A 72,089-nucleotide genomic window follows, 5' to 3' on the forward strand; every position below is an offset into this window, starting at 1 on the left:
GTCTCCAGCGACGGGCATCAGCCCGAGGTCTCCTGCGACGGGCATCAGCCCGAGGTCTCCTGCGACGGGCATCAGCCCGAGGTCCCCAGCGACGGGCATCAGCCCGAGGTCTCCAGCGACGGGCATCAGCCCGAGGTCTCCAGCGACGGGCATCAGCCCGAGGTCTCCAGCGACGGGCATCAGCCCGAGGTCTCCAGCGACGCGCATCAGCCCGAGCTCTCCAGCGACGCGCATCAGCCCGAGCTCTCCAGCGACGCGCATCAGCCCGAGCTCTCCAGCGACGCGCATCAGCCCGAGGTCTCCAGCGACGCGCCTTAGCCCTGAGTCTTCAGCGGGGGTGGACAGGTTAGGTTGGGGACTAAGGCCGGGGCCTGAGCCACCTTCGTAGTTGGAGGATTGGGGAGGGGGGGGGGGGGGGGTGTAGCACGGGAGCCGTCGGTGACGGTAGCCACCTTCCCTTCCCTCCCTTTAGTTTGGGATTATTTTTTGTTTGTTTTGGGGGTTATTGTATTAGGTTTTGTTTTGTTGTTTCAGGTGCATCCGGGTTCTGCACCTTTGGGGGGGGGTACTGTCACTTCCTGACCATTAAAAGGGGTTGTTTGTTATTATAGTTTGGTCAGGGCGTGGCAAGGGGGTGTTTGTTTAGGGTGTTTCGGTTTTTTTTGGTTACTGTTCTATGTTAGTGTATTTCTATGTTCGTTCTAGGTTTTTGACCTTCAATTAGAGGCAGCTGTTTCTCGTTGCCTCTAATTGAAGGTCCTATTTATAGGGTTGTTTTGTCCATGGGATTTGTGGGTAGTTGTTCCATGTTTAGCGTTTAGCCTGACAGGACTGTCTTCGTCGTCATTGTTTGTTATTTTGTTTTGTGTTCACGTTCTTTCAATAAAAGAAGATGAGTTCACACATTCCCGCTGCGCCTTGATCCAATTCCTACGACGATCGTGACAGATTTCAATGGGAGACTAACTGAAAATGTGACTTAAAGGGATTTCCTCCTCTCTCCTCTCCTTATACCTCCTCTCCTCCTCCCTTCCTTTATCCTCTCTTCCTTTATCCTCTCCTCCTATCATTCTACCTCTCCTCTCCTTATACCTCCTCTCCTTATACCTCCTCTCCTCCTACTTCCTCTCCTCCTACTTCCTCACCTCCTACTTCCTCACCTCCTCTCTCCTCTCATACCTTCTCTCCTCTTCTCTCCTCTCCTTCTACCTCCTCACCTCTTCTCTCCTCTCATGTAGCTCACTACAGAACATCAAAACTACTTAGTAAAAAATGATCATATCTGAATCTGGAATGTCATAGATCAGATCACTCTCCAGTCAGATGTTAGCACAATGGGTCATTTACAGTGCCATAAGAAAGTATTCACACACATTGACTTTTTCCAAATGTTGTTGTTTTACAGCCTGAATTTGAAATTGATTAAATTAAGTTTGTTTTTCTTAAAGGCCAACATACAATACCCCATAATGTCAAAGTGGAATTATGTTTTTAGAAATGTTGAAAACCTGAAATGTCTGGAGTCAATAATTATTCAACCCGTTTGTTTTGGCAATCCTAAATAAGTTCAGGAGTAAATATTTGCTTAACAAGTCACATAAGTTACATGTACTCACTCTGTGTGCAGTAGTAGGATCTTTAGTGGTACAGCTAGCCCTGTGATGCAAAACAAATCAAATGTATTTATATAGCCCTTCTTACATCAGCTGATATATCAAAGTGCTGTACTGAAACCCCAAACAGCAAGCAATGCAAGTGTAGAAGCACGGTGGCTAGGAAAAGCTCCCTAGAAAGGCCAAAACCTAGGAAGAAACCTAGAGAGAAACCAGGCTATGAGGGGTGGCCAGTCCTCTTCTGGCTGTGCTGGGTGGAGATTTTAACAGAACATGGCCAAGATGTTCAAATGTTCATAAATGACCAGCATGGTCAAATAATAGTAATCATAGTGAACAGGTCAGGGTTCCATAGCTGCAGGCAGAACAGTTGAAACTGGAGCAGCAGTACGGCCAGGTGGACTGGGGACAGCAAGGAGTCATCATGTCAGGTAGTCTTGAGGCATGGTCCTAGGGCTCAGGTCCTCTGAGAGAGAGAAAGAAAGAAAGAATTAGAGAGAGCATACTTAAATTCACACAGGACACCGAAAAAGACAGGAGAAATACTCCAGATATAACAGACTGACCCTAGCCCCCCGACACATAAACTACTGCAGCATAAATACTGGAGGCTGAGACAGGAGGGGTCAGGAGACACTGTGGCCCCATCCGATGATACCCCCGTAAAGGGCCAAACAGGCAGGATATAACCCCAACCACTTTGCCAAAGCACAGCCCCCACACCACTAGAGGGATATCTTCAACCACCAACTTACCATCCTGAGACAAGGCCGAGTATAGCCCATAAAGATCTCCGCCACGGCACAACCCAAGGGGGGGCGTCAACCCAGACAGGAAGACCATGTCAGTGACTCAACCCACTCAAGTGACGCACCCCTCCTAGGGATGGCAAGGAAGAGCACCAGTAAGCCAGTGACTCAGCCCCTGTAATAAGGTTAGAGGCAGAGAATCCCAGTGGAGAGAGGGGAACTGGCTAGGCAGAGACAGCAAGGGCGGTTCGTTGCTCCAGTGCCTTTCCGTTCACCTTCACACTCCTGGGCCAGACTACACTCCTAAAGAGATGAGTCTTCAATAAAGACTTAAAGGTTGCGACCGAGTCTGCGTCTCTCACATGGGTAGGCAGACCATTCCATAAAAATTGAGCTCTATAGGTGAAAACCCTGCCTCCAGCTGTTTGCTTAGAAATTCTAGGGACAATTAGGAGGCCTGCGTCTTGTGACCATAGCGTACGTGTAGGTATTTACGGCAGGACCAAATCGGAAAGATAGTTAGGAGCATGCCCATTTAATGCTTTGTAGGTTAGCAGTAAAACCTTGAAATCAGCCCTTGCCTTAACAGGAAGCCAGTGTAGGGAGGCTAGCACTGGAGTAATATGATCAAATCTTTTGGTTCTAGTCAGGATTCTAGCAGCCGTATTTAGCACTAACTGAAGTTTATTTAGTGCTTTATCCGGGTAGCTGGAAAGTAGAGCATTGCAGTAGTCCAACCTAGAAGTAACAAAAGCATGGATTAATATTTTTCTGCATCAATTTTGGACAGATCATTTCTGATTTTAGCAATGTTATGTAGATGGAAAAAAAGCTGTCCTTGAAACAGTCTTGATATGTTCATCAAAAGAGAGATCAGAGTCCAGAGTAACGCCAAGATCCTTCACAGTTTTATTTGAGACAACTGTACAACCATCAAGATTAATTGTTAGATTCAACAGAAGATCTCTTTGTTTCTTGGGACCTAGAATAAGCATCTCTGTTTTGTCCGAGTTTAAAAGTAGAAAGTTTGCAGCCATCCACTTCCTTATGTCTGAAACACAGGCTTCTAGCAAGAGCAATTTTGGGACTTCACCATGTTTCATTGAAATGTACAGCTGTGTGTCATCCGCATAGCAGTGAAAGTTAACATTATGTTTTTGATTGACATCCCCAAGAGGTAAAATATATAGTGAAAACAATAGTGGTCCTAAAATGGAACCTTGAGGAACACCGAATTTTACAGTTGATTTGTCACAGGATAAACCATTCACAGAGACAAACTGATATCTTTCTGACAGATAAGATCTAAACCAGGCCAGAACTTGTCTGTGTAGACCAATTTGGGTTTCCAATCTCTCCAAAAAATTGTGGTTATCGATGATATCAAAAGCAGCACTGAGGTCTAGGAGCACGAGGACAGATAGAGAGCCTCGGTCTGATGCCATTAAAAGGTCATTTACCACCTTCACAAGTGCAGTCTCAGTGCTATGATGGGGTCTAAAACCAGACTGAAGCATTTTTAATACATTGTTTGTCTTCAGGAAGGCAGTGAGTTGCTGGTCAACAGCTTTTTCTAAAATTTTTGAGAGGAATGGGAGATTCGATATAGGCCGATAGTTTTTTATATTTTCTGGGTCAATGTTTGGCTTTTTCAAGAGAGGCTTTATTACTGCCACTTTTAATGAGTTAGTTACACATCCAGTGGATAGAGAGCTGTTTATTATGTTCAACATAGGAGGGCCAAGCACAGGAAGCAGCTCTTTCAGTAGTTTAGTTAGAATAGGGTCCAGTATGCAGCTTGAAGGTTTAGAGGCCATGATTATTTTCATCATTGTGTCAAGAGATATAGTACTAAAACACTTGAGTGTCTCCCTTGATCCTAGGTCCTGGCAGAGCTGTGCAGACTCAGGACAACTGAGCTTAGGAGGAATATGCAGATTTAAAGAGGAGTCCATAATTTGCTTTCTAATGATCATTTCCTCAAAGAAGGTCATGAATTTATTACTGCTGAAGTGAAAGCCATCCTCTCTTGGAGTGCCTTAGACCAGCGCAGTGCCTTCGACCACTGCGCCACTCGTAAGGCCCTTGCAATAATAGTGTTCAACATTATTTTTTAATGACTACCTCATCTCTGTACCCCACACATACAATTATCTGTAAGGTCCCTCAGTCAAGCAGTGAATTTCAAACACAGGTGCAACCACAAAGACCAGGGAGGTTTTCCAATGCCTCACAAAGAAGGGTACCTATTGGTAAATGGGTAAAAAATAAAAAGCAGACAATGAAAATCCGTTTGAGCATGGTGAAGTTATTCATTAAACTTTGGATGGTGTATCAATACATCCAGTCACTACAAAGATACAGGCGTCCTTCCCAATTCAGTTTCCGGAGAGGAAGGCAACCGCTCAGGGATTTCATCATGAGGCCATTGGTGATTTTAAAATGGTTACAGAGTTTAATGGATGTGATAGGAGAAAACTGAGGATGGATCAACAACTTTGTAGTTACTCCACAATACTAACCATAATGAGTGAAGAGTGAAGAGTGAAAAGGAAGCCTGTACAGAATAATAATATTCCCAAAACATGCATCCTGTTTGCATCAAGCCACTAAAGTAATGCTGCAAAAAGAAATTGGCAAAACAATTCACTTTTTGTCCTGAATACAAAATGTAACGTTTGGGGAAATCCAAACATATTACTGAGTACTATTCTATATTTTCAAACACAGTGGTGGCTGCATCATGTTATGGATATGATTTTAATTGCTAAGGACTGGAGTTTTTCAGGAGAAAAAAATCTACTGACTGGAGATAAGCACAGGCAAAATTCTAGAGGATAACCATGGTTTATTCTGATTTCCAACAAACACTGGGAGATGAGGACAATAACTTAAAACACAAGGTCAAATCAACACTGAAGTTGCAGTTGGGACTTGAAAATCTATTGCAAGACCTGAAAATAGTTGTCTAGCAATGATCAACAACCAATTTTTAAGAAGTTCGAAAAGAATAAATGGGCCAATGTTGCACAATCCAGGTGTGGAAAGCTCTTAGAGATTTACCCAGAAAGGCTCAAAGCTGCAATTGCTGACAAAGGTGCTTCTACAAAGTATTGACTCAGGGGTGTGAATACCTACGTGAATTATAATTTTCTGTGTTTCATTTTCAATACATTTGCAAAAATGACAAAAAACATGTTTTCACTTTCTCATTATGGGATGTTGTGTGTAGATGGGGGAGTGGAAAAAATCTTTTGAATCAATTTTGCATTCAGGCTTCCGCACAACAAAATGTGGACTATGTCAAGTGGTATAAATACTTTCTGAAGGCACTGTAGCCTATTAAACACAAAAACTGTGAGAATAAGCCAGGTATGATGCTGCAAAATAGATGACATTTCTTTCCTACTTCACCCGTATTTTGTTTTAGCAAAAAAAAAAATGTATTTCCAGTAGTTAGCTACATCGCTACATGACAAACAAGTCATTAACTACTGAAAACACTACCAAGATTTTAACTTAGTTTAACTACTACCAACCCACAGGCCACAGACATCAGTTTTGATTTACATTTGGTTGAGTTGTCAACTATCTGTGAATTCAATGTGAAATCAACAACAAATGTCACCATGTATTTGGATTTAAGTTAAAAGGTGGGTGAACAAAATTAAATGCCTTTACATGGATGACTTTTGGCAAATCCAATCATTTCCCCAAATTGATTCAACGTCATCACATAGATTTTTGGGGGTTTGAAATCACGTGGAAACAACATTGATTCAACCATTTTTTTGCCCAGTGGGAAGCTATTGCAAAATGTAGTTCAGAAAGGAAACACCATGGAGAAATATGTTTAACCATTTGTTAAAGAAGTCTTGGCGATATGAATGAATAGTTGATCTGATGTTGCTCCACCCGGTCCCTCCCTGTTCTCTGTCTGTGGCCCACAGATGGTGGCAGGACGCTTCAAAGCCCCATCCACCAATAAGAAGGTGACTTGGATTGCATCCAAAATGGCATACTATTCTCTATATAGTGCACTACAAAGGGAAATAGGGTGCCATTTGTGATGAAGGCTTGTAGACCAGACAGTTTGGTGTAACTTCATCCCTTGATCATTCTGTTCCGTGCTTTATTTCTTGCTCTTTTCAAAGTGTTTTTGTCCGATAAATGTAAGTGATTTGTCAACCCAAACAAGTCATGTTTGAACAAATTAACTAAGCTGGTCCTGTTATGTTTATTAATTTGGGTTGAGTGTGTGTGTGCGTGTGTGTGTGTGCGCATGTGCATGTGTGCCCTCTCAGAAATGTTTTACATTTGGGCATTTGTTCTTCTTATTAAAGAGGTTTACACAAATAATTGATTGTGAAAAAAATCCCCCAAAAATCTAATCATAAGACTACATGGCAAATGACATGTCATGTTGCTAATAAAAACAATGAATACAAGCATTTTACAGAGTACAGTATGTTTACACTATTTTTTTCTCTTTATGTTCTCTCTCTCTCCATCATTACCTTAACTTTCTTCTTCCTCTGCTATTGCTCACTCTGACACTGAGTCCTAGATTCAATCCGTAGAGCTGAAGATCTGCGTTATAGCGCTATTGAAATGTAAAGTTAATTTTCAATTAAGCTGACATATGCAGAGTTTACCCGGAATGCAGTCTCTGCAAAGGCGGGAACATTGCATTTCAAATGCGCTATAGCGTGAATCTTCTGCACTACGGACTGAATCTAGTACCTACAGTGTGTGCGTGGGTGAGAGAGAATGGAGTTAGTGGTGTGTACTGTATGCTACTGTGTGTTACATTATGTTATCATGGTGATGTTAAATCACTTTCTCACAAATCCAGTTGAGTTTGCTGCCACACGAAAAATCATTCCATGACTCCAGAGCCTTTAGAGGATGCTGATCTTTGTATATCTCAGCACAGTCCTCCTCCCCAGTAGGACCTGCATTATCAGGCATTGGGTCAAACCAGTACCTACAGGGTTAAAAACAGTCAGATATCATGGTTAATACCAGTACCTACAGGGTTAACAACAGTCAGATATCATGGTTAATACCAGTACCTACAGGGTTAAAAACAGTCAGATATCATGATTAATACCAGTACCTACAGGGTTAAAAACAGTCAGATATCATGGTTAATACCAGTACCTACAGGGTTAAAAACAGTCAGATATCATGGTTAATACCAGTACCTACAGGGTTAAAAACAGTCAGATATCATGATTAATACCAGTACCTACAGGGTTAAAAACAGTCAGATATCATGGTTAATACCAGTACCTACAGGGTTAAAAACAGTCAGATATCATGGTTAATACCAGTACCTACAGGGTTAAAAACAGTCAGATATCATGGTTAATACCAGTACCAACAGGGTTAAAAACAGTCAGATATCATGGTTAATACTAGTACCAACAGGGTTAACAACAGTAAGATATCATGGTTAATACCAGTACCAACAGGGTTAAAAACAGTCAGATATCATGGTTAATACTAGTACCAACAGGGTTAACAACAGTAAGATATCATGGTTAATACCAGTACCTACAGGGTTAAAAACAGTCAGATATCATGGTTAATACCAGTACCTACAGGGTTAACAACAGTCAGATATCATGGTTAATACCAGTACCTACAGGGTTAAAAACAGTCAGATATCATGGTTAATACCAGTACCTACAGGGTTAACAACAGTCAGATATCATGGTTAATACCAGTACCTACAGGGTTAAAAACAGTCAGATATCATGGTTAATATCAGTACCTACAGGGTTAAAACAGTCAGATATCATGATTAATACCAGTACCTACAGGGTTAAAAACAGTCAGATATCATGGTTAATACCAGTACCTACAGGGTTAAAAAGAGTCAGATATCATGGTTAATACCAGTACCTACAGGGTTAACAACAGCCAGATATCATGGTTAATACCAGTACCTACAGGGTTAACAACAGTCAGATATCATGGTTAATACCAGTACCTACAGGGTTAACAACAGTCAGATATCATGGTTAATACCAGTACCTACAGGGTTAAAAACAGTCAGATATCATGGTTAATACCAGTACCTACAGGGTTAACAACAGCCAGATATCATGGTTAATACCAGTACCTACAGGGTTAACAACAGTCAGATATCATGGTTAATACCAGTACCTACAGGGGTAAAAACAGTCAGATATCATGGTTAATAACAGTACCTACAGGGTTAACAACAGTCAGATATCATGGTTAATACCAGTACCTACAGGGTTAAAAACAGTCAGATATCATGGTTAATACCAGTACCTACAGGGTTAAACAGTCAGATATCATGGTTAATACCTACAGGGTTAAAAACAGTCAGATATCATGGTTAATACCAGTACCTACAGGGTTAACAACAGCCAGATATCATGGTTAATACCAGTACCTACAGGGTTAACAACAGTCAGATATCATGGTTAATACCAGTACCTACAGGGGTAAAAACAGTCAGATATCATGGTTAATAACAGTACCTACAGGGTTAACAACAGTCAGATATCATGGTTAATACCAGTACCTACAGGGTTAAAAACAGTCAGATATCATGGTTAATACCAGTACCTACAGGGTTAAAAACAGTCAGATATCATGGTTAATACCAGTACCTACAGGGTTAAAAACAGTCAGATATCATGATTAATACCAGTACCTACAGGGTTAAAAACAGTCAGATATCATGGTTAATACCAGTACCTACAGGGTTAAAAACAGTCAGATATCATGGTTAATACCAGTACCTACAGGGTTAAAAACAGTCAGATATCATGGTTAATACCAGTACCAACAGGGTTAAAAACAGTCAGATATCATGGTTAATACTAGTACCAACAGGGTTAACAACAGTAAGATATCATGGTTAATACCAGTACCTACAGGGTTAACAACAGTCAGATATCATGGTTAATACCAGTACCTACAGGGTTAACAACAGTCAGATATCATGGTTAATACCAGTACCTACAGGGTTAAAAACAGTCAGATATCATGGTTAATACCAGTACCTACAGGGTTAACAACAGTAAGATATCATGGTTAATACCAGTACCTACAGGGTTAAAAACAGTCAGATATCATGGTTAATACCAGTACCTACAGGGTTAACAACAGTCAGATATCATGGTTAATACCAGTACCTACAGGGTTAAAAACAGTCAGATATCATGGTTAATACCAGTACCTACAGGGTTAAAAACAGTCAGATATCATGGTTAATACCAGTACCTACAGGGTTAACAACAGTAAGATATCATGGTTAATACCAGTACCTACAGGGTTAAAAACAGTCAGATATCATGGTTAATACCAGTACCTACAGGGTTAACAACAGTCAGATATCATGATTAATACCAGTACCTACAGGGTTAAAAAGAGTCAGATATCATGGTTAATACCAGTACCTACAGGGTTAAAAAGAGTCAGATATCATGGTTAATACCAGTACCTACAGGGTTAACAACAGCCAGATATCATGGTTAATACCAGTACCTACAGGGTTAAAACAGTCAGATATCATGATTAATACCAGTACCTACAGGGTTAACAACAGTCAGATATCATGGTTAATACCAGTACCTACAGGGTTAAAAACAGTCAGATATCATGGTTAATACCAGTACCTACAGGGATAAAAACAGTCAGATATCATGGTTAATACCAGTACCTACAGGGTTAAAAACAGTCAGATATCATGGTTAATATCAGTACCTACAGGGTTAACAACAGTCAGATATCATGGTTAATACCAGTACCTACAGGGTTAAAACCAGTCAGATATCATGGTTAATAACAGTACCTACAGGGTTAAAACAGTCAGATATCATGGTTAATAACAGTACCTACAGGGTTAACAACAGTCAGATATTATGTTTAATACCAGTACCTACAGGGTTAACAACAGTCAGATATCATGGTTAATACCAGTACCTACAGGGTTAAAAACAGTCAGATATCATGGTTGATACCAGTACCTACAGGGTTAAAAACAGTCAGATATCATGGTTAATACCAGTACCTACAGGGTTAAAAACAGTCAGATATCATGGTTAATACCAGTACCTACAGGGTTAAAAACAGTCAGATATCATGGTTAATACCAGTACCTACAGGGTTAAAAACAGTCAGATATCATGGTTAATACCAGTACCTACAGGGTTAAAAACAGTCAGATATCATGGTTAATACCAGTACCTACAGGGTTAAAAACAGTCAGACATCACAGTTAGAACATCACAGTCCTAAATAATGTACAGACATGTTTCAGCTTAATGTACAGACATGCCACCATCAATGACAATAACCTGTATAGATAAAGGTTGAATGAACTGAACATTGGAGCCTTATTGTCAGAGTAGTTATCATCTCTTACACAGTGGTCAGTGTTGGTCCACCAGTTGAGTATGGAGAACCTAGAGTATGAACAACACAGAGAATCAGTCCTACTCCTTACTCTGTGGTCAGTGTTGGTCCACCAGTTGAGTATGGAAGACCTAGAGTGTCTTTGCTATGCCGGATTAAGTGATATGACATGCTATTTTATTGAATCATTTCTCTGTAATTAATAATACCTGATTAAACTAATCATGTAAATGTAATTAACTAGAAAGTTGGGGCACCACGAAATAATGTTGATAGAGCTGTTATCTTGCGAATAAACTCTTAAAGACCTGGTAATCTTTTATATCAATAGCAGTCAATTATTAATCGTCACCTTATTCAGTCTCATCTGAATGTCGTAGAATTCTTGGTTATCTTCACGAACCCTGGCTAACAAGTTGAATCAGCAATACAATATTTGGTTTAATTCTTTATTTACTAAATACCTAAGTAATCACACCGAATTACATATACACAGAACGGATCATACATTGATTACTAATTATGTCATACAAGAAAACGTCCCTGGCGGACGGAGCCAATATGACAGCTGGTTACACAAAAGGGGTTGGGTTTGAATGAAAGCGCGGGAAGACTGAGGAACAAAGGGATTGGGTCTCTATCGGACCTCATGAAGCTATGCTATCGTAAATACAGAATCTTGTGCATTCTAAATAACCGCCCATTTGGAAAAGGAAAATGCAAGAAATATTTACTCTGAGCTGCGCTTCGATAGATTGGTCATAGATGGAAGGCTGGGTTGCCCAACAGAGATCTTCCTTGTCCTTTGAAGAATATGTCTTGTGGTAGGACAGATAAGTTGTAGTACCGTCGTCGAATGGTAGAACGGATACGTTGTAGTACCGTGTCTTTCTGAAGAGATTGTCTGTCCTTTCCTAGCCCACGTTTACAGCTGCTGCTGCTAACTCGAGGTCTAGGATGTATCACTTCTTTAGTGAATAAGAGTTCAAAGTTCATACCAAGTTGCCATACTATAAGCTCATGCTATATGTGGGTTGGTATAGTCGAAATTCATCCTTCCAGCGTGCCGATCGTCACCTCCACGTTGAAATTAGCCCTTTTAAACGTATGGACAGCAGTCCTCACGTCATCGGGAACATAAGTTAATTTCATTAGGTTGTAGTCATGCAACCAGTGCTCACGCTGAGGTTGGCTTAGTTCTGTAGGTGATATTAGCCCTTTTAAACGTATGGACAGCAGTCCTCACGTCATCGGGAACATAAGTTGAATTTTCGTCAAGGGGCTTTTGTAGTAGGGGAGAGAAGGGCGTGTTTCATAGTTCACAACCAATGTCTGTTCACTTGGGAGGGGCCACTGAGTGAACAGAGATTACCTTATGGAAACAATTCTTTCATTTAGAAGCTAAAATTACATTTAATCTTTTCACAAATAGTTTCATATTTAAACATTTAAATTGCACAACAATTCCATGTGCATCTGATAACTAGAATGTGTAGACTTTCCAAGATACAGTTTATGTCGTCCTATCATCAGGAGTAATGTCTCAGATGACAACTGATCTGACATCATATTCTTTAAGTACCAACGTATTATTTCAGCTGGTTGGATTACCGAAATATGGTTCCTTTCCCCACCCTTTTGATGTTACCAGACTCTCTCTATGTTAACAAAGGGCTTTCCAAGAGTCAAATATGTAGAGTAGAGAGAAGAAAGGGGGAAAGGTATTTATGGGGATCATAAACCTCACCAACAGGGCAACGTCAAGACAGTATGAACAACACAGAGAATTATTTATTATTAGAGTGTTATTAGAGCAGTAATGTATTACCTTGGGGTGGTCAGTGGGGTGCTGTCCACCCATCTCCAGGTCCCCTCAGTAAAAGAGTCAGTCAGACAAAATCCAGAGTTCCTTGTTGAGGATGAAGAGAAATTGATGTTGTTGAGAAAGATAGGTAAATATTTGTTTAATCATATCTACCTTCTGCACTCTAAAGTCTCTTCTCTCAATTCAATTCAAGGGCTTTATTGGCATGGAAGCATATGTTAACATTGTCAAAGCTGTCTCTCTGTGTGTCTCTCTCTCTCTCTCTCTCACCTGTTCCTTATCGCTGTTTATGATCACCAGGTCTGCTCCTCTCTCCAGACAGTCCTCTCTGCTCTTCTTCCAGGTTTTAGTCTCAGTAGACAGGAAGTACCAACTGGATTCAAACTTCTGCCAGCCAGCAGGACAGGTTTGTTCTACAAGATGAAAGCATGAATTTCCTTTCATTTATAGCACTGAATACTTAATGAAAAAAAATAGAGACACAATCAGGTGTGTGGGATTAATGAACATTTATTACTGTATGTTTACTCACAGCAATTGGTAAACCTCCCGCTAAGAAAATATCTCTCAGTCTGTAGCTGGTCTCTCTCTTTTGTCAGATGATTGTAACTGGTCTGTAGATAGTTTATCCTGATTCAATAACAGGAACCTATAATCATTTCATCTGAAGTTAATACCCTATTGTCATAACCCTAGATAATTTACAATAGGAATTCTTATTGGAGATGTCCTTCTCACCTAACATCCCATGCTGTTGAGATACTCTACATAAGTTAATATTGTGAGAGTCATATTCGAGCCTGGTGAGAGGGTTACATGTGCATGACACAAGTCATTTTTCCAACAATTGTTTACAGACAGATTATTTCACTTATAATTCCCCCAACAATTCCAGTGGTCAGAAATGTTCGTACACGAAGTTGACTGTGCCTTTAAACAGCTTGGAAAATTCCAGAAAATGATGTCATGGCTTTAGAAGCTTCTGATAGGCTAATTGACATCATTTGAGTCAACTGGAGGTGTACCTGTGGATGTATTTCAAAGCCTACCTTCAAACTCAGTGCCTCTTTGCTTGACAACATGGGAAAATCAAAAGAAATCAGCCAAGACCTCAGAAAAAAAATGTAGACCTCCACAAGTCTGGTTCATCGTTGGGAGCAATTTCCAAACGCCTGAAGGTACCACGTTCATCTGTACAAACAATAGTACGCAAGTATGAACACCATGCGACCACGCAGCTGTCATACCGCTTAGGAAGGAGACGTGTTCTGTCTCCTAGAGATGAACGCACTTTGGTGCAAATCAATCCCAGAACAACAGCAAAGGACCTTGTGAAGATGCTGGAGGAAACAGGTACAAAGTATCTATATCCACAGTAAAACAAGTCCTATATCAACATAATCTGAAAGGCTGCTCAGCAAGGAAGAAGCCACTGCGCCAAAACTGCACTAAAAAAGCCAGACTACAGTTTGCAACTGCACATGGGGACAAAGATGGTACTTTTTGGAGAAATGTCCTCTGGTCTGTTGAAACTGTTTGGCTATAATGACCATCATTATGTTTGCAGGAAAAACGGGGAAGCTTGCAAGCTGAAGAACACCATCCCAACCATGAAGCACGGGGGTGGCAGCATCATGTTGTGGGGGTGCTTTGCTGCAGGAGGGACTGGCGCACTTCACAAAATAGATGGCATCATGAGAAAGGAAAATGTATGTGGATATATTGAAGCAACATCTCAAGACATCAGTCAGGAAGTTAAAGCTTGGTCGCAAATGGGTCTTCCAAATGGACAATGACCCCAAGCATACTTCCAAAGTTGTGGCAAAATGGTTTAATGACAACAAAGTCAAGGTATTGGAGTGACCATCACAAAGCCCTGACTTCAATCCTATAGAAAATGTGTGGACAGAACTGAAAAAGAGTGTGCGAGCAAGGAGGCCTAGAAGTCTGACTCAGTTACAACAGCTCTGTCAGGAGGAATGGTCTAAAATTCCCCCAACTTATTGTGGGAAGCTTGTGGAACAATATCCGCAACGTTTAACCCAAGTTAAACCATTTAAAGGCAATGCTACCAAATACTAATTGAGTGTATGTAAACTTCTGAACCACTGGGAATGTGATGAAAGAAATAAAAGCTGAAATAAAACATTCTCTCTACTATTATTCTGACATTTCACATTCTTAAAATAAAGTGGTGATCCTAACTGACCCAAGACAAAGAATTTTTACTTGGATTAAATGTCAGAAATTGTGAATAACGGAGTTAAAATGTATTTGGCTAAGGTGTATATAAACACCCGAAAAAGACACCTATGTTTTGGTTTCTACTTGGTCAGACGAAGCTGTATCTGGACTGTAGCATATTACTTACTGAAACTGCTGTTACACTCAGGTTTTCATTCTAAGAGAAATTAAAATGTTCAATTATATTCCATGATATTCTTAACATATATATGTGTAAGCATACTGTGTAATACAATTGATACTTGTGTACTAAAAACGTGAATGTGTTTTTGCAGAGCATACAACCATGCAGACAACCATCCGTGGAGATCGGTGGCCAAAGTGCTGGACAACAGGCCACACCGAAAAAACGCATGATTCCCATGAAAGCGATTGGTTTTGCTAGATTCTTAAAATGTGTTTCTGTACACAGAATTTGTGTGTTGGAGTCACTTTTAAATCTTTATTGATCTACCATTTCTATCATAGGACACCACAATCAATGGGGGCTCAGAGCAGTACCATTCTGCTCATCTGATGAAGGTGCACGTGAATCAGTATCACTCATTATTTGCAGAGACAGTTACTTGTATTTTTTATTTACCTAGGCAAGTCATTTAAGAACAAATTCTTATTTACAATGACGGCCTAGGAACAGTTACTGCCTTGTTCAGGGGCAGAACAACAGATGTTTACCTTGTCAGCTCAGGGATTTCATCTAGCAACCTTCCGGTTACTGGCCCAACGCTCTAACCACTAGGCTACCTGCCGCCCCAACTGGGATGGATCCTGAGGCAAATGTGGCTTACCAGTGAACCTCAAGGTGTTCACCATTAATACTGTGTCCATGACTGATGCAACCCGAAAAAGCATTAAAGACAGAGTTAATGAGTACTTGAGGTCACTGAGAAAGTCTTGACATGGCCTGCTCTCCCTTATGTAAGGAATTAAGCATCTTCGCCATGTTTACCTTGTACTGTAGGCTATGTTTACTTGTTAGACTGCAAAATACCACAATTCAATTTTCTCAAACAATCAACTATTTTACATCATTTTAAAGATAAGACTCTCGTTAATCTAACCACATTGTCCGGTTTCAAAAAGGCTTTACAGCGAAAGCAAAACATTAGATTATGTCAGGAGAGTACATAGACACAAATAATCACACAGACATTTTCCAAGCAAGCATTTATGTCACATAAACCCAAACCACAGCTAAATACAGCACTAACCTTTGATGATCTTCATCAGATGACACTCCTAGGACATTATGTTATACAATACATGCATGTTTTGTTCAATCAAGTTCATATTTATATCAAAAACCAGCTTTTTACATTAGCATGTGATGTTCAGAACTAGCATACCCATATTCTGAGTACATAGCTCGGCCATCACAGGCTAGCTAATTTGACACCCACCAAGTTTAGGGCTCACTAAACTCAGAATTACTATTAGAAAAATTGGATTACCTTTGCTGTTCTTCATCAGAACGCACTCCCAGGACTTCTACTTCAACAACAAATGTTGTTTTGGTTCCAAATAATCCATAGTTATATCCAAATACCGCCGTTTTGTTCGTGTGTTCAGCTCACTATCCGAAGGGTGAAGCGCGAGCGCATTTCGTGACAAAACATTTCAAAATATTCCATTACCGTACTTAGAAGCATGTCAAACGCTGTTTAAAATCAATTTTTATGCTATTTTTCTCGTAAAATAGCGATAATATTCCAACCGGGCAACGTTGTATTCATTCAAAGGCTGAAAGAAAAAAATTGAGAAGTCTCGTGACCGCGCATCTCCAGTCTCACTGTCTCCAGGCTGACCACTCACAAACAGAGCTGCTGAACTTTGCCCAGAGACAGCAGACACCCCATTCCACTTTCTGGCGGCTTTAGAGAGCCAATGGAAGCCTTAGAAAGTGTCACGTTACAGCACAGATGCTGTAATGTCGATAGAGATGCAACAGAAGGACAACAAATTGTCAGACAGGGCACTTCCTGTATGGAATCTTCTCAGGTTTTGGCCTGCCCTATGAGTTATGTTATACTCACAGACACTATTCAAACAGTTATAGAAACTTTAGGGTGTTTTCTATCCAAATCTACTAATTATATGCATATTCTAGTTTCTGGGCAGGAGTAGTAACCAGATTAAAATCGGGTACGTTTTTTTATCCGGCCATGAAGATACTGCCCCCTATCCCAAAGAAGTTAAGTACTCTAAAACCAGATTTGCCCAACCCCTACAAATATATTAATTTATTAATAACCCTGCATGATAATAGTGTAAAAGCCCATTAGATATTCATTTAGAATCCTCTAAATGCAATTAGATCTACTACTGTAATTTGTTGATCTGTATTGATCTGCAAGTATTTTCATTTAGAGATTCCGTTAAACTCTTTGTTTCCTTTCATGTGTCCAACCAAATATTATTGGATTAATCACCATGGCAACCAATGAAATGTGCTTTTTAGTTAGGTTGGCTTGTTGTCAGAATTCACAGCCTGCTATCTTGTGAAAAACGAAATGCCTCCAGCTGTCCATCACTACTGTAAATATAAAGAGTGGTTATAGAGGGTGCAACCGGTAAACACCTTTGGAGTAAATGTCAGTTGGCTTTTCATAGCCGAGCGTTCAGAGGTCGAGAGAGAGAGGGGTCGAGAGTGTGCATGGGTAGCTGTGCTTCCCTTGGACTTTGTGAGGAAACCTGCATGGAACTGCCATACTTCGCTGAGGGAATATCTACTAAGTGGTGAGTAACAACAATGTGAGATGCTTCTGGATATTTTTGGGTGTCGTCATTTTTTTTTTTTTGAGCTCCAACGTGCGCCAACGGTTTATTTCAGCAAATTTGAAATAATTTGGACACGGGTTGTGCACGACTCATTGGGGTTTATTATCTTATTATTTCTTTTGATGTTGTGTCTGAAAAAGAGTGCAACCGGTAAGCACCTTTGGAGTAAATGTAAGTTTGCTTTTCATAGCCGAGCGTTCAGAGGTCGAGAGAGAGAGGTCGAGAGAGAGGACAGACAGAGGGGTCGAGAGAGGTTTGAAACACACACAGTAACACGTGTAAATGAGTTCCCGAGAGCCGATCTGTTATCCAACGATTAGTTTAATATTAAAAACTGTCAAATGCTTCTCAAAGATGCCCTCTGGTGGTCAAACTAGCACTAACTAGCATTAATGGCAACAATAACGTGCCATAGAATTCTGCGGCAGCCTGCAAGTTGTGCTGCAGTATGATGCAACTTTTTAAAGAAGAACCACTGTAGGAGTTGGCAAGACAGCACTAAACAGATCTGGGACTCTAGCTAGGGTTGGGTTAAGTTTAGGTAAGAAGAATTGTTTAGGGGTTGGAGTGAGGTTAGAAAACAAAATTCAGTCCAGCAACCTTGTGTTATGCCTTCCATTCAACACCAACTTATCACCTAGCAAGTGTATTTAACTCGCACTGGGCACTGTAAGCTCTGCCCACTGACCATTGAGCTGTAATTGAATCAATCACATTCATTATGTCCTTGAGGCAGAGCTGCACTCCATCTGCTGGTGAATAAGAGAAAAATAATTTAGCATTTCAATGAACCGACGACCAAACCACAAACAACATGGGAGCTGAAGATGAAGGCACTTAACGTGCCTTAATTGTGGTCATATGTTTAACAACACTACATACAAAAAATGAATGTAAAAAAAGAAACAAGGAAACAATGGAACATATTATCTACAATATTTTATGTATACTGCATAACTTTGCTCTTCAATAAAACATATTTGTTCAACGAAAACAATATATTTTAAAATATTATAGATTGGGTTGCCAGATGGTGGTGTCATACATGACCGATGACATCACAATGGTCTTAAAGCCAATTTGAACAATGGGTTAATGTGGATATGTATCAGTCTTCATTGGATATTGACATGGCTTGTTTCTGCTGGTGCAAAAAGGTATGAAATCAGGTCGTTAAATTGATTAAAACCTCTTAAATTCTGGAGTAGTATTTTTCTCTTACACCTAGTGGGAAGAATAAAAGTACATTCTGACTGACAAGTACATAAAAAGTGTACATGAAATGTACATGAAGTTCGGCTTTTGCAAATGTCACTCAATGTAACCTGTCTATACTGTGTTATTTGAGGTTTAGGATAGATGGCTAAGTTCCTCTCATTTAGGCCTACCTCTTCCTATTCTGATGACCCCACCTCTTCCATTGGCTGGGGATCTGGGAAAAAGGTATTCAGCACTATCACATTTTCTTGTCGACAGAAAAAACGTCAGAAAGCAAATTCAATTGATGTGGAGCAGAAGACAAGAAAGAAGAATGAGAGTGGCACTTCATCCCCCTCTCCAATTCCATCTGAACGGAATGTCTCCGTCACCTCTGACCCTTCACCCTCTGACCAACTCTCCTCCCTCCATCCACCTTCCTCTCCTGTTAAATGTTCCTCTCAGCCTTGCTCTCCTGAAAAACAGCCCTCTGTACCCCGGTCACCTGCCAAACACCCTTCCCCAGTGAAATCCTCACCAGTGGTGTCCCGCCCTAGTTTTCCCTCTCCTACCAACCCTCTGGACCGTCATGGAGACACCAGCCATGAGGGCACAACAGTCAGGTAATTCAAACAAAAAGTACAGTGCCATCCTAGAGTCTCTATGGAGAGTTGGGTTTAGTGCTACAAGACCAGGGCCAGTGTTTATCAAGAGTATGAGTGCTAATCTAGGATCAGGTCCTCTCTGTCCATAATAATCTGATTTATTATGATATAAAAGGCAAAACTGATCCTAGATCAGACTCCTACTCTGAAACACTTGATAAACACAGTCCCAGAAAGTTATTTTCCTCAAACTGTAGTTTTAGGCTCTTCTATCCACATCTAGTGGATAAAGAGAGTACTAACCTATTGCTCTGGTCTACTTGGTAGACTGCATTTATATGGACAGCAATACATGCGTAACTACTCACTGTGTTTATAGTACAGTATAGTATTGATTAGAGAGACTGTGTAGAGTGATACTATCTCTGTTTTGGAGGCTTTAGACCTGTTTCTCTCCTTCCTCCAGACCTCTGTCTCTTCAGGACCACTCTAGCCCAAGGCCCCAGAGGCCAGTCTCAGCCACCAGAGGGTCAGAAGAACGGGGGGCACTGGTCAACATGGAACTTCTTGGGTAAACCACAACACACCGCAAATGCACTGAATATAAGTTCTTTATTGTTTAGAGATCAATGTCTGATATACTATGGGATAGGGCTTACTATCAAGCATGTCAGTTTTATTAGATATTTATAAACCCATGAATTATGGCAATCTTGGTCTAAAGGACATCCACTTCTTTGGGTACTCACATAATTACATATAATTTATCCCTGACCAAGAAGGTTTCCATTATCATCACTTTATAGAGTTATGAAGGTTTATGACATAGGCCGCTCTATGTGTCTAGGATATTGTATCTCTGTGTGTACTGATGGCTGCTTCTTCTTCACAGGTTGCCTAACATTGGCAACACTTGCTTCCTTAACGCCACCCTGCAGTGCCTCCTGGTCCTGCCGTCCTTCTCAAAGGAAATCCTGCACCAGGAACAACTCTGGAGCTGCTCCCCCTTCTCCAACCTGCTCAGGTAAGGGAAGGCTCAAAAGCAGACACTCCCCCACACACCCGTTATTTGTGGTCATGAATTGAAGAAGGGACCCACTCTTTTCACGCCACTTCTATAGAAAGTGATAATCGTAGCAGGTTAGGAGAGCATTTTCACTAATCCTATCCCTTTTCCTATCCTTAACCACTTCATATTCTGCTGTGTATTCTATTTTTGGTTTATTTTCCAGTTTATTTTTTTTCTCAGAATCTTCATAACCCAGAGGAACAACAATGACACAATGATTATGATGTAGGCATTTGTAGGCCAATTTGGAAAGTGTAGAATGACTACATTACCCATAATGTACATTGACTGAACATTCCACATTACCGTGGGAAATTTGGTCGTTTTTTAAAATGCTCTGGAATTGAGAGCAGTATCCAAACCAAATATCTTAGGAGAATAAACAACACATTTTTGTTGCTTTGATCATTGTCCGTCCTCAAAGGGGAAATTGCATTGAATCGAATGAATAATTTCTAACGGTGGGGTGCCGCTAGATAAAACATATTTGGATATACTCATCTGCCTCTTCGGGCGTTAGCCAGTAGGTTGACGCCATCCAGTCAGCTGCTAATTTACTCTCTGTCTCCCCTACAGGTGTCTGTCTGATGTGCACCGTTTGGGTCTACCTGACAATGGGGCAAACCAGGCCTCAAAAGCAGACCTCATGTGGAAGGTCAAGTACTCCTTGTCGGGATATGATTTGAAGTATCTGGGTGACACGCAACAGGTAACTGAGGCACTACTCTCTTGTGTACGAGCGCTCTTTTTGCAAGGGTTCATTTTCTCTTCATCATTTGCTTTTATCTTGGTATGTTTCTTTCTCTTCCTCATCATAGGACGCACACGAGTTCCTTGTGAATATGCTGTGCCAGCTGAAGGAGGAGGGCATGATACTGAAGACACTCGGGGTGAGCTATACCTGCCCTGTTTCCCAGCTGGAGTTCCAGCTTGTGTCGGTGCGCACATGTACCAGGTAAGAGCTCCCATTGGTTGTAATGTATCTACTGAGAACATGATCTTTCTACAAATAATATTACAAAACACATGGCATAACAGAAACATTGTAGAGACCTGAAACAGAAACAGACTTGATGCATTTTTCTTCTCTTTGTCCTGCTTCTGAAGCTGTGGGCGCGAGTCGTCCACCAGAGAGGACTACAACCACCTCTCGTTGGACTTCAGCCCTGAGCGCACATTGCTGAGCAGCCTAGCACTCACTTTCAAAGTCAGCACTTAGGGCTCAGACCTGCATGTAGAGACTAACACCCAGGGCAAGCTGCCCACTCCTCAGAATACGCTATCTTATTATTGTAGTGGTATCATTCATTTTGTAATGCTTTTGTTTCTAACCCAGGGCAAAAAGGTTGAATTCACATGTGAGGGCTGTAAAGGCCTCTACGCCTCAAAGGTGGAGCAGTTCCACACACTGCCTCTGTGAGTTGTCCCTTTATAACCTCTCATAGGACTAGCAGTGTTTAATGAAATGAGTGGTCATTGTGTCCTGAGCCTTTAGGAGTAGTTACCTTCCTGAGCAGGTTGTAGGACTTAAGGATGAGCACCACCCAACACATTTCCCTCATCTGTTGTTTTGTTGACTGGTTTCATTGTCTGTCTGTTCATCTCTCTTCCTCTCTGTCTCTGGGCAGTGTGCTGGTTCTGCATCTGAAGAGGTTTGGACGCCCTGGGGGGTTGGAGAAGCTGGAGGCTCCTCTTTTGTTTCCTTCGGAGCTGAGGCTCTCTACCCTCTGTGGGGACATGGTGCCACAGCTGCACAGTGCCAACCCACAGGCCCCCAGCATCCAGGGGTCCATCCCCCAGACCCTCGCCAGCCAAGTCTCCAGCCCACCTGGAGAGGCCAAAGACAGCACCCTCTGCTGTTCAGGTAGGTCATGGCACCATAACACGATTCTTGCTCCAACACCACACAAACCACCCACTCCCAAAACGGTCCTGCTGACAGAGAAGCTGGAAGCTGCAATTTAAAATGTTTCTCAGACATCTTTAGTGATGTATGGGAGCTGTTTTAGTCCAGAGCATTTCAGACAAGTGACCACGTTTTCACAGCTCTTTATATGTATATTTGACCCCTCAGATTCAAATGACCAGGAACCAGGGAAAGTGCTGCTGACAGCCTCAGTGGTGAGAAGAGAGAGAGAGAGAGTGAATCCAGTGAAAAATAAGTTATGACAGAACACTGAGATAGTTATGAGGAGTACACGATGTAGTAGACCTCCTGTAGTAGACTAGTACTGTAGTAGACTGTAGACAGTGTGGTGGACTGTAGAGGAAAGGAGAATCCTATGACCACATGTGTTTTCTTACAGAAGCAGCAGCCAGTGAAGTCAGTGAATGGTTACTACCAGCTGACTGGCGTAGTCTCTCATTTGGGAGGCTCCGCATACTCCGGTAAGTAAATACCTTAAAACACACACATGCAGAAGCACAATACATATGACATCAGCTGAATTCCAAATCACTCCTCGTCTCTCAATTTGCGCGTTCATTTGTGCCTCTGCCATATACACAAGTACCCAAAAGCTGAGGGAGTGAAAATTATCGAGGGTGAAGGCCAGGGATCATCAACTAGATTCAGCCTCGGGTCAAATTTTTTTCTTAGCCAGATGGGCCGGGGTATGGAACAAAATTACAAATAATTTGTAGACCGCAAATTGACTGTAAGAAGCCCAAACAGATATAATATTTGACTCATTTCAAACCTTGCTTAAATTTGTGTACCATCACATATATCTCTTTATTGTCCGTGGGAATATTTTGAAACAGATTTCCAAAATGAAAATCACTTGGAGCTGATTTGCTGGTGTTTTTACAGTCTTTTAACAATGACATTTTATTGGGTCAGAAAACATGGGGGGCCAAATAAAATCACCCATGGGCCAAATTTGTGGAACCCTGGAGAGTAGGGGATAATTAGACCCTCCAATAGCCACTTCAGCCAAGCGAGCAAGGCTTCAGAGTGAAGTGCCATCCCGACAGGCACTGCAATATGTTTAGAGTTTACGCAATTTAATTCAAAAGAATGGAGAGGCATGCCTAATTATATGCCACGTGTATTTGTTTATCTCTGATTTCAAAACTTGACACGTGTAACAGATAAAATACCTCCAAAATGAACTGTTTAACTGTTACAAAACACTATTACTCACAATAGCCTGACCTTTGAACTCTAGTCTGTCTTCCTTGTTCCACAGGGCACTACATTAGTGACATCTTGCATGCCAGTGGAAACTGGTTCTGCTGTAACGACAGCCAGGTGTCAATGTCCAATGAAGCCACTGTGCTGAGGACCAGAGCCCGGAGTGCCTACATGCTCTTCTATATGTTCAGGTACTGCTTACTCTCGCCATCTATATTCTTGTGTTGCTATATATGTGTACGGTTCCTTTCACCCTACAGGGCTTGAGAGCGGGAGGCCCCAGTACACAGGGCCTAACAGGGGCACCAGCCCCAGCATAAACACGGGCAGCACCTGGACCGGCCTCTAAACACTCAGACCTGCCTGAACAGGGGTAGTACCAGGCCCAGCCTCAAAACCCCCAGCCCAGCCTCAACAGACGCAGCATCTGGACCAGATGCAACACCCCCAGCCCAGCCTCAACAGGGGAAGAACCAGGCCCAGTCACAACATGGGCAGAACAAGGCCCAGCCCCAACACCCTCAGACCTGCCTCAACAGGTGCAGCACTCGGCCCAACTTCCAATCCCCCCCCCCCCATAAAAAAGATAACTGGTCTATCAATCATGCGGCTCAAGGGAGACTTGCTCTTCAACACTAGCATGAACATTCTTTTCAGTAGCTTATGTCATAAATATCTGCACTTGTTTTGACTACTTCACCTAATGTATAAAGCTCATGTAAAAAAAACATATAAAGTATAGACACTAAATGTAGTATACATGTAAATGTGGTGGATAGAGTGTGTGATTATTTAGAGGGTATAACATCCCTTCCTATTTGGTTTGGTTTGAAAACCTGCTGTTGTGAAATACACTGTAGTCTGTAACTTCTTATTCAGCATGGTCACACCGGATGACCTGCAATATTAATAAAGACAAACAAATTTAAGATAATCCAATTTAAGATGATTCTGTTAACCGTTGTAACTCTTTAACTCAGGAAGCTTTATCGTCTGGGATTCAGGCCCGTCCTCATAGGAAACGCGACAAAGGGAAGCAGCTGTAATGGAGCCTTCTAACCCTCAATCAGGTCTGGAGGAGGAATGCAGCACAAAGATTCAGAGATGCTATGAGTATCTTTTGAAGTTACTCTCCAGTTGTATTTCATTTGAATAAATACAGACATGAAAATCCGGCGCTACGGATGTAATCTTGGTTCTGTGAGTAGAGTAACGGGTCACCAAACGACCTATGGGAACTCCTTCCCTTTCACGTGATATGATTGAGATGCTTATTATCAACGATGTTTACAATGACGCCACACCCTTTCTGTACCATTGTGACCTGTCACTATAAAAGGCGGTGTGAAGTGACATTATCTTATCTCACTTATACTCCCCTACATATTTATTTGGACAGCGAAGCTACAACTTTCCATTTGGCTCTATACGCCAGCATTTTGGATTGGAGATCAAATGTTTCATATGGGGTGACTGTACAGAATGTCACCTTTTATTTATTAAGGGTAATGAATGGTAATAATGTTGAGTGAGAAAGTTACAGAGGATCATACCCCCAAGACCATAAACCATAATAGGGGAGGTTAGCATTTTAGGGGAGGTATGCTATTTAAACCTCTGTAAGTCTCTCATCATTATTCACAATTCATTCATGATTATCTTTAATTATCTTTAGTCATTCATCATTATCTTTATTCTTATTTACAATAAAATTGACTCCGGAGTTACACTATACATTATTTACCATTCATTTCTATTACATTTCCATTTTAGTCATTTAGCAGAATTAATCTTAACATACAGTGCTTTTAGAAAGTATTCACACCCCTAGACCTTTTCCACATTTTGTTGTGTTACAGACTGAATTTAAAATGCAGTAAATATATTTTTCTCTCAAAAATGTTTGCAAATGTATTGAAAATAAAATATAATGTAGAATTTACATAAGTATTCACACCCCTAAGTAAATACTTTGTAGAAGCACATTTGGCAGAGATTACAGCTGTGAGTATTTCTGGGTTAATCTCTAGGAGCTTTTCACATCTGGATTGTGCAACATGTTCCAATTACTCTTTTCAAAAAGCTTTAAGTTCTGTCAAATTGCTTGTTGATCATTGCTAGACAACTATTTTCAGGTCTTGACATAGATTTTCATGAAGATTTAAGTCAAAACTGTAACTTGGCCACTCAGGAGCATTCACTGTCTTCTTGGTAAGCAACTCCAGTGTATATTTGTCCTTCTGTTTTAGGTTGTTGTCCTGCTTAAAGGTGAATTAATCTCCCAGTATCTGGTGGAAAGCAGCCTGCACCAGGTTTTCCTCTTGGATTTTGCCTGTGTTTAGCTCCATTCAGTAAAAATGTTTTCTTCTGAAAAACTCCCCAGTCCTTAACAATTACAAGCATACCTTGACATACTGTACGATAGTGAAACTCTTTATCAGTCAACCACAGTGGATTAGAAACACTGGCCACCACGTGACTCCCACCAGCCTTAGTTTGATAATATAATACATGATATGACTCCCACCAGCCTTAGTTTGATAATATAACACTTCATACGACTCCCACCAGCCTTAGTTTGATAATATAATACATGATATGACTCCCACCAGCCTTAGTTTGATAATATAACACTTCATACGACACCCACCAGCCTTAGTTTGATAATATAACACTTCATACGACTCCCACCAGCCTTAGTTTGATAATATAGTACATGATATGACTCCCACCAGCCTTAGTTTGATAATATAATACATGACATGACTCCCACCAGCCTTAGTTTGATAATATAATACATGACATGATTCCCACCAGCCTTAGTTTGATAATATAATACATGACATGACTCCCACCAGCCTTAGTTTGATAATATAATACATGATATGACTCCCACCAGCCTTAGTTTGATAATATAATACATGATATGACTCCCACCAGCCTTAGTTTGATATTATACTACTTGATATGACTCCCACCAGCCTTAGTTTGATATACTACTTGATATGACTCCCACCAGCCTCAGTTTGATAATATTCTACTTGATATGATTCTATATCATGCTATATGATGTATGTGTGAATTCACAGGGTCCCAATTGTGGATGTGCTAAAATATATTGGGATTCTGATAATTGACATATACACTACATATATCCTGACTGAGTTTATAGCACCCACAGCCTTCAAATGGAGAGCACTTTATGGCTCTCACTCTGTGACTGCTTGTGTAGGGGGAAGTTGCCACTAGACGCTGATCTTAGGTTTGTTTTGCATTTCCACCACAAATGGTTACGGTTAGGATTGGGGGAGAGACACCTGATCCTAGATCTGTAGCTAGGGGAAACTTCCCCCCGGAGTGTGACCGGCACCAATGGCCATTATACTGTTGAAGTCGGATGTTTGCATACACTTTGATTGGAGTCATTAAAACGTATTTTTCAAACACTCCACAAATTTCTTGTTAACAAACTATAGTTTTGGCAAGTCGGTTAGGACATCTACTTTGTGTGTAATACCCTTGTTTGAACCAAGTATTGAGTTTATTTGTTATAATTAATAGGTATTATATTTTAAAGATGATTGAATTGCTCCTAAACTGTAATGTTATTAATGCATTATGCTTTTTGAAGAAATATTTATTTAATGTATAAGTGAATAGTTTGGTTTAGGTTGAAGTTTAGGTTTTGACCAATAAGGTCGATGTTAAGTTGTGGCCAATGGGAGTTGACCTGGTTAACGGGAGGCCTGGGAAAAAAGAGAGGGAAAGAGACGTTGATGAAAGGATGGACGTTTTACATTAGGACCGTTGGTGAAGAAAAATTATAAAAGAAGACGACAAAACTAGAACAAAACCCCATACCTACTAAGACATGAAGGGAAATACCAATTTTATTTGATAAAAGAGTTGTTATAATTTTGTTAAAACTTAGTAAAGACTGAAGCTACCGTCTCGTCGTGGAGGTATTTGCGATCCTTGAGGTTAGCCTAGCATCGTGTGACACCGGGAGATAATTGCTTGGGAAGCTTAACAAGTTCATGTTCCCATGGGATATCGGTTACGGCTAAGGAGTACTGTCTGCATGGGTAGCTGTGCTTCCCTTGGACTTTGTGAGGAAACCTGCATGGAACTGCCATACTTCGCTGAGGGAATATCTACTAAGTGGTGAGTAACAACAATGTGAGATGCTTCTGGATATTTTTGGGTGTCGTCATTTTTTTTGGAGCTCCAACGTGCGCCAACGGTTTATTTCAGCAAACTTGAAATAATTTGGACACGGGTTGTGCACGACTCATTGGGGTTTATTATCTTTTTATTTCTTTAGATTTTGTGTCTGAAAAAGAGTGGTTATAGAGGGTGCAACCGGTAAGCACCTTTGGAGTAAATGTCAGTTTGCTTTTCATAGCCGAGCGTTCAGAGGTCGAGAGAGAGAGAGGTCGAGAGAGAGAGAGGTCGAGAGAGAGGACAGACAGAGGGGTCAAGAGAGAGGACAGACAGAGGGGTCTAGAGAGGTTTGAAACACACACAGTAACATGTGTAAATGAGTTCCGAGAGCCGATCTGTTATCCAACGATTAGTTTAATATTAAAAACTGTCAAATGCTTCTCAAAGATGCTCTCTGGTGGTCAAACTAGCACTAACTGGTATTAATGGCAACAATAACGTGCCATAGAATTCTGCGGCAGCCTGCAAGTTGTGCTGCAGTATGATGCAACTTTTTAAAGAAGAACCACTGTAGGAGTTGGCAAGACAGCACTAAACAGATCTGGGACTCTAGCTAGGGTTGGGTTAAGTTTAGGTAAGAAGAATTGTTTAGGGGTTGGAGTGAGGTTAGAAAACAAAATTCAGTCCAGCAACCTTGTGTTATGCCTTCCATTCAACACCAACTTATCACCTAGCAAGTGTATTTAACTCGCACAGGACACTGTAAGCTCTGCCCACTGACCATTGAGCTTTAATTGAATCAATCACATTCATTATGTCCTTGAGGCAGAGCTGCACTCCATCTGCTGGTGAATAAGAGAAAAATAATTTAGCATTTCAATGAACCGACGACCAAACCACAAACAACATGGGAGCTGAAGATGAAGGCACTTAACGTGCCTTAATTGTGGTCATATGTTTAACAACACTACATACAAAAAATGAATGTAAAAAAAGAAACAAGGAAACAATGGAACATATTATCTACAATATTTTATGTATACTGCATAACTTTGCTCTTCAATAAAACATATTTGTTCAACGAAAACAATATATTTTAAAATATTATAGATTGGGTTGCCAGATGGTGGTGTCATACATGACCGATGACATCACAATGGTCTTAAAGCCAATTTGAACAATGGGTTAATGTGGATATGTATCAGTCTTCATTGGATATTGACATGGCTTGTTTCTGCTGGTGCAAAAAGGTATGAAATCAGGTCGTTAAATTGATTAAAACCTCTTAAATTCTGGAGTAGTATTTTTCTCTTACACCTAGTGGGAAGAATAAAAGTACATTCTGACTGACAAGTACATAAAAAGTGTACATGAAATGTACATGAAGTTCGGCTTTTGCAAATGTCACTCAATGTAACCTGTCTATACTGTGTTATTTGAGGTTTAGGATAGATGGCTAAGTTCCTCTCATTTAGGCCTACCTCTTCCTATTCTGATGACCCCACCTCTTCCATTGGCTGGGGATCTGGGAAAAAGGTATTCAGCACTATCACATTTTCTTGTCGACAGAAAAAACGTCAGAAAGCAAATTCAATTGATGTGGAGCAGAAGACAAGAAAGAAGAATGAGAGTGGCACTTCATCCCCCTCTCCAATTCCATCTGAACGGAATGTCTCCGTCACCTCTGACCCTTCACCCTCTGACCAACTCTCCTCCCTCCATCCACCTTCCTCTCCTGTTAAATGTTCCTCTCAGCCTTGCTCTCCTGAAAAACAGCCCTCTGTACCCCGGTCACCTGCCAAACACCCTTCCCCAGTGAAATCCTCACCAGTGGTGTCCCGCCCTAGTTTTCCCTCTCCTACCAACCCTCTGGACCGTCATGGAGACACCAGCCATGAGGGCACAACAGTCAGGTAATTCAAACAAAAAGTACAGTGCCATCCTAGAGTCTCTATGGAGAGTTGGGTTTAGTGCTACAAGACCAGGGCCAGTGTTTATCAAGAGTATGAGTGCTAATCTAGGATCAGGTCCTCTCTGTCCATAATAATCTGATTTATTATGATATAAAAGGCAAAACTGATCCTAGATCAGACTCCTACTCTGAAACACTTGATAAACACAGTCCCAGAAAGTTATTTTCCTCAAACTGTAGTTTTAGGCTCTTCTATCCACATCTAGTGGATAAAGAGAGTACTAACCTATTGCTCTGGTCTACTTGGTAGACTGCATTTATATGGACAGCAATACATGCGTAACTACTCACTGTGTTTATAGTACAGTATAGTATTGATTAGAGAGACTGTGTAGAGTGATACTATCTCTGTTTTGGAGGCTTTAGACCTGTTTCTCTCCTTCCTCCAGACCTCTGTCTCTTCAGGACCACTCTAGCCCAAGGCCCCAGAGGCCAGTCTCAGCCACCAGAGGGTCAGAAGAACGGGGGGCACTGGTCAACATGGAACTTCTTGGGTAAACCACAACACACCGCAAATGCACTGAATATAAGTTCTTTATTGTTTAGAGATCAATGTCTGATATACTATGGGATAGGGCTTACTATCAAGCATGTCAGTTTTATTAGATATTTATAAACCCATGAATTATGGCAATCTTGGTCTAAAGGACATCCACTTCTTTGGGTACTCACATAATTACATATAATTTATCCCTGACCAAGAAGGTTTCCATTATCATCACTTTATAGAGTTATGAAGGTTTATGACATAGGCCGCTCTATGTGTCTAGGATATTGTATCTCTGTGTGTACTGATGGCTGCTTCTTCTTCACAGGTTGCCTAACATTGGCAACACTTGCTTCCTTAACGCCACCCTGCAGTGCCTCCTGGTCCTGCCGTCCTTCTCAAAGGAAATCCTGCACCAGGAACAACTCTGGAGCTGCTCCCCCTTCTCCAACCTGCTCAGGTAAGGGAAGGCTCAAAAGCAGACACTCCCCCACACACCCGTTATTTGTGGTCATGAATTGAAGAAGGGACCCACTCTTTTCACGCCACTTCTATAGAAAGTGATAATCGTAGCAGGTTAGGAGAGCATTTTCACTAATCCTATCCCTTTTCCTATCCTTAACCACTTCATATTCTGCTGTGTATTCTATTTTTGGTTTATTTTCCAGTTTATTTTTTTTCTCAGAATCTTCATAACCCAGAGGAACAACAATGACACAATGATTATGATGTAGGCATTTGTAGGCCAATTTGGAAAGTGTAGAATGACTACATTACCCATAATGTACATTGACTGAACATTCCACATTACCGTGGGAAATTTGGTCGTTTTTTAAAATGCTCTGGAATTGAGAGCAGTATCCAAACCAAATATCTTAGGAGAATAAACAACACATTTTTGTTGCTTTGATCATTGTCCGTCCTCAAAGGGGAAATTGCATTGAATCGAATGAATAATTTCTAACGGTGGGGTGCCGCTAGATAAAACATATTTGGATATACTCATCTGCCTCTTCGGGCGTTAGCCAGTAGGTTGACGCCATCCAGTCAGCTGCTAATTTACTCTCTGTCTCCCCTACAGGTGTCTGTCTGATGTGCACCGTTTGGGTCTACCTGACAATGGGGCAAACCAGGCCTCAAAAGCAGACCTCATGTGGAAGGTCAAGTACTCCTTGTCGGGATATGATTTGAAGTATCTGGGTGACACGCAACAGGTAACTGAGGCACTACTCTCTTGTGTACGAGCGCTCTTTTTGCAAGGGTTCATTTTCTCTTCATCATTTGCTTTTATCTTGGTATGTTTCTTTCTCTTCCTCATCATAGGACGCACACGAGTTCCTTGTGAATATGCTGTGCCAGCTGAAGGAGGAGGGCATGATACTGAAGACACTCGGGGTGAGCTATACCTGCCCTGTTTCCCAGCTGGAGTTCCAGCTTGTGTCGGTGCGCACATGTACCAGGTAAGAGCTCCCATTGGTTGTAATGTATCTACTGAGAACATGATCTTTCTACAAATAATATTACAAAACACATGGCATAACAGAAACATTGTAGAGACCTGAAACAGAAACAGACTTGATGCATTTTTCTTCTCTTTGTCCTGCTTCTGAAGCTGTGGGCGCGAGTCGTCCACCAGAGAGGACTACAACCACCTCTCGTTGGACTTCAGCCCTGAGCGCACATTGCTGAGCAGCCTAGCACTCACTTTCAAAGTCAGCACTTAGGGCTCAGACCTGCATGTAGAGACTAACACCCAGGGCAAGCTGCCCACTCCTCAGAATACGCTATCTTATTATTGTAGTGGTATCATTCATTTTGTAATGCTTTTGTTTCTAACCCAGGGCAAAAAGGTTGAATTCACATGTGAGGGCTGTAAAGGCCTCTACGCCTCAAAGGTGGAGCAGTTCCACACACTGCCTCTGTGAGTTGTCCCTTTATAACCTCTCATAGGACTAGCAGTGTTTAATGAAATGAGTGGTCATTGTGTCCTGAGCCTTTAGGAGTAGTTACCTTCCTGAGCAGGTTGTAGGACTTAAGGATGAGCACCACCCAACACATTTCCCTCATCTGTTGTTTTGTTGACTGGTTTCATTGTCTGTCTGTTCATCTCTCTTCCTCTCTGTCTCTGGGCAGTGTGCTGGTTCTGCATCTGAAGAGGTTTGGACGCCCTGGGGGGTTGGAGAAGCTGGAGGCTCCTCTTTTGTTTCCTTCGGAGCTGAGGCTCTCTACCCTCTGTGGGGACATGGTGCCACAGCTGCACAGTGCCAACCCACAGGCCCCCAGCATCCAGGGGTCCATCCCCCAGACCCTCGCCAGCCAAGTCTCCAGCCCACCTGGAGAGGCCAAAGACAGCACCCTCTGCTGTTCAGGTAGGTCATGGCACCATAACACGATTCTTGCTCCAACACCACACAAACCACCCACTCCCAAAACGGTCCTGCTGACAGAGAAGCTGGAAGCTGCAATTTAAAATGTTTCTCAGACATCTTTAGTGATGTATGGGAGCTGTTTTAGTCCAGAGCATTTCAGACAAGTGACCACGTTTTCACAGCTCTTTATATGTATATTTGACCCCTCAGATTCAAATGACCAGGAACCAGGGAAAGTGCTGCTGACAGCCTCAGTGGTGAGAAGAGAGAGAGAGAGAGTGAATCCAGTGAAAAATAAGTTATGACAGAACACTGAGATAGTTATGAGGAGTACACGATGTAGTAGACCTCCTGTAGTAGACTAGTACTGTAGTAGACTGTAGACAGTGTGGTGGACTGTAGAGGAAAGGAGAATCCTATGACCACATGTGTTTTCTTACAGAAGCAGCAGCCAGTGAAGTCAGTGAATGGTTACTACCAGCTGACTGGCGTAGTCTCTCATTTGGGAGGCTCCGCATACTCCGGTAAGTAAATACCTTAAAACACACACATGCAGAAGCACAATACATATGACATCAGCTGAATTCCAAATCACTCCTCGTCTCTCAATTTGCGCGTTCATTTGTGCCTCTGCCATATACACAAGTACCCAAAAGCTGAGGGAGTGAAAATTATCGAGGGTGAAGGCCAGGGATCATCAACTAGATTCAGCCTCGGGTCAAATTTTTTTCTTAGCCAGATGGGCCGGGGTATGGAACAAAATTACAAATAATTTGTAGACCGCAAATTGACTGTAAGAAGCCCAAACAGATATAATATTTGACTCATTTCAAACCTTGCTTAAATTTGTGTACCATCACATATATCTCTTTATTGTCCGTGGGAATATTTTGAAACAGATTTCCAAAATGAAAATCACTTGGAGCTGATTTGCTGGTGTTTTTACAGTCTTTTAACAATGACATTTTATTGGGTCAGAAAACATGGGGGGCCAAATAAAATCACCCATGGGCCAAATTTGTGGAACCCTGGAGAGTAGGGGATAATTAGACCCTCCAATAGCCACTTCAGCCAAGCGAGCAAGGCTTCAGAGTGAAGTGCCATCCCGACAGGCACTGCAATATGTTTAGAGTTTACGCAATTTAATTCAAAAGAATGGAGAGGCATGCCTAATTATATGCCACGTGTATTTGTTTATCTCTGATTTCAAAACTTGACACGTGTAACAGATAAAATACCTCCAAAATGAACTGTTTAACTGTTACAAAACACTATTACTCACAATAGCCTGACCTTTGAACTCTAGTCTGTCTTCCTTGTTCCACAGGGCACTACATTAGTGACATCTTGCATGCCAGTGGAAACTGGTTCTGCTGTAACGACAGCCAGGTGTCAATGTCCAATGAAGCCACTGTGCTGAGGACCAGAGCCCGGAGTGCCTACATGCTCTTCTATATGTTCAGGTACTGCTTACTCTCGCCATCTATATTCTTGTGTTGCTATATATGTGTACGGTTCCTTTCACCCTACAGGGCTTGAGAGCGGGAGGCCCCAGTACACAGGGCCTAACAGGGGCACCAGCCCCAGCATAAACACGGGCAGCACCTGGACCGGCCTCTAAACACTCAGACCTGCCTGAACAGGGGTAGTACCAGGCCCAGCCTCAAAACCCCCAGCCCAGCCTCAACAGACGCAGCATCTGGACCAGATGCAACACCCCCAGCCCAGCCTCAACAGGGGAAGAACCAGGCCCAGTCACAACATGGGCAGAACAAGGCCCAGCCCCAACACCCTCAGACCTGCCTCAACAGGTGCAGCACTCGGCCCAACTTCCAATCCCCCCCCCCCCATAAAAAAGATAACTGGTCTATCAATCATGCGGCTCAAGGGAGACTTGCTCTTCAACACTAGCATGAACATTCTTTTCAGTAGCTTATGTCATAAATATCTGCACTTGTTTTGACTACTTCACCTAATGTATAAAGCTCATGTAAAAAAAACATATAAAGTATAGACACTAAATGTAGTATACATGTAAATGTGGTGGATAGAGTGTGTGATTATTTAGAGGGTATAACATCCCTTCCTATTTGGTTTGGTTTGAAAACCTGCTGTTGTGAAATACACTGTAGTCTGTAACTTCTTATTCAGCATGGTCACACCGGATGACCTGCAATATTAATAAAGACAAACAAATTTAAGATAATCCAATTTAAGATGATTCTGTTAACCGTTGTAACTCTTTAACTCAGGAAGCTTTATCGTCTGGGATTCAGGCCCGTCCTCATAGGAAACGCGACAAAGGGAAGCAGCTGTAATGGAGCCTTCTAACCCTCAATCAGGTCTGGAGGAGGAATGCAGCACAAAGATTCAGAGATGCTATGAGTATCTTTTGAAGTTACTCTCCAGTTGTATTTCATTTGAATAAATACAGACATGAAAATCCGGCGCTACGGATGTAATCTTGGTTCTGTGAGTAGAGTAACGGGTCACCAAACGACCTATGGGAACTCCTTCCCTTTCACGTGATATGATTGAGATGCTTATTATCAACGATGTTTACAATGACGCCACACCCTTTCTGTACCATTGTGACCTGTCACTATAAAAGGCGGTGTGAAGTGACATTATCTTATCTCACTTATACTCCCCTACATATTTATTTGGACAGCGAAGCTACAACTTTCCATTTGGCTCTATACGCCAGCATTTTGGATTGGAGATCAAATGTTTCATATGGGGTGACTGTACAGAATGTCACCTTTTATTTATTAAGGGTAATGAATGGTAATAATGTTGAGTGAGAAAGTTACAGAGGATCATACCCCCAAGACCATAAACCATAATAGGGGAGGTTAGCATTTTAGGGGAGGTATGCTATTTAAACCTCTGTAACTCTCTCATCATTATTCACAATTCATTCATGATTATCTTTAATTATCTTTAGTCATTCATCATTATCTTTATTCTTATTTACAATAAAATTGACTCCGGAGTTACACTATACATTATTTACCATTCATTTCTATTACATTTCCATTTTAGTCATTTAGCAGAATTAATCTTAACATACAGTGCTTTTAGAAAGTATTCACACCCCTAGACCTTTTCCACATTTTGTTGTGTTACAGACTGAATTTAAAATGCAGTAAATATATTTTTCTCTCAAAAATGTTTGCAAATGTATTGAAAATATAATATAGAATTTACATAAGTATTCACAACCTTAAGTAAATACTTTGTAGAAGCACATTAGGCAGAGATTACAACTGTGAGTATTTCTGGGTTAGTCTCTAGGAGCTTTTCACACCTGGATTGTGCAACATGTTCCAATTACTCTTTTCAAAAAGCTTTAAGTTCTGTCAAATTGCTTGTTGATCATTGCTAGACAACTATTTTCAGGTCTTGACATAGATTTTCATGAAGATTTAAGTCAAAACTGTAACTTGGCCACTCAGGAACATTCACTGTCTTCTTTGTAAGCAACTCCAGTGTATATTTGTCCTTCTGTTTTAGGTTAATTAAAGGTGAATTAATCTCCCAGTATCTGGTGGAAAGCAGCCTGCACCAGGTTTTCCTCTTGGATTTTGCCTGTGTTTAGCTCCATTCAGTAAAATTGTTTTCTTCTGAAAAACTCCCCAGTCCTTAACAATTACAAGCATACCTTGACATACTGTACGATAGTGAAACTCTTTATCAGTCAACCACAGTGGATTAGAAAAACTGGCCACCACGTGACTCCCACCAGCCTTAGTTTGATAATATTCTACTTGATATGACTCTCACCAGCCTTAGTTTGATAATATATCATGTATTATGACTCCCACCAGCCTTAGTTTGATAATATAACACTTCATACGACTCCCACCAGTCTTAGTTTGATAATATACTACATGATATGACTCTCACCAGCCTTAGTTTGATAATATAACACTTCATACGACTCCCACCAGCCTTAGTTTGATAATATAATACATGATATGACTCCCACCAGCCTTAGTTTGATAATATACTACATGATATGACTCCCACCAGCCTTAGTTTGATAATATACTACATGATATGACTCTCACCAGTCTTAGTTTGATAATATAATACATGATATGACTCCCACCAGCCTTAGTTTGATAATATACTACATGATATGACTCCCACCAGCCTTAGTTTGATAATATACTACATGATATGACTCCCACCAGCTTTAGTTTGATAATATAACACTTCATACGACTCCCACCAGCCTTAGTTTGATAATATAATACATGATATGACTCCCACCAGTCTTAGTTTGATAATATAACACTTCATACGACTCCCACCAGCCTTAGTTTGATAATATAATACATTATATGACTCCCACCAGCCTTAGTTTGATAATATAGTACATGATATGACTCCCACCAGTCTTAGTTTGATAATATAATACATGATATGACTCTCACCAGTCTTAGTTTGATAATATAATACATGATATGACTCCCACCAGCCTTAGTTTGATAATATACTACATGATATGACTCCCACCAGCTTTAGTTTGATAATATAACACTTCATACGACTCCCACCAGCCTTAGTTTGATAATATAATACATGATATGACTCCCACCAGCCTTAGTTTGATAATATACTACATGATATGACTCCCACCAGCCTTAGTTTGATAATATACTACATGATATGACTCCCACCAGCTTTAGTTTGATAATATAACACTTCATACGACTCCCACCAGCCTTAGTTTGATAATATAATACATGATATGACTCCCACCAGTCTTAGTTTGATAATATAACACTTCATACGACTCCCACCAGCCTTAGTTTGATAATATAATACATTATATGACTCCCACCAGCCTTAGTTTGATAATATAGTACATGATATGACTCCCACCAGTCTTAGTTTGATAATATAATACATTATATGACTCCCACCAGCCTTAGTTTGATAATATAATACATGATATGACTTCCACCAGCCTTAGTTTGATAATATAACACTTCATACGACTCCCACCAGCCTTAGTTTGATAATATAATACATGATATGATTCCCACCAGCCTTAGTTTGATAATATACTACATGATATGACTCCCACCAGCCTTAGTTTGATAATATAATACATGACATGACTCCCACCAGCCTTAGTTTGATATTATACAACTTGATATGACTCCCACCAGCCTTAGTTGATAATATACTACTTGATATGACTCCCACCAGCCTTAGTTGATAATATAATACATGACATGACTCCCACCAGCCTTAGTTTGATATTATACTACTTGATATGACTCCCACCAGCCTTAGTTTGATAATATAATACATGATATGACTCCCACCAGTCTTAGTTTGATAATATAATACATGATATGACACCAACCAGCCTTAGTTTGATAATATACTACATGATATGACTTCCACCAGCCTTAGTTTGATAATAAAAAAACATGATATGACTCCCACGAGTCTTAGTTTGATAATATCCTACATGATATGACTCCCACCAGCCTTAGTTTGATAATATACTACATGATATGACTCCCACCAGCCTTAGTTTGATAATATAATACATGATATGATTCCCACCAGCCTTAGTTTGATAATATAATACATGATATGACTCCCGCCAGCCTTAGTTTGATAATATAATACATGATATGACTCCCACCAGCCTTAGTTTGATAATAAAAAAACATGAAATGACTCCCACGAGCCTTAGTTTGAAAATATCCTATATGATATGACTCCCACCAGCCTTAGTTTGATAATATACTACATGATATGACTCCCACCAGCCTTAGTTTGATAATATAATACATGATATGACTCCCACCAGCCTTAGTTTGATATTATACTACTTGACATGACTCCCACCTGCCTTAGTTTGATAATATACTACTGGATATGACTCCCACCAGCCTTAGTTTGATAAAATACTACATGATATGATTCTATATCATGCTATATGATGTATGTGTGAATTCACAGGGTCCCAATTGTGGATGTGCTAAAATATATTGGGATTCTGATAATTGACATATACACTACACATATCCTGACTGAGTTTATAGCACCCACAGCCTTCAAATGGAGAGCACTTTATGGCTCTCACTCTGTGACTGCTTGTGTAGGGGGAAGTTGCCACTAGACGCTGATCTTAGGTTGGTTTTGCATTTCCACCACAAATGGTTACGGTTAGGATTGGGGGAGAGACACCTGATCCTAGATCTGTAGCTAGGGGAAACTTCCCCCCGGAGTGTGACCGGCCATCAATGGCCATACAGGGATCTTTCTATCTGTGCTTTCTGTGAAGAGTTACTCAGAATGAAAAAGCAGAAGTTCTGAAAACATCTCCATAGATTCAGTTTGACAGATTTAAGAGAATAGAAAGAAGAATAAAAATAATTCACATATTTTATGACAAAGTTCATATTTCCATATTATTATTTCATATTTCAGTACAACATAACATATACATACTGGTTACATCTAATGACACAACTCTCTCTGTACTGATTCCACTGTTCCACATGACATCTACCTACATGAACAATTCTAGAACTCTATAGCTCTACTCTATTCCACAGGAGGAGAGAAAGCATCACACAGATCCTTAGATACAGGAACAGAGTCAAAGGTCACCCTCTGGTGGATGTAGTACTAACTACAGGTACAGCTGTAGTGTTGGTGACAGAGACCTGGGTGGATGTAGTGCTAACTACAGGTACATCTGTAGTGTTGGTGACAGAGACCTGGGTGGATGTAGTACTAACTACAGGTACATCTGTAGTGTTGGTGACAGAGACCTGGGTGGATGTAGTACTAACTACAGGTACAGCTGTAGTGTTGGTGACAGAGACCTGGGTGGATGTAGTACTTACTACAGGTACAGCTGTAGTGTTGGTGACAGAGACCTGGGTGGATGTAGTGCTAACTACAGGCACAGCTGTAGTGTTGGTGACAGAGACCTGGGTGGATATAGTGCTAACTACAGGTACAGCTGTAGTGTTGGTGACAGAGACCTGGGTGGATGTAGTACTAACTACAGGTACATCTGTAGTGTTGGTGACAGAGACCTGGGTGGATGTAGTACTAACTACAGGTACAGCTGTAGTGTTGGTGACAGAGACCTGGGTGGATGTAGTACTAACTACAGGTACAGCTGTAGTGTTGGTGACAGAGACCTGGGTGGATGTAGTACTAACTACAGGTACAGCTGTAGTGTTGGTGACGGAGACCTGGATGGATGTAGTACTAACTACAGGTACAGCTGTAGTGTTGGTGAAAGAGACCTGGGTGAATGTAGTACTAACTACAGGTACAGCTGTAGTGTTGGTGACAGAGACCTAGGTGGATGTAGTACTACCTACAGGTACAGCTGTAGTGTTGGTGACAGAGACCTGGGTGGATGTAGTACTAACTACAGGTACAGCTGTAGTGTTGGTGACAGAGACCTGGGTGGATGTAGTACTAACTACAGGTACAGCTGTAGTGTTGGTGACAGGGACCTGGGTGGATGTAGTACTAACTACAGGTACAGCTGTAGTGTTGGTGACTGAGACCTGGGCACAATTTCCCAAAAGCATATTAAGGCTAAGTTCATCTTAGAACAATAGGATCCTGTGGTTGTAATGATGGACTTAGACTTAAGATGCTCTTGGGAAACCGGCCCTGGGCTGTAGAGCTCACATCCACCCCCACAGAGTCCTTCACTGAGCGCAGACACAGACCCACGTTGCCCACCCTGTCCACTACCACCAGTTCCACTACTGCCAGTCTGAGGAGCTGCATGCTAACAGGTAGTCGGAGGAGACCACTGAGGTACAATAACAACTGGAGACTGTGTCCAAGATGTCGTTGTTGAAGGTGTTCACGTTGGCATATGCAGATTCATGGACGTCTGTATCCGTGTTGCATCCGGTTTACACAGCCCAACATCACATGCACGGTAGCACTCAGTGGGTACGGGGAGCAGCGCGAAGATCTGCAGATGGTGGTACGGTCTGCCCAACGCATTTACCCAGGGCACACTACCTGCCCTCCAGGACACCTACATCACCCGATGTCACAGGAAGGCCAAAAAGATCATCAAGGACATCAACCACCCGATCCACAGCCTGTTCAGAAGGCGATGTCAGTACAGGTGCATCAAAACTGGGACAGAGAGACTGAAAATCAGACTGTTAAATAGCCATCACTAGCCTGGTACTGCCCAGCAACTAAACCCTGCACCTTAGAGGCTGCTGCCCTATATACATAGACATGGAATCACTGGCCACTTTAATAATGGAACACTAGTCACTTTAATAATGTTTGAACACTGCTTTACTCATCTCATATGTATATGCTGTATTCTATTCTACTGTATTTTAGTCATTGCCAATATTTATATATTTCTTAATTACTTTCTTTTACTTTAGATTTGTGTATTGTTGTGAATTGTTAGATAATACTGCACTGTTGGAGCTAGAAACACAAGCATTTCACATTTCACGACATCATTACGTCATCCAAAAACATGGCAGACATTGAATGAATATAAAATGTTTTTAAAAAAATCGACCTCAGCGACAATTATTTGAATAATTCAATGGATGTTTTGTGCACAAAGGTGATGACTAAAGTTACTTATCAGGAATTTTCTAATCTGACATTCCTATGTGGCCATGTAAGAAAATGTATTTCTGGGTCGAGCGTCTGTTAAACTGCAGTACCGAAACCAAACTGTAGGAGCAACAGACCGGACCGCTGGTCCCTTGGAGGAGATGCCTGGAAGCCCGCACCGGGGAGCAGTAAACTCTGTCACCTAGAGGGAGGAAGGGAGGGAAGGAGAAGGGGGGAAGAGGGAGAGGGTATAGATAGAGAAAAAGAGAGCTTAGTCAGGTAACTGATGTAGCTGATAACAACTGGTAGCTTACAGCAACCAATTCCTTTTCAAATCAGTGGCTATGAGGGAGAGAGGATATGAAAAAAGGAGGCCATTTTAGAGTTTTGAAACAAGACACTTTCTTTGCTGACAACGGACAGGGTTACAGTACATCTGTTCCAGACGGGGTGCGAGCGGGCGCTATGAGGCTCACTGTACCGTTGGCTGCACCGACCCCAGTCACCAGGGAGATGCTGGCAGGGAAGGAAGAAGTGAATCAGTGGTGGCTCGGATGGTAAAGGTTCCTCCGGTTCTGTTGGCCGTTTCTGCAGTGAAGTAGACTGAAATGGTGGAAAACTATGGACAAAACAGGGCTTAGACTATGATGGTTTAAGTAGTAGTAGTATTGATAAATGAGGCCTCAAGGCTCTGTTGGTACAGTCCTGTCTGCTCTCTATTCCAGTTTTTAGTCTTGGTGGAGAAGTAGTACCAACCTTCAAAATCATCTCTCTCCCTCTGTAACTGGTCTCTCTCTTTAGTCAGGGTGTTGTAGCTTGTCTGTAGGTGGTCTCTCTCTTTAGTCAGGGTGTTGTAACTGGTCTGTAGCTGGTCTCTCTCTTTAGTCAGGGTGTTGTAACTGGTCTGTAGCTGGTCTCTCTCTTTAGTCAGGGTGTTGTAACTGGTCTGTAGCTGGTCTCTCTCTTCGGTCAGGTTGTCTTAGCTAGTCTGTAGTTGGTCTCGTTCCTCAGTAAGGGTGTTGTAACTGTCATGTAGCTGGCAGATGTGTTGAGGTGCTGGTCTCACCGTCTCTCAGGGTGTCTGCACTGATGTAGATATCCACAATACTCTCCTCCATCTCACCTCTGTCAAACCTTATTGGTCATATCTGGCTTGTTTTAGATGGTCTCAGACATTTTCAACTGACTATAGCTACTGTGTCTTAAAGCAGGGTTTCCCAAACTCAGTCCTTGGGACCCCCTTAGTGAACGTTTTGGTTTTTGCCCTACACTACACAGCTGATTCAAATAACCAACTCATCATCAAGCTTTGATGATTAGAATCAGCTGTGTAGTGCTGGTGCAAATTGAACAACAAATTCTAACATTGTATTGTTGGTAAATCCACGACTGGGGTGGACACAAAGGCTAAATACCGGTCCTCTACACTGCTCACTTGTACATCTGCTTCAGAAATGTAAATGAACTAGAGTGAGGAATATGGAGGAAACTCCCTCCTGCCATGCTTGCACCAATCCAATGCTCACTTCTGAAGAAGGGTGGAGGATCGCAATGCAGCCAGTGTTTAAGTGCACACTGCAAGTGCACACTTCAGGAGAAAGAAGGGTAGAGAAGAGGGACGCAGTACTAGTGACTGACTTGACTACTTACTACACTCAGAGAGCCTTTTCTCCAGCACCACCTTCTCATTGGTCAGGTCAATGTAACACTCCTGTAACTGGTCGTTGTCCTCTGTTTTCTGTAACTGGTCTGTCTCGCTCAGTAACTGGTCTCTCTCCCTCAGTAACTGGTCTCTGTCTGTACACAGGTCAATGATACCACTACTGGTATCTGGCTGCTCTCTGTCTTGCGTCAGGCCAGTGGGGTTGTAACAGGCCTCTAACTGGTCTCTCTCTTCTGTGGAGCGAGCTAAAAAAAAAATATATGGTGTCATGGGATGTTTCACCTAGACGCTGATCTTGGGTCAGTTTTTCCTACACTAAATGGTTAAGGTTAGGAATAGGGGAGGGGAAGTTGATCCTAGATCTCAATTCTCTATAGATGTGGTCAACAGTCTTTTTTGTGTGTTTCAAACTACAGGTCTCACAATTATATGATTTTAGTGTTTGTCTAGTTGTGTGTGTGTGTGTGTGTGTGTGTGTGTGTGTGTGTGTGTGTGTGTGTGTGTGTGTGTGTGTGTGTGTGTGTGTGTGTGTGTGTGTGTGTGTGTGTGTGTGTGTGTGTGTGTGTGTGTGTAATCTTACCTGAAGCAACAACTCCATGGTGATCATAAACAGCAGAGAGGAATAGGTGAGAGAGAGAGACAGAGAGAGGGTGTATACTTTGGTAGGTGGAAGCAACAGAAAATATATAAAGAGAGAGAGGCCCAAAAGAGTAGAGCCAAAGGGAAGTCTTTACTGTGATAATTCTCTCTCTCTCTCTCTCGGCATGGGAAACATTGCCAAAGCAAGTGAAATAGATAACAAACAAAAGTGAAATAAAGATTAAACAATAAACGTTACACTAACAAAAGTTTCAATGGAATATAGACATTTCAAATGTCATATTATGGCTATGTAGAGTGTTCTAACGATGTGCAAATAGTTAAAGTACAAAAGGGAAGACACATATAAATGGGGCGGCAGGTAGCCTAGTGGTTAGAGCTTTGGGCCAGTAACCTTAAAAGTTGCTGGATCGAATCCCTGATCTGTCGTTCTGCCCCTGAATAAGGAAGTTAACCCACTCTTCTCTGATAGGCTGTCATTATAAATAAGAATTTGTTCTTAACTGACTTACCTAGTTAAATAAAGGTTCAATTTAATAAAAACATAAATATGGGTTGTATTTACAATGGTGTTTGTCACAAATCTTGCTGCTGTGATGGCACACTGTGATATTTCACCCAATAGATATGGGAGTCTATGATTTTTTATTTTTTTTTATTTTGGGGGTCTGTGTAATCTGAGGGAAATATGTGTCTCTAGTGTGGTCATACATTTGGCAGAAGGTTAGGAAGTGTAACGGCTGTCGTAGAGAGGGGAGACCAAAGCGCAGCGTGTTGAGTGCTCATGATGAACTTTATTAACTCAAAAACACTAAAGACAAAATAACAAACGGAAAACGATCAGCTCACAGTTCTGTCAGGTACAGAGACTAAACAGAATGCAACTACCCACAAACACACTAGAAAAAAACAACATAAATATGATCTCCAATTAGAGAAAACGCGAACCAGCTGCCTCTAATTGGAGATAATCCCAAAAACCTCCAACATAGAAATAGAATACTAGAACAAAACATAGAAATAGAAAACATAGACAAACCACCCAAAACACCCCCTGTCACGTCCTGACCTACTCTAATATAGAAAATGACATCTTACTAGGGTCAGGACGTGACAGGAAGTGCGGCTCAGTTTCCACGTCATTTTGTGGGCAGTGTGCACATAGTCTGTATTCTCTTGAAGGCCAGGTCTGCCGATGGCAGAATCTCTCTCTCTCTTTCTCTCTCTCGATTTCTCTCGATCTCTCTCTCTCAATCTCTCTCTTGATCTCTCTCTCTCTCTCTCTCTCTCTCTCTCTCTCTCATGTTGATGGTTGGATAAGGTCCTGAATGGTTAAGGGATGATTCCACCTAGTGGTTAAAGTGAGAGATGAACTCACCATAGAGGTGAAATAGTGGTATTACAGACTTGTCTATGAGCTCTTTCTCAATTCGTCCTCACATCCTCTCTCCTCCCCTCTTTCTCAAAACACATTGGGGAATAAAATCCTAGGGGAGGGGCCTCGGACATTCTCCTCTAATAGGGTTGAGTGTGTGTTACCTGAGTGCTGGTCTCCTGGTCCATTATTAGGAGCAGTGTCTACTGTCTCTTCTCTCTTGGTGCTGGTCTCACCGTCTCTCAGGGTGTCTGCACTGATGTAGATATCCACAATCCCCTCCTCCATCTCACCTCTGTCAAACTTGACCTTTTTGTTCATATCTGGTTCAGCATAGATGACCTTTGACATCTGTTATGGCGTTGTATTGATTGTGACGGCAGCTGTTCATCGAATTATTAAATGTTTATAATTACATGATTAAATGAATCAGGTAATTATTAACTCAGTAACCTGGGACACCATGGAAAGTTTGGTTTTATTGAGTTTCTATTTCCCAAATGAACTCAAAGAATATCAGAATATCGATATTATAACAGTCGCTAATTAATTAATGTCATAATTAATACTTATGTCATGCAATAAAATGCAAATGAATTACTTAAAAATCATACAATGTGATTTTCTGGATTTTTGTATTAGATTCCGTCTCTCACAGTTGAAGTGTACCTATGATAAAATTACAGACCTCTACATGTTTTGTAAGTAGGAAAACCTGCAAAATCGGCAGTGTATCAAATACTTGTTCTCCCCACTGTATATGGAAAAGTCAAATGTACTGACTTCATGTTGAACCTGATGACGTATAAAACATGGTACACAGGAAGTTACAAACAGGAAATAAGTAGGCCTTTTATTAATATAATACTACAAACAAACACAACAATAGATGCGTTTGCATGCATGTGTGCATGCAGTGTGTGTGCATGTGTGTGAGGTTGTGTGTGTGGGTTTGAGACAGAAAGAGAATGTCTGTGAGAGAGAGAGTGAGAGAGAAAGAGACAGAGAGAGCTAAAGAGAGAGAGAGACACACACATAGAGAGAGAGAATGAAGGAGGAAGTTGTGTGCACTGTAGGCTACTGCATGTGTTACAGTATGTTGTCATGGTGACAGTAAAGGACTTTCTCACAAACCCATTAGATTTTCCTGTCACATGACAAGTCATTCCATGCCTCCAGAGGACGCTGATCTTTACGTATCTCAACACAGTCCTCCTCATCATTCTTAATACCAGTATATACAGGTTTAAAAACAGTCATACTACATGATATGACCCCCACCAGTCTTAGTTTGATAATGTAATACATGACATGACTCCCATCAGCCTTAGTTTGATAATATAATAAATGTAAGGGAATACCCCCACGGAAATGGACAAAAATGAATGGGATCTTATTGGTACCGTACGAAACATATACACGATGTACAATACCACTCAAATGGATGCCATTTAATTCAAAACGTATTGCAAATGTCATATGGCAAATGCCAAGTGTCACACAGCAAAAATCCAATAGATGGCGAGCGTGCTCCACGGTAAATGTTCATATTGCAAATGTACATCAAGACAAGACCCAAGTGCTTTATGGACTGTTTTTCGAAATTATTTTGATTCTTTTGTCAATTATACATGTATAAGAACTGTATGAACATACTTTTGACATATTTTATTGTCATATTTTTTTTACTTGTCCATAAAGGCATATGTTTTGTCCATTTGCAATATGATTTCATAGGAAGTCAAAAGTCGAAGTCAAAAGTCAGTGAACCATTGCCAAATACCATAAGAAATGTCCAAATGCAATATGAAAGTATTGAAAGTGCCAAATCAGGATGTTTTGTCCTTTTGCCATGTACGATCATAGGAAGTCGGTTTCCAAACCCAAAAGTCAGTGAACCATGTCCAAATGGCATTTATACTGCCCTAATGATATATAGCACTATGTTAAGCCATGAATCAACCTAGATGGTCTATTTGTCATGTATGATGAGGGAGAAGTGTTGTTTTTAATGAATTTTTGAAAAACGTTCAAAATGACCAGGGGCGCCCCCTATTGGATGGGCACAGGTGGGGGATGCTCCCTACCCAACCGTAGACCCATTGCACCCCCCTAAAGGCATTAAAAACCATTTTAAAATGTGCTCCTGGTAACCCATTCCAATCACCAGGTGCACGGCTGTCCATTTGCAATATGTTTCAATGGGCATTTACCATCACGAATTTGACATGCTCAAAAATACTGCAGAAATGCAAAATTGACTGGCCCGATGAACTCGGGGTGGCCAGGCAGTGATAGTGGTTCTTCTCCATCGCTCTTTGTGTTGATTTCATCATGTCCATTTGGTAATGTTTTTTCACTGTTGAATCTTCTTGCAAAAGTACTGTCCATTTGCAATATGTTTCAATGGGCATTTACCATCACAAATTTGACATGCTCAAAAATACTGCAGAAATGCAAAATTGACTGACCCGATGAACTCGGGGTGGCCAGGCAGTGATAGTGGTTCTTCTCCATCGCTCTTTGTGTTGATTTCATCATGTCCATTTGGTAATGTTTTTTCACTGTTGAATCTTCTTGCAAAAGTACTGTCCATTTGCAATATGTTTCAATGGGCATTTACCATCACGAATTTGACATGCTAAAAAATACTGCAGAAATGCAAAATTGACTGGCCTGATGAACTCGGGATGGCTGGGCAGTGATAGTGGTTCCTCTCCATCGCTCGTTGTGTTGATTTCATCATGTCCATTTGGTTATGTTTTTTCACTGTTGAATCTTATTGCAAATGTACTAAAATATCTTCCCCTTCTTTTTGTTATTTTCCAGAGTCACAGAGGCATCCAGTCTCTGTTGCTACAGGCGCTGATTGGTACAGGCGCTGCTAGAGCTCTGCAATATGTTTCAATGGGCATTTACCATCACGAATTTGACATGCTCAAAAATACTGCAGAAATGCAAAATTGACTGGCCCAATGAACTCAGGATGGCCGGGCAGTGATAGTGGACTATTTTACAGCATTTTAAAGACAAGACTCTCGTTAATCTAACCACACTGTCCGATTTCAAAAAGGCTTTACAACGAAAACAAAACATTAGATTATGTCAGCAGAGTACCCAGCCAGAAATAATCAGACACCCATTTTTCAAGCTAGCATATAATGTCACATAAACCCAAACCACAGCTAAATGCAGCACTAACCTTTGATGATCTTCATCAGATGACAATCCTAGGACATTATGTTATACAATACATGCATGTTTTGTTCAATCAAGTTCATATTTATATCAAAAACCAGCTTTTTACATTAGCATGTGACGTTCAGAACTAGCATACCCCCCGCAAACTTCCGGTGAATTTACTAAATTACTCACGATAAACGTTCACAAAAAACATAACAATTATTTTAAGAATTATGGATACAGAACTTCTTTATGCAATTGCTATGTCCGATTTTAAAATAGCTTTTCGGTGAAAGCACATTTTGCAATATTCTGAGTACATAGCCCAGCCATCACGGGCTAGCTATTTAGACACCCACCAAGTTTAGCCCTCACCAAAGTCAGATTTACTATAAGAAAAATTGGATTACCTTTGCTGTTCTTTGTCAGAATGCACTCCCAGGACTTCTACTTCAATAACAAATGTTGGTTTGGTTCAAAATAATCCATAGTTATGTTCAAATATCCTCTGTTTTGTTCGTGCGTTCAAGACACTATACGAAGGGTAAAGAAGGGTGACGCGCCCGACGCGTTTCGTGACAAAACATTTCTAAATATTCCATTACCGTACTTCGAAGCATGTCAACCGCTGTTTAAAATCAATTTTTATGCCATTTTTCTCGTAAAAAAGCGATAATATTCCGACCGGGAAACCCTGTTTACGTTCAAAGACGAGAAAATAAAAACATGGTGTCGCCTCGTGCACGCGCCCCAGTCTCAGTGTCCTCTGATCGACCACTTACCAAATGTGCTAATGTTTTTCTGCCAGGGGCTCCAAAGACATCATTCAGCTTTTTGCCACCTTCTGAGAGCCTATGGGAGCTGTAGGAAGTGTCACGTTACAGCAGAGATTCTCAGTTTTCAATAAAGAGAGTGAAGTAGCCCAAGAAATTGTCAGACAGGCCACTTCCTGTAAGGAATCTTCTCAGGTTTTTGCCTGCCATATGAGTTCTGTTATACTCACAGACACCATTCAAACAGTTTTAGAAACTTTAGGGTGTTTTCTATCCAAAGCCAATAATTATATGCATATTCTAGTTTCTGGGCAGTAGTAATAACCAGATTAAATCGGGTACGTTTTTTATCCGGCCGTGTAAATACTGCCCCCTATCCCTAACAGGTTAAACTGGTTACTACTCTTACCCAGAAACGAGAATATGCATATAATTAGTAGATTTGGATAGAAAACACTCTGAACTTTCTAAAACAGTTTGAATGGTGTCTGTGAGTATAACAGAACTCATATGGCAGTCAAAACCCTGAGACAAATCATAACAGGAAGTGGAAATCTGATTTGTGGAATCACTTTCAAGCCTTTGCCTATGAAACACACCGTGAGTTAGGATTCATTTAGCACTTCCTAAGGCTTCCACTAGATGTCAACAGTCTTTACAAAGTGGTTTGAGTCTTCTCCGGTAAAAACTGACCGAACGAGAGGCCTGGAAATTTTGTCATAGAGGGAGGGCCATTTCTACTATGATGCGCGTGCCCGTGTGTACTCTTTCATTCCGAAACATTTTGTAACACAATGCAATCGTCCGCCTTGAATATTATTGAAGTTCTGATTGAAAAAGGCCCTAAAGATTAATGTTATACAACGTTTGACATGATTGAATGAACGTAAAAACATTTATTTGCACATTCGTGACGACAAGTCCCGCGCGCTTCAGTACATTTTGAGTAGCCTTCGGAACGCGCTAACAAGAAGGAGCTATTGGGACATAAATTATTAACTTTTTCGAACAAAACTACATTTGTTGTGGACCTGGGATTCCTGGAAGTGCCTTCTGATGAAGATAATCAAAGGTAAGTGAATATTTACAATAGTATATTGGATTTTAGATGAGTCCAAGATGGCGCTAACCTGTATCGCCTAGCCTATTTTTCAGAGTATAGCACCTCGTTTATTGCAAAGTGTGATTTCCCAGTAAAGTTATTTTTAATTCTGGCAATGCGGTTGCATTCACGAGATGTTAATCTATAATTCTTTGAATGACAATATTATATTTTACCAATGTTTTCGAATAGTAATTTTGTAAATTGTAGCGCTGGTTCACCGGAAGCATTTGAGGGAAAATATTTTCTGAACGTCACGCACCGATGTAAAATGCTGTTTTTATATATAAATATGAACTTTATCAAACAAAAAATGCATGTATTGTGTAACATGATGTCCTAGGAGTGTCATCTGATGAAGATTGTCAAAGGTTAGTGCTGCATTTAGCTGTGTTTTGGGTATTTGTGATGCATGCTAGTTGCTTTGAAAATGGCAGCGTGATTATTTTTGGCAGGATACTCTCCTAACATAATCTAATGTTTTGCTTTTGCTGTAAAGCCTTTTTGAAATCGGACAACGTGGTTCGATTCAGGAGAGGTGTATCTATAAAATGGTGTAAAATAGTCATATCTAACTTTATGCTTTCGCCGTAAAGCCTTTTTGAAATCGGACAACGTGGTTAGATTAAGGAGATGTTTATCTTTCAAAGGGTGTAAGATAGTTGTATGTTTGAGAAATTTGAATTATGACATTTAATTGTTTTCAAATTTGGCGCTCTTGATATTTCACCTGTTGTTGATAGGGTGTACCAGGGGTGGGACGCTTGCGTCCCACATAGCCCATAGAGGTTAAGGGTTAATGCCACATGGTCAAGGTTAGGCTTGCACAGATCGGGAGGACCTCAGGAATGTTCCTGAGGTCGAATTGTGCTTCTAACCCTAACGGTTCTCTCGCTGTCACCCAAAAGCACTTGAAATTTAGGTCCAGGCTTCGTTATGGGCCTACTTTTTTTCACAGTCGCTGCGCTCAGACCGAGCAAGCTACGGTCAAGCGGGGCATCTTGTTGAACTCGTCACAGCCTAGAGATTATGGTAATGCCATTGCAGGCTCTGTGTGTCTTTAAGCACCGCACTGTGTCACTCCATCCTTGCTGTGTGTGTGTGTATGTGTGAGAGTTTTTTCTTTGATCTGTTGGGAGAAATTACTGATTTACAGTTCATGAGGGTTGCCTAATCACACATATGAAGTTTTGGAAACATCTGACCTTTTTAACCCTTCGAAACAGCCCCTATGACCCCAATTTAAGGCACTTCCGGTTGGCACAGGAAGCTAAAAGTAAACACATATCCTGACTGGGGTATGCTCTTACAGAATCCTGAGTTTAAAGTCTTTACGTTAAGAATTGACTGATCTACATAGGGTTGAATGCAGTGATTTTCACAAACTGCAGGTTTGGTATATCAAAACACCTTTAGGGTGAATGAGCTAACTTCTTACTCAGCCTTTCCTGAAGAGAGAGAAGTTTTGATTCCGCCATATGAGATTTTTTAAGTCACAAAAATCCAGACAAAGTCACCAGTGAATAACCTGTTGTGTGAAGTCGTCTACACACTAAAGAGCAAGGGAGTAGACAGTGATCTGAATTGCAAATTGACTTGGAGTGGTGGAGAATCAAACATCATCAGAGCATCAGATACAGGTGTAAGATTCAAATTGTAAAAAGTCTTCTGAAGACCCCCACCATTGATTATGTTGTTATTAATTTGCTTATGTGCCATTGTACTTATGCTCACTGTATAGCTGAATATTGAGGCCCCTGTCTGTGTCTAGCTCTCTGCTAAATCCCGCAGCTCAGCGTCTGTGAGAATAGGTGTGAAAAGGGACTGAGGGTGATAGCGAGACACAGAGCGTCTGTTTTTCTCTGAAACAAGGGCAGATTTGCATACTGCTGAGACTGGTTCTCAGAAACCTTGTGTTAAGAATAACTTGTTCTTTTAGCTGCACATGCAGGGTTTGACATAGGAGATCATACCATAAGGTGTGATCTTGGGTATATAAGATTCTGTCTTTCTTTTGTTCGGGGCATGTCTGATCTTTGACTTCTGTCTACAGCTGTATTTTGATTAAAATTGTTATGATTTATAAGTACACATTGTGTTCCTTATTTGTTATGTAAAAGTGGAAACCAACACAGACTACATAATACTCTATATTATGTTCATAACTACTGTATATTACTGATCATTACCAACGTACGATGAGAAGTAGCCTGATCTGACACAGCTGCCCCTGTTACAATGAGGCTTGTATGTACTCGAACCCAGTCGCAGAGAAACACAGCAAGCAGAGGTAAGGGTAAATCCAGATCTTTACTTAAAATCCAGGCAGAAACAAGGCAACAGCACCAGAGTGCAGTAAACAAAACATAAGACCTCAGCAATGCAGCAGGCCAACTGAGGAACCAAAATAGCCAGGCAACCAGGTGAACAGAAAATATAATTAAACACAGGTGAAACTAATGAGAAGAATCAGGGTAACCTGGGAACTAGAAAACAAGGCAAGGGTGCCCTCCAGCGGCAACCCAAGGAAACACTCAAAATAACTCAGGAACTCTGACAGCCCCAGCTTTACAGTGTAAAGATCCTGGCTGTGTTCCAGGTCAGCTACATTGCAGACGCATGCCTAATCTCACGCCTGGATAGGCCTTTAACACATCAACTAACCACAGCATTTAGCAATCTGATGCCCACTACATTGTCGATGACGTGGCACGCAAACATTGGTTGATAAAATGCAACGTCTGCAACGTATTCGGCCTGAAATGCAACCACTGTTAAGGCTTGTTTTAACCTGCATTGACTGCTACTGTATTAAAATTGTTGAGATTAAATGTCTTGGTCTTGTGTAATAATTTCTTGACATTTGCTGGCATGTACACATTGAACACGGCTAGCTACAGTAGAGTACACCTGGCAGCTTTTGAGTTTTGGAAGGGGAGGGATTTTTCGGCCATACATTGCACGAGACTTGCAAAGAGAGGGGGGGACAACCAAAGATGATCCTTCCTGGTTCCACCACTAGTCCAACATCTCAACCCCCCACCACCAACACCAGTAACTGTCCAGAGGCCAGCGCTCACGCAATGATTGGTTCTGAGTTGCCGAGATGAAGCCAACGAGAACCAGCCACTATCATCACATACACATCTGAGTGACATTGTGGCTAACATGATAAAGCTTCTTTCACATTACACCATTTTCAAAATCCTTAAAATCACCTTATGTGCTTGACTGTCATGCCTAATGGCTGTACAAAGAAATGACACGTTAGTACTGGCTTTAAAGCTTGCTTCACATTATATGGTTTACAAAATCCTACAGTTTTATTACCTTTCACACTATGCAAGTCTTGACAGGATTGCACGGTGTCCCATCATGTCTAATCTGAAATGAAATATACCAGACAAGCTGACTCAATTGAACCTAAGGTCAGTTCGTCACGGGTTGTAAGAATAACAAGAGTGAGGAGAAAATACAACTTGAAGGACTCTCTGAGGCTGTGTGAGAGGGTTGGGTGAGAGAGCACTGAGAAGGGTTAGTCTTTTCCTGTCTGAGGTCAGGGGCTGTACGCCTCTCAGAGTAGGAGTGCTGATCTAGGATCAGTTTGGCCTTTTAGATCATAACAAATAAGATTATATGGACAAGGGATCCTAGATCAGCCCCTGAGCACCGTACTGCTCAATCATCCAATCACAACCAGGAGAGAGAGAGTGGGAGGAGTGGAAGGAGGAGACAAAACAAAGATGAACGATACAACCACAGTATCAAGCCTAAATACCTGTCACGCCCTGACCTTAGAGATCCTTTTAATTCTCTATTTGGTTAGGTCAGGGTGTGACTAGGGTGGGCAATCTATGTTTTCTATTTCTTTGTTGGCCGGGTATGGTTCCCAATCAGAGGCAGCTGTCTATCGATGTCTCTGATTGGGGATCATACTTAGGCAGCTTTTTCCCACCTGTAGTTTGTGGGATCTTGTTTTGGTACTGTGCTGTTTAGCCCTACTAAACATTACGTTTCGGTTGTATTATTCTTATTTTTTCGGTGTTCATTTAATAAAGCAAGATGTACGCCTACCACGCTGCACCTTGGTCTACTCATTCAAACAATGATCGTAACAATACCTTACTAGCCTTTTCATGGGAGTGATATTCTGTCGGTTTCATTAAGTACACTGTTCACCTGACAAAACTGGTTTGAGAGAGACTCAGTCATGCACAACTGACACACATTGATAACGTTTAAGAACAATATAGGCCATAGGTTAATAGAGAGAAAGGACTATATGTAGGGTTCTGTCTGGTATGTTGTTCTACCATAAGACTAAACACACTGGCCACGTCCAACTCCCCATAGTAACTAGTAGGCTGATGGATATGCTAAAAAGATGTTTTATAATATGTGACATTTCTAATATTGAGTCATAATCATTTCAGTTTTTAATCTGGTGTTCTTCACTACATGCTATTGAGGAAGAGAATTGTTACTTCAGATCCAGATGATAATCAGCTGATAGTAAGATAAGTGGATAGACTTTAGAAGACACATTCTCAGTATGGGTGAATCTAGTATGTTACTATTTGTCGCTTATTGCATACATTTTTAGCATCGTAATAACCAGACAGATATCAATGTAGCATAATATTAACCTGTTTGGGATAGGGGCAGTATTTTCACGGCCGGATAAAAAACATACCCGATTTAATCTGGTTATTACTCCTGCCCAGAAACTAGAATATGCATATAATTAGTAGATTTGGATAGAAAACACCCTAAAGTTTCTAAAACTGTTTGAATGGTGTCTGTGAGTATAACAGAACTCATATGGCAGGCCAAAACCTGAGAAGATTGTATATGGGAAGTGCCCTGTCTGACCATTTCTTGGCCTTCTGTAGCCTCTTTATCGAAAATACAGGATCTCTGCTGTAACGTGACATTTTCTAAGGCTTTCATTGGCTCTCAGAAGGCGCCAGAACGTGGAATGATAACTCTGCAGTCTCTGGGCGAAAAACAGTAGGGGTTTTGCAGAGTGGTACTTCTGAGAACAATGGCACTGGCGCGTGCGTGCATGTGACGACTCCATTGTCTTCTTTCAGTGTTTGAACGGATACAACGTCTCCCGGTTGGAATATTATCGCTATTTTAGGAGAAAAATCGCATAAAAATTGATTTTAAACAGCGTTTGACATGCTTCGAAGTACGGTAATGGAATATTTTGATTTTTTTTGTCATGAAACACGCCGGCGCGTCACCCTTCGGATAGTGATTTGAACGCACGAACAAAACGGAGCTATTTGGATATAACTATGGATTATTTGGAACCAAAACAACATTGGGTGTTGAAGTAGAAGTCCTGGGAGTGCATTCTGACGAAGAACAGCAAAGGTAATCCAATTTTTCTTATAGTAAATCTGAGTTTGGTGAGTGCCAAACTTGGTGGGTGTCAAAATAGCTATCCATGATGGCCGGGCTATCTACTCAGAATATTGCAAAATGTGCTTTCACCGAAAAGCTATTGCATAAAGGAGTTCTGTATCTATAATTCTTAAAATAATTGTTATGTTTTTTGTGAACGTTTATCGTGAGTAATTTAGTCAATTCACCGGAAGTTTTCGGTGGGTATGATAGTTCTGAACAAAACATGCTAATGTAAAAAGCTGGTTTTTAATATAAATATGAACTTGATTGAACAAAACATGCATGTATTGTATAACATAATGTCCTAGGAGTGTCATCTTATGAAGATCATCAAAGGTTAGTGCAGCATTTAGCTGTGGTTTTGGTTTTTGTGACATATATGCTAGCTTGAAAAATGGGTGTGTGATTATTTCTGGCTGGGTACTCTCCTGACATAATCTAATGTTTTGCTTTCATTGTAAAGCCTTTTTGAAATCGGACAATGTGGTTAGATAAAGGAGAGTCTTGTCTTTAAAATGGTGTAAAATAGTCATATGTTTGAAAAATTGAAGTTTTTGCATTTTTGAGGTATTTGTAATTCGCGCCACTCTATACCATTGGATATTGGTGAGGCGTTCCGCTAGCGGAACATCTGTCCCTAACAGGTTGTAAGAGATGCGGCCGGCTCGCCAGGCTACATTAAAAATAGTATGTAGTATGATTAGAACACAGTCGTTTTAGTCAGTAGTAGTCAAGACAGATGTTAGACACAGTGTAGGTGGTTTGTCTAAGAGGCAGGTTGACAATGAACATCAAATAGTACAACAATCAAGGATATATTTTAGTCATTGACCTTTTTTTAATTGATCTGATAAAGGGGTTTTCATATTCATATGACTGTCTCACACCTGTTAATGGGCCACACACTTATTTAGGAGTTGGATTCTGGGGAAACAAACATTTTAGAGGGTTGACAGATGCTTTGTTCTAGATAAGCTGAAGTGACATGGAGCATTCTTCACAGTTACCAGAAGAGAGAAGCATTTCACTTAACCAGCTAAAGGCATGATTGACAGAAAAAGCTTAGACTAGGGTTATTCAAATCCAGTCTCACACAGTAGGGATCTGGTTGGTTGATTAGTTGTATAATAGCTATTGGTATTCCAGGCCTGAATCAGTCACTGACTAGAGGAGAAGGATGATGATGAGGTTTCAGGGTCTTTCTGTACTGTTACTATGGGAACTTTTTCTCAGTATCAGCAGTGGTGTTGCTGTTGTTAGTCATGTTCACACATAGCTCAGTATGAAAGAAGTGTGAACAAACAATTCTCAGAAGCCTTGTGTTTCCTGCCTGTGTACGTGCATTAGAATGTGACCTCTATTGATCTGTGTAAAAACACATATCACTCTGTACATACAGTGCATTTGGAATGTATTCAGACATGTTAACTTTTTTCACATTTTGTTACCTTACAGCCTTATTCTAAAATGGATTAAATCGTTTTCCCCCTCATCAATCTACACCTAACACCTCATGATGACAAAGCAAAAACAAAAGATTTCAAAAAATTCTGACCCTTTACTCAGTACTTTGTTGAAGCTCCTTTGGCAGTGATTACAGCCTTGAGTCTTCTTAGGTCTGACGCTACAAGCTTGGCACATCTTAATCTCTGTCAGTTGGATGGGGAGTTTCACAACACAGCTATTTTCAGGTCTCTCTAAAGATGTTCGATCGGGATCAAGTCCGGGCTCCAGCTGGGCCACTCAAAGACATTCAGAGACTTGTCCCAAAGCCACTCATGCGTTGGCTTGGCTGTGCGCTTAAGGTCATTGTCCTGTTAGAAGGTGAACCTTCACCCCAGTCTGAGGTTCTGAGAGCTCTGGACCAGGTTTTCATCAAAGATCTCACTGTACTTTGCTTCATTCATATTTCCCTCGATCCTGACTAGTCTCCCAGTCCCTGCCGCTGAAAAACATCCCCATAGCTTGATACTGCCCCCACCACGCTTTACCGTAGGGATGGGGAAAGGTTTCCTCCAGACTTGACGCTTGGCATTCAGGCCAAAGAGTTTATCTTGGTTTCATCAGACCAGAGAATCTTGTTTCTCATGGTCTAATAGTCATTTAGGTGCCTTTTGGCAAACTCCAAGCGGGCTGTCATGTGCCTTTTACTGAGGAGTGTCTTCCGTCTGGCCACTCTACTATAAAGGCCTGACTGGTGGAGGGCTGCAGAGATGGTTGTACTTCTGGAAGGGTCTCCCATCGCCACAGAGGAGCACTGGAGCTCTGCCAGAGTGAATATTGGGTTCTTGTTAACATGCCTGACCAATACCCTTCTCCCTCGATTGCTCAGTTTTGCCAGGCGGCCAGCGCTAGGAAGAGTCTTGGTAGCAAAGGGTCTGAATACTGTAAATAAGGTATTTCAGTTTATTTATTTTTTGGGAGAAAAAAACATTTCACTTAGTTTTCACTTAGTCATTATGAGGTATTGTGTGTAGATTAATGATCTTTTTAAAAATGTACTCAATTTTAGAATAAGGCTGTAATGTAACAAAATGTGAAAAAGTCAAGGGGTCTGAAAACTTTGCTAATGCACTATATGTCAGCTGGATTAGGTGCTATGTATACAGTTGCTGAACTTCACACATTCAGCAGCTATGGAAATTATGTTTCTGATTCCCTCCCTCTGCATCAATATTGTGTTTAATATTCACCATTATATTAATGATTAGCGCAGCGGTCTAAGTCATCACAGCGCGAGACGCCACTACAGCCTGGGGTTTGATCCCTGGCTGCGTCACAACCGGCCATGACCAGGAGCCCCATCGAGCGGCCCAAAACTGGCCTAGCACTGTCCGGGTTAGGGGAGAGTTTGGCAGGAGGAGGGCTTTCCTTGGCACATCGCACTCTAGTGACTCCTTGTGGCGGGACGGGCGCCTGCAACCTGACTTCCGAAAGTCAGTCGAATGGTGTTTCCTCCGACACATTGGTGAGGTTGACTTCCGTGTTAAGAAAGGAAAGGGGGATACCTAGTCAGTTGTACAACTGAATGCATTCAACTGAAATGTGTCTTCCTTATTTAACCCAACCCCTCTGAAATCAGAGAGCAAGCAGTGTGTTTGGAAATAGGAAGCTAGGCAGGTCATGACCTTCGCCTCTCCCGAACTCCACTGAGGAGTTGTAGCGCTGAGACAAGGTTGTAATTAGCAACTAGGGAGAAAAATGGGGTAAAAACTATCATTAAAATAAACAATTTAAAAATGTACCATTAGACATAGTTTTACAGAGAGTTAACACTTAGCGATGGCTTTGAAATTATCTTGAGGCCAAATAGTAACAAGTAGGTTGTCTAACCAGAGAGAGAAGATTAAACTGTGGCTGTCAGAGTGAGATTGGAGGGAGAACAGTAGCAGGGTTAGTAGTTTCCTGTATCTGTGACGTCAGAGCTCAGTACAGCTCAATCTGTCAACCACAACGAGGAGAGAGCGGGCTCGTTCAAGGCAGACGATATTGCAGTCAGGCTGCACACAACAACCAATGGGCCTCAGATTGCTATATCATATGATGTGGTTAGCTGATATGTTAAACACCTATCCAGAAGTTGTGAGATCTGGAAGGCGACTTCATTGTAGTCAGCCTGGAACACAACAACAAAATAGGTTGTAATTTTTCTAAGAAGAGAGAGAGACAACTCTGTTGGGCTTTCCTAAAGATGCACTGTTGAGTGGTTGTCATTAATTGCTTCATTTTTGCTGATCTTATAATAAAGTTGTTGTTAGAGGAAACTACAGTCTACAGTCTCTCTATAGAATTGCTACCATAAATGACACGTGCAAAGTTACATATTGGTAAATAAATGACATGTATCTTAACTTTGTTAGGTTTTTTGTGTGTTGTAGTTTACACCAAACTCACCCTGACGACTCTCTCTCTCGCTCACACCTTCAGGAGGGATTCAACCTTGTTAGCAGGGGGTTTCTGAGGGGGGAAAGATCATGAAAGATACCTGTTAGGGACAGTTAGAAATTAACTTGGGTAGGGGGGGTGGGAGGGGCCCGTTGTTTCCCTGATTTACATTTGCCATTTTGCAGGTTTTACTATATAATGTATTCTACTGTATATAGCCACATTTCCTCATCTGCTTGCATGGACTTCTTCAGTCAAGGTCTTTAGTACTTGTCTTATGTATTATGCTTTTCTGCACGCTTACTATTCTACAGGTCAATATAGTCTACCAGTCAACTGTCTATCCTGCCTTGTACTGTATCTACCATTCATAGTGACAATAGTGGTAGATGGATGTTTGTACAGACCTGCAATAGGCTAACTAGCAATCATACCACACATAAAAGCATTCAAAGCTCCATCAATGTTCAATATAAATCCACATGACAAATAGGAATTGCTGATAGGCAGCGGACGCACCATCCATTCCATTACACCAAAAAATGTAAAGACATTGGGAGATTGTCAAGCCAAGACTTTAATACTAGAGAGGGTTATATTTTCTGTTTGTTGAGATTGACATACTCCATTTGATTGTGGTGTTGAAAACGCAAACCATGTTGATAAGCACTCGAGGTCAGTAATGGGTTGCAGGTATGCATTGCTTATAAGAACAGCTCTTAGCAGTGGGATATTGGCCATATACCACAAATACCTGAGGTGCCTTATTGCTATTATAAACTGGTTACCAACATAATTAGAGCAGTAAAAATACATGTTTTGTCATAGCTGTGGTATACGGTCTGATATACCATGACTTTCAGCTAATCATAATTCAGGGCTCAAACCACCCAGTTTATAATTATAAATATAGCACCAAAATGTTGAAAATCTAATATCCCCCTTGCTGATCATTATCTGAAGCCGGCTCTGATCATAGTGTAATAAAACAGGCAGAGAGAGTTGGCTCGTCTGTGGTGGTCGGCGAACCCTCAACCTTCTGGCCCGTTAGCCCTGCGTGGCATCCACTGTGGTAAAGTTGATCTCCACGTTTATAAGCAGAGGGTTGCTACTGTTATTATTTATGGTGGAAATATATTTTTTTTAGTAAATGTTAGTAGTGGGGAGGGTCTGCACATGTTTGGACAGTACAAGGGGAAAGTTATGTGAAAATATTTTTTACGTCAAGGAGGGGGGGGGGGAAATGTTTTTTATGACACCTCAAGTTAGCGAGACAGTACAAACAGATCTGGGACTCAGGCTAGGAAAGATCTAAACAGCAGTCAGAGGTCATGAGCGAAGTCACCCTGATGACTGACTGATGACTGGTATCCTTCCACATCACAGGAGGTTGGTGGCACCTTAGTTGGGGAGGATGGGCTCGTGGTAACGACTGGAGCGGATTCAGTTGAATGGTATCAAATACATCAAACACGTTGGTTTCCATGGTTTCCAGGTGTTTGATTCCATTCCATTTTCTCTGTTCCGGCCATTATTTTACATTTACATTTTAGTCATTTAGCAGACGCTCTTATCCAGAGCGACTTACAGTAGTGAATGCATACATTTCATACAATTTCATACATTTTTTTTTTTTTCCTGTGCTGGCCCCTGTGGGAATCAAACCCACAACCCTGGTGTTGCAAACACCATGCTCTACCAACTGAGCTACAGGGAAGGCTAAATCATATGCACTTGTCTCCTATGAGACACATTTTTTACATTTGACATTTTAGTCATTTAGCAGACGCTCTTATCCAGAGCGACTTACAGTAGTGAATGCATACATTTCATTTCATACATTTTTTTTCATGTGCTGGCCCCGCGTGGGATTATTATGAGCCGTTCTCCCCTCAGAAGCCTTCCCTGTTCCACATTTACCAAATATGATGTATTTGATGAAATATTTTGAATTGACAATTAAGATTTTCTATTTTGTTCTATTGAAATTATGATACTTGGCTTTGCTAACATTTTAAAATAAAACCTGAGAATTAGCTAAAACTCATCCAGTGAGGTCATTACCAGTCACACAACCTGAGAGATGGTGACCATGACAACTGACCACACATTGCAGTGTTTGACTTGGGGTCGAGGGGACCGTGAGAACGACAGAAAGGGAGAACGTTAACCCTTTCTCAGCAGCATCATTTTTAGTTTCAAATGGCCCTGTGGTGAACCAAGGTACAGTCGTGGCCAAAAGTTTTGAGAATGACACAAATATATATTTTCACAAAGTCTGCTATCTCAGTTTGTATGATGGAAATTTGCATATACTCTAGAATGTTATGAAGAGTGATCAGATTAATTGTAATTAATTGCAAAGTCCCTCTTTGCCATGCAAATGAACTGAATCCCCCCAAAACATTTCCACTGCATTTCAGCCCTGCCACAAAAGGACCAGCTGACATCATGTCAGTGATTCTCTCGTTAACACAAGTGTGAGTGTTGACGAGGCCAAGGCTGGAGATCACTCTGTCATGCTGATTGAGATCGAATAACAGACCGGAAGCTTCAAAAGGAGGGTGGTGCTTGCAATCATTGTTCTTCCTCTGCCAACAATGGTTACCTGCAAGGAAACACGTGCCGTCATCATTGCTTTGCACAAAAAGGGCTTCACAGGCAAGGATATTGCTGCCAGTAAGATTGCACCTAAATCAACCATTTATCGGATCACCAAGAACTTCAAAGAGAGAGGATCAATTGTTGTGAAGGTTTCAGGGCGCCCAACAAAGTCCAGCAAGCGCCAGGACCATCTCCTAAAGTCGATTCAGCTGCGAGATCGCGGCACCACCAGTACAGAGCTTGCTCAGGAATGGCAGCAGGCAGGTGTGAGTGCATCTGCTGGCACAGTGAGGCGAAGACTTTTGGAGGATGGCCTATTGTCAAGAAGGGCAGCAAAGAAGCCACTTCTCTCCAGGAAAAACATCAGGGACAGACTGATATTCTGCAAAAGGTACAGGGATTGGACTGCTGAGGACTGGGGTAAAGTCATTTTCTCTGATGAATCCCCTTTCTGATTGTTTGGGGCATCTGGAAAAAAGCTTGTCCGGAGAAGACAAGATGAGATCTACCATCATTCCTGTGTCATGCCAATAGTAAAGCATCCTGAGACCATTCATGTGTGGGGTTGCTTCTCAGCCAAGGGAGTGGGCTCACTCACAATTTTGCCTAAGAACACAGCCATGAATAAAGAATGGTACCAACACATCCTCCGAGAGCAACTTCACCCAACCATCCAGGAACAGTTTGGTGATGAACAATGCCTTTTCCAGCATGATGGAGCACCTTGCCATAAGGCAAAAGTGATAACTAAGTTGCTCGGGGAACAAAACATTTGTCCATGGCCAGGAAACTCCCCAGACCTTAATCCAATTGAGAACTTGTGGTCAATCCTCAAGAGGCAGGTGGACAAACAAAAACCCACAAATTCTGACAAACTCTAAGCATTGATTATGCAAGAATGGGCTGCCATCAGTCAGGATGTGGCCCAGAAGTTAATTGACAGCATGCCAGGGCGGATAGCAGAGGTCTTGAAAAAGAAGGGTCCACACTGCAAATATTGACTCTTTGCATCAACTTAATGTAATTGTCAATAAAAGGCTTTGACACTTATGAAATGCTTGTAATTATACTTCAGCAAACTTTGTGGAAATTAATATTTGTGTCATTCTCAAAACTTTTGGCCACGACTGTAGAGCTGTGTACATTCTCATGCATACATGAAGATCTGCATGACTTTGTGCACATATTATCTTAGTGCTAGGTGTAGGAACATGGTTTGTGGTTATGTCTGCTTGTAAAGTCAGAAATCTGACCAGGTAAACTCAGCAAAAAAATAAACGTCCTCTCACTGTCAACTGTGTTTATTTTCAGCAAACTCAACATGTGTAAATATTTGTATGAAAATAACAAGATTCAACAACTGAGACATAAACTGAACAAGTTCCACAGACATGTGACTAACAGAAATTGAATAATGTGTCCCTGAACAAAGGCGGGGTCAAAACTGTCAGTATCTGTTGTGGCCACCAGCTGCACTAACTACTGCAGTACATCTCGTCCTCATGAACTGCACCAGATTTGCCAGTTCTTGCTGTGAGATGTTACCCCACTCTTCCACCAAGGCACCTGCAAGTTCCCGGACATTTCTGGGTGAATGGCCCTGGCCCTGGCCCTCACCCTCCAATCCAACAGGTCCCAGACGTGCTCAATGGGATTGAGATCCGGGCTCAACAAGCTCAGTCCGATGATGCTGTGACACACTGCCCCAGTGTAATGCACATTCCTTCGACGATAAACGCAAATCTGACCATCCCCCCTGGTGAGACAAAACCGCGACTCGTCATTGAAGAGCACTTTTTGCCAGTCCTGTCTGGTCCAACGACGGTGGGTTTGTGCCCATAGGTGACGTTGTTGCAGGGGGTGTCTGATGAGGACCTGCCTTACAACAGGCCTAGAAGCCCTCAGTCCAGCCTCTCTTAGCCTATTGCAGACAGTCTGAGCACTGATGGAGGGATTGTGCGTTCCTGGTGTAACTCGGGCAGTTGTTGTTGCCATCCTGTACCTGTGCCGCAGGTGTGGTGTTCGGATGTACCAATCCTGTGCAGGTGTTGTTACACGTGGTCTGCCACTGCGAGGACAATCACCTATCCATCCTGTCTCCCTGTAGCGCTGTCTTAGGCGTCTCACAGTACGAACATTGCAATTTATTGTCCTGGCCACATCTGCAGTCCTCATGTCTCCTTGCAGCATGCCTAAGGTACGTTCACGCAGATGAGCACGGACCCTGGGCATCTTTCTTTTGGTGTTTTTCAGAGTCAGTAGAAAGGCCTCTTTAGTGTCCTAAGTTTTTATAACTGTGACCTAAATTGTCTACCGTCTGTAAACTGTTAGTGTCTTAACGACCGTTCCACATGTTCATACATTTTTATGGGAAATGGGAAACACTGTTAAACCTGTTGGGGCTACAGGTTAGCAATGAACCCTGAGACGGGATTGCTAGCAAGGCTGGAAATTCAAAACATCAAAAATCTAATAATTTCAATTTCTCAAACAATCAACTATTTTACACAATTTAAAAGATAAACATCTCCTTAATCTAACCACATTGTTCGATTTTCAAAGAGGCTTTACGGCAAAAGCATAAAGTTAGATTATGTTAGGACAGTACATAGCCACAAAAGTACAAACATCCATTTTCAATTCAAGGTCAGCGTCACCAAAAGCAGAAACCAGCTAAAATTATGCACTAACCTTTGACAATCTCCATCAGATGACACTCCTAGGACATTATGTTATACAATACATGCATTTTTTGTTCCATCAAGTTCATATTTATATCCAAAAACAGCATTTTACAGTAACGGTGAAATTCAGATTTTTTTCTTCTCTGAAATGCTTCTGGTGAACAACGTTACAAATTACAAAATTACTATTCGAAAACATTGGTAAATTATAATATTGTCATTCAAATATTCATAGTTTAACATTTCGTAAATGCTACTGCATTGCCAGATTTCAAAATAACTTTACTGGGAAATCACAATTTGCAATAAACCGGGTGCTGTGCTAAGAACAATAGGCTAGGGTATACAGGTTAGCACCATCTTGTAACCATGTAATATCAAAATTACTATTGTCAATAATCCCTTACCTTTGATTATCTTCATCCATTGGCACTTCCAGGAATCCCATGTCCACAACAAATGTGGTTTCTTTCAACAAAGTTCATAATTGATGTCCAAATAACTCCAAGTTGTTAGCGCTTCGGTAGACTACTAAAAAGTAGCGCGGGGGGGGGGGGGGGGGGGGGAGTCACGGCGAAAAGTTAAAAAAAAAATCTATTTACGTTCGTTCAAACATGTCAAACGTTGTTTAGCATCAATCTTTAGAGCCATTTTTAACGTGAAACATCAGTAATGTTTCAACCCGACCTCTCCTGTGTCTTGAAAAACGTATTTGAAAAATGTATCGCATCACATGATTGCGCAGGTGCAGCCAATAATGAAGTGACGACATCCCAGGGAGGTGTCAACTTCCCTTCCTTGTCATCCGGTCTCTGTTGATCATAGACGCTTCAAACAACTTTATAAAGATCGCTGAAATCTAGTGGAAGCCGTAGGAGTTGCAAAATGAATCCTTTCTCACTGTGGTATCTATTAAACAATGATTAAAAAAATAGTACAGCCACAAAATTATTTTTTTCTCTCAGGTTTTCTCAGGTTTTTGCCTGCCATATGAGTTTTGTTATACTTACAGACACCATTCAAACAGTTTTAGAAAATTCCGAGTGTTTTCTATCCAAATCTGGTAATAATATGCATATCCTAGCTTCTGAGTTGGTGTAGGTGGCAGTTAAAAATGGGCACATATTTTTTTCAAAATTCTCAATACTGCCCCCTAGCCCCAACAGGTTTTAAACCCTTAACAATGAACATCTGTGAAGTTATTTGGATTTGACAAATTATCTTTGAAAAAAGGACGTTTCTTTTTCTGCTGAGTTTATATGTAGATCTTAGCAGACAGGCTTCATAACACAAGTCCTGAAGCTGAACAAAAGAGGAATCTACATACAGTCGACCCGCACTCGTCATATCCTTTCTGTCTCTAAATGGATTGTGCTGCTCCCCAGCTTCCTGTGGTAGAGGCCTCATCCTGTCCTTCTGTTTCTTCTTCTTCATCTTTCTTGTCTGTGTTACCATAGCTCTGACTGGATACTGGAGGAATCACCAGGTCATACTGACTAGGCTCATTCACGACATCTTAAGATATGAGGACAAAATACTTTATCCTAATTGGTTTGGCTGGTTTTGTGATAGCGTTGATGCTGTTCGTGTTTTTTGGCCATGGACAGGTGAGATTATTTTTATTTTATCCATATGCAACTGTCATTGTTGTCTGCCCCTAAAGATTAGGGGTTCCTCAATTGTCGGAACAATATAGTGGAACGTTGTTTACTGCATCATATAGTTCTCATTCTGAATTCATTATTTGACTTGTAAAGCCTCATAGTTTGATCATCTATATTGACATCAGACATGAGTTTAAATACTTGAAAAATAATCTGAAATACTTTGAGTGTTTTCTTGAGTATATCTGATATGAGAGAATATACATAAAAGGGCCGTTCCATCAATAGAGGGCCTTTTGGGTAAATCAGTGAAAAATAACTATTTATTTCACCTTTATTTAACCCGGGTAGAAAAGATTATAGCAAACACAACTGAAACGGAATTGGTGCTCGCTGGTTTTGCAAATTCAGCTATTGTTGGAAGCCAGCCAATATGAAACAAACGATTAAAATTACAAAAGGTTGCAGCATATGTTGTGTAAATGGTGAACTCATACAGCTGTCAACTCTTGTCACTGCAATCCGTTTCACATTTGCTAGCTACCTTTTAGATCGAAGCCCATATAGAATTATAGAAGATAAGATGGTAGAAGCACATCTCCTACTGTAAATAACCTACACACTGTGTGTGTGTAGCCAGCCAGGGAGAAAAATGTCAGAAAAAAGACGGACATCAGAGTATTTTTCAGTACACCAAAACGCAAAGTAAGAACCCTAGTAGCCTAATATCTGAAAGACTAGTTGATAAAATGTTCATAAGAAAGAAATGAAATTCTAATGGAAATGTTTCACAATGATGTCATTAGGCAGAGCAGGCAACAGATGGCACACAGACAGCAGAGTTGGGGACAGATATGCAGGGACAGACTGGCAGAGACAGGGAGTCTCAGGTAAGTTTGTTGAGTGATTGTTTGGCAACATTATGAAAGGTTCTCCATTTTTTGTACTTGTAAAATAGGAACATAATTGGAAGATGCCATGGATACCCCCACTCTCAACTTAAACTGGTGACTGAACTAAGATTTGTTAAAGGCAATGGTATTGCTGTTGTGATTAGTTGTGTAGTTTTGGGTACCGGTAGTTAGGAGTACGGCAAACACCTTATTTCTTTGGTTCCTCAATATACATTTACCATATTACAACATAGGCTATGTGTTACAGCACTACTTTGGGTGTCCCCCCCAGGAATTGCTCTTGAGAAAATTTAATGTAATTGTCCCCTCCAAAGTTGATATCAGATTTTCACCCCTGTTCTCAAGGGGAGAATAAGACAACTGGTAAGTCTTGTGAAGTAATGTATTGAAACTAAATGTTACTTTTACAGAAGCCTTTCCCACTGGACATGGCCCCTACATCTATTGATGATCAATACGTTAGCTGCAGTAACAACATGCACAATGAGGTGAACACAGTCTACCTCCCACGTGAGAAGAATACCAATTCAGACTTCAATAATGCCTGGAACGAAGCAAGAGAAAATGCCAAACCATCTATCCATGGTCTGCAAAAAGTACATTCCATGGCTATATATGTGTACACAAATGCTGAGCCCGAGATCTACCCGGACTTCAACAGACAAGTTAGAGATGGTAGATCTAATTATGGGACAACATCATTCCAATACCATTCCCTACACTTCTATCTAACTGAGGCCATTCAAATGCTCAAACGAAATCAAACAACATGTAAGACCACCTACCGTAGAACCAAAGTGTATTTTGATAAGGATGTTGTCAACAAAAAGGTTCGTTTCGGCACCTTCACCTCGAGCACTCTAGGCAGGGAAATAGGAAGAGATTCATTTGGAGAGACGTCCTGCTTTGAGATCACCACATGTTTTGGAGCTGACATATCATATTACTCTGTATTTACTGGAGAGAGAGAAGTCTTAATTCCTCCCTATGAGGTATTCACAGTGACCAACATCCAGACGAAGTCACCAGAGAATAACCTGTGGTGTGAGGTCATCTACACATTAGTGAGCGCTGGAGATCAGAGTGACTTAAAGTGCAAGTTGCAAAATGGAGCAAAATCAAACATGAGAAGCAGCTTTTCTGCATTCAACCGCACATCAGGAAAAGGCTACATAACTCTCTATATTATGTTGATAATTACTGTATATCACTGATCATTCCCCCACCAATGTACAAATAAGTAATATGTAAAAAGAATGAAAGGTAACATTCCTTCTTTCAGTTGTAATGATTCTGTTAAAAACTGTTTAACCTGCATTGCTTGCTCAGATTAAGATCAAGTTGTTTTTATCGATACTGTATAGTAATTTGCTGACATTGAATCGAATTGTAATTTTGGATTTGTTGACATTTGTTAGCATGTACACTGTGTTTGTTTATATTCACCATTGTGTTACTGATTCCCTCCATCAATATTGTGTTTATATCCACCATTATGTTACTGATTCCTTCCACCCCATCAATATTGTGTTTATATCCACCATTATGTTACTGATTCCTTCCAGCCCATCAATATTGTGTTTATATTCAACATTCTGTTACTGATTCCCCCTCCATCAATATTGTGTTTATATTCACCATTATGTTACTGATTCCTTCCACCCCATTAATATACAATGATGGGTGGGAGGGATAAAAAAAGAAAAAGTTGACATTTAATCTAATCTGTAATTTGTTATTTGTTGACATTCGTTACCATCTTTCTTTCCATTGTAATGATACTGTGTAAAACATTTTAACGTGTAATGGTTACTGTTGTCCTCTTGACATTGTATGGCCATTTGTTGATATAATTGATTGGTAAGTTCTGATTGGTTATCATGTGCACTGGAACTTGTGTTAAAACCAATAAAGAAAAGTGTTGAGCATTATTACTGTCACGCCTACTCCTGCTCCCTCCCTCTGGCGCAAGACGTCACCAGTCTACTAAGCACCGGTCCTGGCGAACTCACATAGTACACACCTGGCAACCCATATTGTGCACACCTGGCAACCCATATTTGGCACACCTGGCAACCCACATTGTGCACACCTGGACTTCATCACCACCCTGATTACTCTCCCTTCATATAGACCTCATTAAGCATCAGTCAGTATTTGTTTTGGTTATGTTCAGTACGCTTCGCCATTTTATTTATTATTATATATTTTTTAAACTCACCTTCTGCACTGCGTTCCTGCGTATATCTTACAATTACATCTCATGTCTGCTTGATCCTTTATGTGTTAACACACTCAAGACCATCTACAGAGGACGTGTTACATCTCAATAAAAACAACTTCACAGCAGCAGCTGCACCAGCCCCTAGCAACAACCTCACCTAGTTAACTATATGGCTAATCTGATCAACACTGTCATTCCATTTACATGCCGGTAGAAAATAAAGAAAAATGTATTGTTGACTTTCAAATGAATCATTAAACATAGTTTTATAGAGAAGTAACACTTAGTCATAGCTTTGAAATAAACTTGAGGCCAAAGAGTAGCACTTAGGCTGCCTAACCAGAGAGAGAAGAGGAAACTGTAGCTGTCAGAGTGAGATGGGAGGGAGCGAGAACAGTAGCAGGGTTAGTAGTTTCCTGTATCTGTGAGTTCAGAGCTCAATACTGCGCAATCTATCAACAACGAGGAGAGAGCCGTCTCGTTCCAGGCCGACTATATTGCAGTCGAGTTGCTTGCAGCAACCAATGGGCATCAGATTGCTATACCGTATGATTTGGTTAACTGATATGTTAAACACCAATCCAGGAGTTGTGAGATCTGACAGGTGACTTCAATGTAGTCAGCCTGGAACGTGGCCAATGTCATGAGTGGGGTTAGAGGAGAGAGTGGGCGGAACTTGGTCATGAAGGAATCTTTCAGCAGCCATCATGTTGACTACAGACGTCATAGGTTGGCAGTGAACTGTCATAACATCTACTGTCTATCCACAGGTTAACTGTCATAACATCTCCTGTCTATCCACAGGTTAACTGTCATAACATCTACTGTCTATCCACAGGTTAACTGTCATAACATCTACTGTCTATCCACAGATTAACATCTACAGTTTATCTACAGGTTAACTGTCATGACATCTACTGTCTATCCACAGGTTAACTGTCATGACGTCTACTGTCTATCCTCAGATTAACTGTCATAACATCTACTGTCTATCCTCAGGTTAACTGTCATAACATCTACTGTCTATCCACAGGTTAACTGTCATAACATCTACTGTCTATCCTCAGGTTAACTGTCATAACATCTACTGTCTATCCTCAGATTAACAGTCATAACATCTACTGTCTATCCTCAGGTTAACTGTCATAACATCTACTGTCTATCCACAGGTTAACTGTCATAACATCTACTGTCTATCCACAGGTTAACTGTCATAACATCTACTGTCTATCCTCAGATTAACAGTCATAACATCTACTGTCTATCCACAGGTTAACTGTCATGACGTCTACTGTCTATCCACAGGTTAACTGTCATAACATCTACTGTCTATCCACAGGTTAACTGTCATGACGTCTACTGTCTATCCACAGGTTAACTGTCATAACATCTACTGTCTATCAACAAGTTACTTTAACACTAACTGTTGCCTTGACACTACTATAAACACAATATCTCTAAGAGATGGAAATGAAAATGAATATCTTATACAGTAACAGGGGCGGAGCCAGAGGGGTGTTAATCTTTCAATCACCCGCGAGTGAATGCGCTTTTCACGTCAGTTTAGATCAGAGCGCAGAGTCGCTCGTGTGCACATTTCTTGATATTCTTTGCTAGTTGATGAGTTATTAGCCCAGTTATTGTAACGGCTGCTTCCAACTCACACCCTCAAACACCTAGATCCCCTGAATGCAGCTCACTCTCCAGATCCCAATCACCTGAATTCTAAATCACCTGTTCACACACCTGTATGTCATTATCACGCACTAATTAGTTCAGTTCTTTTCATCCCGTCCCTGTGAGGTATTGTTTGTTTTGTGACACTTCTTTCGGAGTGCTTTGTTTCCGTGAGTTACCCCTCCCGTGTATGAAAGTTTTTGCCTGCCTCACTAACGATGCCTTTTGTCTATTCCCTGCATGTACTTTAGCCTCGGATTTCCTGTTACCTACCTATTGCCTGATCTCCCGGACTATGTTACTAGCCTTTTCCCTGCCTGTACTGTTGCCCTTTTGGAACCCTGTGTATGACCTTCTGCCTGCCCCTGGACCCAGCTACCTGCCTCCTCCTGTGGTCCAACACTAAATAAACAACTGCTGCGCCCTGCGCTTAAAACCAGCTCTCTGTCTCCGCTCATGTTCGTTAGTTATACATTAGTGTAGGTCAGTAATGGGAGTTACTGCTTCTTACATGAGCACACAACATGTAGGCTACATTTCAAGCTGTCTTTGAAAATCCAGTCAGGTAAAAAACGTATGTCTTAATTAAAGGGGCGATCTTGAATTTTGAGATGGGTTTGAATATGGGGGTAGCCTACATTGTCTAATTTGCTGTATGGTTATAATACATTTTATTTTGTAGAGTGGTGTCTTGCATAATACAACACAATGCCATTTACAGTCACCTATTTGGCCCATGGTGTGACATACAAAATAATACATTTGTAGTGTGATTAGAACAGTCGTTTTAGTAAGTAGTAGCAAGACAAAGGTCCGACACGGCCTATGTGGTTTGTCTATGAGGCCGGTTGACAAACAAATAGTACAACAATCAAGGATATATTTTAGTCATTGACCTTTTTTTAATTGATCTGATAAAGGGGTTTTCATATGACTGTCTCACACCTGTTAATGGGCCACACACTTATTTAGGAGTTGGATTCTGGGGAAACAAACATTTTAGAGGGTTGACAGATGCTTTGTTCTAGATAAGCTGAAGTGACATGGAGCATTCTTCACAGTTACCAGAAGAGAGAAGCATTTCACTTAACCAGCTAAAGGCATGATTGACAGAAAAAGCTTAGACTAGGGTTATTCAAATCCAGTCTCACACAGTAGGGATCTATGGAAT

The 72,089-nt window shown here is 41.1% G+C and overlaps 3 protein-coding genes across 7 annotated transcripts; all 3 read left to right on the forward strand.

The window, feature by feature from the left end:
* The first annotated feature begins 18,710 nt into the window (after window positions 1-18,710).
* LOC123723850 (ubiquitin carboxyl-terminal hydrolase 37) lies at window positions 18,711-24,793 on the forward strand. 3 transcript variants are annotated; one of them, XM_082974136.1, is made up of 14 exons: window positions 18,711-18,766; window positions 19,086-19,429; window positions 19,878-19,982; window positions 20,304-20,435; window positions 21,057-21,189; window positions 21,299-21,435; window positions 21,588-21,687; window positions 21,817-21,896; window positions 22,109-22,344; window positions 22,555-22,601; window positions 22,787-22,868; window positions 23,672-23,807; window positions 23,877-24,155; window positions 24,597-24,793. In XM_082974136.1, exons 1-13 carry the CDS (start codon window positions 18,713-18,715, stop codon window positions 23,881-23,883), a joined length of 1,593 nt encoding a protein of 530 aa, XP_082830262.1. In that variant the 5' UTR covers window positions 18,711-18,712; the 3' UTR covers window positions 23,884-24,155; window positions 24,597-24,793. The 3 variants fall into 3 exon arrangements, with proteins under 3 accessions (XP_082830262.1, XP_082830261.1, XP_045572401.2); XM_082974135.1 differs by having other exon boundaries at window positions 18,712-18,766; window positions 23,672-24,155; XM_045716445.2 differs by lacking the exon at window positions 24,597-24,793 and having other exon boundaries at window positions 18,712-18,766; window positions 23,672-24,550.
* A 4,181-nt stretch (window positions 24,794-28,974) lies between these two features.
* LOC106602220 (ubiquitin carboxyl-terminal hydrolase 37) lies at window positions 28,975-35,057 on the forward strand. Of its 3 annotated transcripts, XM_045716444.2 has the most exons (14): window positions 28,975-29,030; window positions 29,350-29,693; window positions 30,142-30,246; window positions 30,568-30,699; window positions 31,321-31,453; window positions 31,563-31,699; window positions 31,852-31,951; window positions 32,081-32,160; window positions 32,373-32,608; window positions 32,819-32,865; window positions 33,051-33,132; window positions 33,936-34,071; window positions 34,141-34,419; window positions 34,861-35,057. In XM_045716444.2, exons 1-13 carry the CDS (start codon window positions 28,977-28,979, stop codon window positions 34,145-34,147), a joined length of 1,593 nt encoding a protein of 530 aa, XP_045572400.2. In that variant the 5' UTR covers window positions 28,975-28,976; the 3' UTR covers window positions 34,148-34,419; window positions 34,861-35,057. The 3 variants fall into 3 exon arrangements, with proteins under 3 accessions (XP_045572400.2, XP_045572397.2, XP_082830263.1); XM_045716441.2 differs by having other exon boundaries at window positions 28,976-29,030; window positions 33,936-34,419; XM_082974137.1 differs by lacking the exon at window positions 34,861-35,057 and having other exon boundaries at window positions 28,976-29,030; window positions 33,936-34,814.
* A 30,893-nt stretch (window positions 35,058-65,950) lies between these two features.
* On the forward strand, window positions 65,951-69,102 carry LOC106591673 (T-cell ecto-ADP-ribosyltransferase 1-like). The gene is made up of 3 exons (XM_045716446.2): window positions 65,951-66,106; window positions 66,910-66,993; window positions 67,428-69,102. The coding sequence occupies exons 1-3, from the start codon at window positions 66,023-66,025 to the stop codon at window positions 68,229-68,231; spliced, it is 972 nt and encodes a 323-aa protein (XP_045572402.1). The 5' UTR covers window positions 65,951-66,022; the 3' UTR covers window positions 68,232-69,102.
* Window positions 69,103-72,089: the final 2,987 nt, after the last annotated feature.

This window comes from Salmo salar, chromosome 04, assembly GCF_965601325.2.
Source record: "Salmo salar chromosome 04, fSalSal1, whole genome shotgun sequence".
NCBI classification, from domain to species: Eukaryota; Metazoa; Chordata; class Actinopteri; order Salmoniformes; family Salmonidae; genus Salmo; species Salmo salar.

Bases quoted from the DNA above. Each gene is read 5' to 3' on its own strand.
- LOC123723850 (XM_082974135.1), top strand. From the start codon at position 18,713: ATGTATCAGTCTTCATTGGATATTGACATGGCTTGTTTCTGCTGGTGC. The intron at 21,190-21,298 runs GTAACTGAGGCA...TCCTCATCATAG, and splicing joins ATCTGGGTGACACGCAACAG to GACGCACACGAGTTCCTTGT. The intron at 21,688-21,816 runs GTCAGCACTTAG...TTTCTAACCCAG, and splicing joins GCCTAGCACTCACTTTCAAA to GGCAAAAAGGTTGAATTCAC.
- LOC106602220 (XM_045716441.2), top strand. From the start codon at position 28,977: ATGTATCAGTCTTCATTGGATATTGACATGGCTTGTTTCTGCTGGTGC. The intron at 29,694-30,141 runs GTAATTCAAACA...TCCTTCCTCCAG, and splicing joins CATGAGGGCACAACAGTCAG to ACCTCTGTCTCTTCAGGACC. The intron at 32,866-33,050 runs GTGAGAAGAGAG...GTTTTCTTACAG, and splicing joins TGCTGCTGACAGCCTCAGTG to AAGCAGCAGCCAGTGAAGTC.
- LOC106591673 (XM_045716446.2), top strand. From the start codon at position 66,023: ATGAGGACAAAATACTTTATCCTAATTGGTTTGGCTGGTTTTGTGATA. The intron at 66,107-66,909 runs GTGAGATTATTT...TGATGTCATTAG, and splicing joins TGTTTTTTGGCCATGGACAG to GCAGAGCAGGCAACAGATGG. The intron at 66,994-67,427 runs GTAAGTTTGTTG...TTACTTTTACAG, and splicing joins GCAGAGACAGGGAGTCTCAG to AAGCCTTTCCCACTGGACAT.